Source organism: Ictidomys tridecemlineatus, chromosome 1, assembly GCF_052094955.1.
Source record: "Ictidomys tridecemlineatus isolate mIctTri1 chromosome 1, mIctTri1.hap1, whole genome shotgun sequence".
Lineage (NCBI taxonomy): Eukaryota > Metazoa > Chordata > Mammalia > Rodentia > Sciuridae > Ictidomys > Ictidomys tridecemlineatus.
In genome coordinates, this window is record NC_135477.1 from 107613887 (window position 1) to 107685975 (window position 72089).

The following is a 72089-nucleotide window of genomic DNA, read 5'->3' on the forward strand; positions in this document are numbered from 1 at the left end:
TACCTACATGATTAGTCATTCATTTCTTTTCTCCAGTTTTATTGAGGTAGAATCAACACATAAAAATTTTATATACTTAGTGTACAATGTAATGTTTTGATATATAAATGTATAGTGAAATGCTTACCACAATCAGGCTAATTCATGCATCACTTCAGATACGTTTTGTGACAGGGAAAATATGGCAAGAATACTTAATATCTACTTCTTAGCCAACTTCAGATATACGATACATTATTATTCACTATAGCCACCATGCTGCAAATTGAGTCTCCAGAACATATTCAGCTTATAATTAAACATTTGTACCTTTTTAACCAATAATCTTGTTTCACCAGCTTGGGGGAGACTTTTTAATGAGTAACCATATTAGGCACTGGTAATCATAAGGGAACCCAATAAAACTAAGGTTTTGTGTAACTAAAATAATATATTTATTATTTTAAAACTCTTAAAATCTATCACTGTTTCTACTTTTTCATATACAAACCTATACACTATTAATTTATTACAATTTTTCTTTCAAAACAACAAAATTGAATATGAAAAATTTGAACTCAAATACCATTCCATATGTAACTAATGCTAACTAGTGCAAATTCCATTACATGGCACAAGTTATGGGTAATTTACTTATTAAAAGAGATAAAATATTGTTATTGAGGAAAATTTTTTATTTTAACTTGGTATTTGTAAAGTCATAACCTTTTGCACAATACCATAACTTCTCATCTGTATTCTCACATCATCTCCTACCTCTTTTCTAGAAATTTATTATGAGTTTACTGAATGTATTCTATTAGATGAATTCTTTCATCTGACTGTGCAACCTCAAAGTTTTAAGCTACATCTTACTTAAGTTATTGAATGTGTATCATAATAATTCATTATCAGGGTTGTTATTAATTGTGATGGTTTTAGATACAAGTAAAGAACAGTAAATCAATGAAACAAATGAATGTGTCACAATGAATCTTACTTTTCCAAATGTGTACTAAGCACTAACAAGAAAAGGAAAAAAACAACAGGAGAATATACTGTGAGAGCATAATGTCAAAATGAACAGTGGTATGAAAGTAGCTAGACTTTGAAAAATTCCAGAATTTAGAACAAACATAACAAAATAACATATGGTTAAAACAGCAAAAGAACAAAAACTGTCAAAGCTACAGTCACTATTCACTCTCATCTTTTATTTTCCTCCTTTCTATCCTGTGACTTTCTCAATTTTATTTTTTGTCATGCATATCAGCTTTTACTACACCCAGCCCACAGAGCAGAAAACTTCAACCATTCAGTAAACATTACCAGATTCAAATAAAAGCTTAGTGCTAGTTCTAAATTCTCCTAATGGATTTCTGAAAGGCCCAGCTTGGATGAGATGTCCACCTAGCACTTTTCTGATGTGGCCCAGAGTGGCAGCAGACTTCCCTTTTACCATGGGAGTACAAGAGTGAAGCCATTCTTAAAGAGGGGTTGCTGAGTATATATGCATAGTGTGCAACACACTATTGAGAAATTTAAAAGATGAATGAACGAATCACACTAAAGCACATAATCCAATAAAACATCCCCATGAATAAGTTTTGATTGATTTATTCTTGGAATGAAAAGTATTTTTTTCCCTATGACAAGCAACATAATTATTAGTGCAGTATCTTGTGAATGATGTCATTCTTGAATACTTTTTTCTTTCTTTTTCCCTCTGATATATTTGTCTTGACTTCAGATTAATCAGGAAGTCTTTAAAGTACAGAAATGCCTTTAATCTTTTTTCTTCTGCTGGAGACAATGTGTGGTTTTTACATAACAGGATGTTCAGTGTATGTTTTTAATACTGATATATTTATTAGTGTCTTCCAGTGATTCATGTTGAGCAAAGATATTTGTAATCTAAACACAGGAATCATGAACATTTTAATACTGGAATTTCCATTTTCCATGTCCTTTAACTCCTTTTACCCCTAATTGGGTGATATGGTCCCATACAGATATAATTAGACATGAAAAATTTAAATAAGAGCTTATATACACAGTCTGTCGTGTTGTTCCAAAGTAGTTTCTTCAGCTTGCAGTTCATTAGGCAAGGGTGCCAGACAAATGAGGGTACACTTCTTCAACAGAAGCCTAAGTAAAGCAACTCAAGAAGTACATACTTACAGGCAATGGCAAAGGAGTGAGCAGAAGGGTGAGGCTGAGTAAATATTTGGATTGCATTTGAGGATTGTGACTTTTAGATACTTCTTGACCTGCTAAGGCTTGAGAAGTGACTGGCTGGATCCATTGAAAGATTTAGTGTTATAGGCATAAACTAGCTCTCCCATTCATGATCAAATTTTAGAGCTTGCATCCCAAAATTTATATGAATTCTGGGTTATTCCTGAAGTGATAAGTAGCTTGTCATTATAGTTTTCTTTAAATATTTTCTATAAAACCCAAATGAAGAGTTTGCAAAGAATTCATCAAAGGAAAGACTTCTTTGATGACATACAGATTCCTTTTCTTAGTATATCAGTGCTTATTGTTGTGTATGATCGTGAATGTAATTAGATGAGAAATAAGCCCAAATCTTATTAGAATTGGAAGAAAATACTTTTTAAAGCAAATACGTGAATGTGTGTGTGTGTGTGTGTGTGTGTGTGTGTGTGTGTGTACCCAGTTTTGATATTCGATTTTAAAAGGAAGATTCTTAATTTTTTTTAACTTACCTTATAACTTACCTTATCTTTGATATCCTTTGATGAATGTTACGGACATACTATATTATTTTTTAACTTTACAAGCTTTTTTTTACCTAGGGTTGAGGTTGTAGCTCAGGGATAGAAACATTTGGCTAACAGGCTTGAGGCCCTGGGTTTAATCCAACTCCCAACCCCACAAAAATAAAGAAATGATTTATCTGATAAAACAGGAAAAAATATTCACTGCTATTAGTTAACCATACAAAAATAGTCTTTAAACCATAATTAGAAGTTCATTATATGTTATGCTTTTTTAATGTTATCATATTCATAAAGATGAAATTTTTGCATATATGTAATTATCTACTTATATTAAGTCTATTTAGAAGGGAAAACATTTGTAATTTATTTTTAACTAAAACTCCTTATGGAAAGTGGGAATAAATTCTTACTAGTTAATAATTTGAAGTATAGTATAAGACTAGAAAAGATTGTATAATTTAAAAGGGCTCAAAGATTAGGTAATATCAGTTTAGTTCTACCTTTCACTAGGTCACGCCATAAAAATCATACAGCCTCTATCCATTCTTTTCTCTTCTAATACTTTATAGTGCTATATTTCATACATGGATCACTATAATTCTAAACCTATGTATCTATTTATTTTTATTGGTTCTTTTTAGTTATACATAACAGTAGAATACATTTTGATATAATTATAAAAGCATGGAATATATCTTCTTCTAATTAAGTCTCCAGTACCTCTCCTTTCCTTTCCCTCATCCCAGCTCCTGCTCCCTTCCCTCTACTCCACTAATCTTTCTATAAACATACAACTATGTTTTTAAATGTCTTAAATATGTTCTTAAATATGCAATTTGATTAATGCAAAGAATCTGAATTTTACCTTCTATGTATTTTAGAGTTCAGAGAGTTGTACTACATGAATAAGAGAAAAATATTACAAATACTATTAAAAATTAAACATTTTACATTTTTATTCATACTATACATTAACCAAATGTTATTGAATACCCATTATATACCAGACACTTCTGTTAGACATCAAGGGCAGTTACAAAGTTCTGTAATCAAAAAGCTTCTTTAGATGTTTTTAGGCTCCTAACAAGGTGTGCTGACTGCATGTGTTTCTTATCTTCACATATTTCATTTGCTAATCTAAAAGTGAATATACATAAAAATATGGGTGTCTGTTTTGTCTTGAAAAAAAATGAAATTATTCCTTGTATTCTTGCTTGTCAAAAATTCACTGAAATTTACAACTAATCTTCAATGTAGGATCGTTGATCTCCAGCTGATTATATGCAATTACCTCCTCCTCTTGCCTGCTTTTTCTTTCAATCTCCCATGTACAAACAAAAGAGCAGCTGGACAAATAGCTCACTTAAAGAAGCTATACTGAACTAAGTCTGCTGGAAAAGTTCTAATGTCAAAGCAAAGGTAGCCACCATGCATACTTAAAAAATTTTTTTCAACATGTTGGCATAAATTTTAGGAAAAAATGAAAGACCTAACACACTAGTGAAGTCTGGCTTGAAAGCCCCAACTTCATGTCATAAAGCTTTACTAAAAATATGGTATTCTACAAAGAACACAATATTTTCAGGTGATTTCCGAGCTTACTTTCATTATTATTGAGGACTGAGAATATCAGAAATATCTTTTGATTTATTAATGTTCGTTACTTCAAGCTAAACTTGAACATGAAAAGTTTAGCCTTAAATTAATATACAAGGTTTAACTAAAGACATAAAGGGCACGAAGTAAAGTAGATTGTATACAGCCCTAGCAATATAAAAATGATTAGTTGTTACAAACAGGGAGTTAAAGAGTGTGGAAAATGTTAGGAAATGGACAGATATTAATGGCAAAAATGTTAGGAAATGGACAGATATTGCAATATCTTGATACAAGTTATGAGGGAAATAAAACAGTTGCTTAAATTTTATTTTGCCTTAAATGAAAACTACCTCCATGAATATATGATCTATGTTCCCACTCCCCCAAATTCTGTCTCAGAAATTCTAGAATCTGTATTTTTAATAAAGTATCTTATTCTGATTCAAATGGTTGCTAGTCATATTTGAGAAACATTAGAATATAGCTTGTTATAAACATCTGAAGCATGACTTTAAAATTCAGAAGTTTACATGTCCTTGGCAAGGACTGTTGTAGCTTGAAGTAAAAGGTAATAAATGCCTCCAATGTTATGCTTGAGCATCCAGGAGAAGAATAATTCCATTAATAAAGATGAAGAACACTATGGTAAAATTAGATTTTGTAAGAAAGGAAATATATCACATGTACTCCTTCCTTCCTTCTTCCTCCATCTCTCCTTTACTTCTCCTTTCTTGCTAAATTTTATGTTGGACTATCTTGGGAGATCACAGAGAGTGGTGACATTAAATACCAACTTTCTTTCAAGTATGGTTTGGAATAGAGAGGTCTGTGTGTGGAAGATGGGAAATCCAAACAGCCACTTTATTATTGATAAATGCCAGCTGGAAGCAGGACACTTGGATGTGTCACAAATAGGTTTCCTCCCACAGGAACTCAGCATTAAGATGCCTATTCCTGGCAGTTCTACCAGGCAGAAGCAACTGCATCATCCTGCTCTCTGCAAGTAGCTAAAAGACAGTGTCCTGTCCATCTCCCCCAAAATAGTCATTTACAAAGTTTTCACTGTAGATCCTGTACTTCTCACATTCAAAAGTCAGAATTCAGTTAATGTGAATATTATTGTTATTGTCACTTGAGCATAAACTTTATGAAAGTAGAAACAAGTCTTATTTATTCACACTCCAATATCCAAAATTAGCATAGTCCCAAGCAAAAAGTAGGACAGCTAAAGGACTTGTTGAACAAATAAATTTTTAAAAAGGTAAATATTAACTTATTCAAGTCAGATGTTTTCTTGTAAGTTAAATCTGCTCCAGCTGAAACTCCATGTTATTGGTGAAAAAGGCAAACAGGAAAGAAGAGAGCTTAACAAAGGATAGGGCCAAGCATTCAGTCTGAGTTGGACTTCTGTAAAGGAAACAAACAGCTAGAACTGGCGCAGGCAAATTCTAGGCCACCTGTTTGCTAATTGACTTCACCAAAATTAAAAGGAATCCATCTTAGATTTTCACCAGTAAGAGGAGGTTTTTCATCTGAAGGAGCTTGTGCTGAGGTTAGGCTCCAGTCCTCTCACAGAAACTGGGCGACAGAAGCACTGTTTTCCTAGTTTGAATTTCAAAGGAATGACTCACAGGTTCTTGAAACTTGGGGGCATTTTTAAAAAGATTTGCATTCCAAAGGAGCAGATAAAGAATTCAAAATTCTGTTTTTTTTTGGGGAAAAAAAGGAAGTCTGGGGCCTCCAAGCCAGAAAAAAAATCTGAAATTTTTTCAATCAAGCCAAGGAAAAGCCACGAAGTTCACGATCTGGATGATTTGCTGTATTTTTGCAGTTTTACACCAAGCAATTCAAATTATGCGCTTTCTCTCATGGTTTTGGCATGGAGTAGATGTACATCTTACACTTGTTGTTTACTTTTTGTTACTCATCTTAAATCACCTCTTTCTCTATAGTAGAAAGAGCACCAAACACCCCTCAAGCATCTTCTCCTTTCCCCTTCCGTCAGGGCGTGTGCGCAATCTGCGGAGAGGCTGACGTCACTGACTGCGTCCCGCCCCTACATATTAGCAACCGAAGCGTCCGTAGCAGCAGTGGCTGCTGAGATGTACGAACTTCCGGTTCTCCCGGCAGCTGCTGCCGGCTCTGCAGCCGCTGCTGTCTCTGCCACCTGCTGTCCCCGGCCCTCAGCCCAGGATTTAATCACCATTTCTTCGTTACCCAGCGGGCCCATGGTCCCTCCTGGACCCAGATTGGCGGGCCCGGCGGCTCCAGCGTGGTGAGAGTGAGGTCTGGGGACGATGAAGGCCCTGCACTGCTGCTGCTGTCTCCGCCGCCTCCTGGCCTCCTTCTTCCTCCTGCTGCTTCTGCCAGCGCTGAGCGGGCCGCTGGCGGTGTGGTTGCAGGCGGCCGAGGCCGCACAGGGCCCCGGGCCTCCAGACCCTGGCCAGCGGACCTTGCCACCGCTGTCCCGGGGCCCCACAGCTGCCCAGCCACTGGGCCATGCTCTGGCTGAAGCCTCAGGACCTCGAGGCACCGAAGGCGGCAATGGCAGCAGCCCCGGGGCGGGGCTTGCAGCAGAGGAAAACGGAGGAAAGGCTGGGGAAGGCTCAGTGGGTGGCGGCCTTGCCGTGAGCCCCAACCCTGGAGACAAGCCCATGACCCAGCGGGCCCTGACCGTGTTAATGGTGGTGAGCGGCGCGGTGCTGGTGTACTTCGTGGTCAGGACAGTCAGGTGAGGCGAAGCCTCCATGGGGCATTCCCCGCAGCTAGAGCTGGGCAGACCAGTGACCTCCTTCCTTTATGGCAGCATCAAGAGCGCTTAGCTTGGAGTCCTGAAGGCCTGTGTTACCTTGGGGGAATTTAAACCTCCTAGTAGGTGCTGTCTTTTATTTATAAATCAGCATTCTACCTCCAAATCTCTTCATCTTGCCTGAGGCTTGACTCAGCCTCAAAGGACATCTTTTTCCTGAAGTGGAAGTGATCTCATATTCCCTTGAATTTCCGTGATCACACTATCTTGTAACACTTTTCTCTTTCTGCTTCATGCAATTTTAAGTAACTAACCCATCAAAAATTTGCCTATCAGAATGCAAACTCCTTTAGGTCAGAATCCCCATTTAAGTTTTTGTGTTCTTTATTCAGTGCTTCAGGGCTGCATTAATATAGTGTACAGGGCCTTATTGTAGGTATTTTATTTTTATATGATTTAGAAGGGAAGTTCTTCTTTACCATCAGTGTTTTTTAGATCCTTAATCTGTACCTAAATAATTGGATTAAACCTAATTAGTTGGAAACCACCTCTCTGAAGAGTTAACGTAAGCCAAGATCTTACCAGAAAGAGCCAGCCAAGAGAAGAGCTGAGAAAAAGCTATCAGTCAGTTTTATTCTCTATAAAATGGAAGTAGTGCATGGGTTTCCAGGGTTGTTTTCCAAACCACTTCATATTTTCCCCTATATATATATTTCTTCAGGAATAGAAGAAAATGAACATCACTTAGCTCAAATAGCTGATTTAAGAAGGTACAGTGGAAGCCAGTGTTGCTGAATATGGATCCAACATTCTATGGTCGAAGAACCATGGGGAATTGTTGGTTTCCCTTGAGACCTCTTTTGATATCTACAGTATTCCACTTTTCTAAATAATGCATTTTCTTATAAGTTTATAAAGGACAAACCATTCATTGCTATTATTTCAGATTCTACATTTCAGTTAACATTAAGAAACTATCTCTTGCCAAGTTTTACTATAATGTATATATAAAAAAGAATAACCATTAGTATCTGACAGGCTTTTAAAACACCCCTCCATTTACAAGTTCATATCTCTATATAACTGGACTTTCTCTATGTCCTACATCGAAACATCACTTTGCACGATTGAATTCAGAATAAGAAAATCTAGCACTTTCTATTTTATATCCATTCTTATTTTCTATCTACTCTCATTTTAAACCAGATACTAACAGAATTTGGAAAAAAAAAACAGTGCCATTCTTTTCACTATTTTTATTTTTGTTTCTGAGAAGTTTTTACAAAAATATGTAAATTATAATTTATTATATTTTTCAAATATTTAGTTTTTAGTTGTAGTTGGACAGAATACCTTTATTTTGCTTATTTATTTTTATGTGGTACTGAGGATCAAACCCAGGGTCCCGCATGTCCAAGGTGAGCACTCTACCACTGAGCTACAACCCTAGCCCCTATAATTTATTATTTTAAACCAATAACTATTTAAAAGTTTACTAAGGTTTAATTAATATATTAAATTTAAAAAATATATATTTTTAGTTGTAGATGGACACAAAACCTTTCTTTCACTTATTATTTTTTTCTTTTAATGTCGTGCTGAACATCGAACCCAGTGCCTCACACATACTAGTTGAGCGCTCTAGTACTGAGCCACAACCCCAGCCCAGTATATTAAATAATGATATACTCAATCTACATAAATAATAGTCCTTTGAAGGCCATTAATAATTTTTGAGAATGTAAAGGGATTCAAACCATTTGAAAATTACTGGTATAAGTAATTATTGAACTAGATTCTGTTCATTCACAAAGACCATCAAATTCAGGCCAACACTATTATACAGGAATTAAAGTTGTTAAATTACCTATTATAGCAAGTTTTAAGGGCATATCGCTATTTCATATGTATGTATATGTGCATATTTACACACACACAATGGATAGTAGGATAATTTTCTTGGTGTTCTCTTAATTTTTTTTCCACTTTGGTTTATTTGTAATCTTAAATACAAGTGATTATCACCATTGATTTTCCTGTCTTCATTGCTGTAAAACTTGAAAATTACAGCCATTTCAATCAGATTCTATTGGATAATGCAACATCATATTGTATGAGAACTGCCAAATGCTGAACCATGGCTAATAAAAACTACATTCTTCACCCAGTATTTAACACATTCATGTAGTCCAAGTTCTAAATTTAGTTGGCTACCTCAGGTCCAAAGCTTGATTGATGCTAACGATGTCTGGGCAATGTTCAGAGCCCACAATTTTTGTTTCCAGATTATGCTTTTCATTTTGGTGGATGCTCATTTTGGCCCCCGTTTCCAAAATATGTGCAACAGCGAATCAGCATTAGTTGTCTGTGCCAAGGGGGAAGAATATGCCAAAATTATCATTCCCTTTACTATTATGAGATGACACTGAGAATATTTTACTTGTAAAATTTCATGATATTGAACTCTGAGATTTCCAAATTGTCTTGGAATGTAATTCAGTTATATTTTTAACTGAAGAAGTATTTGGAAGAACAGTCAATTGCTTTCCAGAGTAACTAAAAAATATATGCAAGGAACACTGAAGGGACAGAGTAAATTTTCCAAGATAAACATAATGTCTATGAAAGAAGCTTATTTGTTTAATTCTTTACTATATGCCCAATGCTGAACAAAATAGTGAGCACTGAATAAGTAGTTGCTGAATGAATAAATATTCTTGGTTAATTCTTCATATTTTTCTTCATAGATTATGAAGTTTAGAAATTTAGAGATAATTGCTACTTAGTGATAGGAGAAATAAGTATGAAGATCTTAATATTTACATTTCATTCCTCTTTGTGAAAGATTCTTACAGTAAAAATATATAAAATGTATAAAAATATATAAAGCTAAAACAATCACTTTAGAGGGCTGTTATTATTTTTGAGCATGCACATTGATTATATAAAAGCAATTTCTGGTATGAGTATGTGAAAATTGTCCATACTTTAAAAGCAGAGAATCATTTCTCTTTTCATACCATGTCACTGCTGCTTTTTCTTTTTTAATTCAGTATGGTGTATTGGAAAGACACCAATGCTGGGATTCCAACTCTTCCATTCTTTTACCTCTGTAATCTTTGACAAAAGTCACTTAACCTTTTCAATTTCAGAACCCTTCTTCTATGAAATGAGGATAAAGGCTATTTGATGTGGTATAGATGTGTGTAAAATTTAGCATCCATAGCCTTTATTCTGGCAATCAGTATTTATTCAGCTGCCTAATACTGTGCACCAGAGATATAGTTGTGGTGATAGGGTTCAACATTTCTGTCTCCATGGTACTTGTATACTGGAGGAGCAGAGAGTCATTCATCAATCATACAGATAGTAAACATATAATGAAATAGTATCAAATTGCAGAATCGCAGATCCTCCTTATATAATCTTTCTCCATTCTATCTCCCTGTTTCCTTCCCAACCTGTAGTGATTATGATTCTATTTGTTTTGAGATCAACATTTTTAACTTCCACAGATGTGAGAATATGCCCTATTTGTCTTTTGTTCATTTAGTATAATGTTCTTCAAAATACAGATAGAAGGCATAAGCTGTAGTGTTTCACTGCATAGTAGGGGTTGATTACAACAATTTATTATATGTTTTATGGAATATTGGAAGAGAGAAGTATGATAGCTCCAAAGACGAAGAAATGATAAGGACAAATACTAGTTTTGATTTCATTATTACATAGTGAATACTTGTATTAAACCATGACACTGTACCCATATATGAGTATATTTATTATGTTCCAAGTAAAAATTAAATTATAAAAACTTCAAAAGAAAAAAATGCAGGTCCTATTAATACTTATAGGAAACAAACTGTTTAATTTGATTATCCAAGCTGGTAAATGAAAGCATAATATTAAGTTTCTTTCAAAGAAACTTTCTTTGTAACTAAAACATTATTTTTGAGTTTTTATTGGCCATCTTAATAGCAAATAGTTATAAAATGTTAATTTGTCTCTGATATAATGCTACATATTTTATGTACATTTTTCAATTTAATTCTTGCAAAAACTTTTGAAATTGGTAATATATTCTTGAGATTGAGCAAGTTTAAATAGTTTGTCCAGGCATACCCATCTAGGATTTGCCTAAACCCAGATCTACTTGAACTTACGTAACAAGTTTAAATACTGGGCTTCTTCTTATGAGGAAAATAACTGATTTAAAGCCATATAACACGTAAAAATGTCTAATATATGAAAAAAATGAACTGTGTAAAATAATGAGTTTTTGTTGAGTGACAAATAATAAACCTCCACATTTTACTGTTTTATAAAAATGATTCAACTTGAACATTTATCGATTATCATGTCTGTGTCAAGGCAAAATGATTTCTTTTGCTATCTCCTCCCCTCATTCATTAAGATTTTCTTAATTTGCTAGATGTAGTCAGAAATGGTGATATTTTAAAGCAACCTCTGTTATCTGATTATACATATATCTTTAATTCTTTCTGAAACCAGACACTAATAAATTATGTCTATGGGACTGGTAACCACCTCTCTCCCATATAGTTACTTAATTGTATGAGTTAAGAAATTAATTTTCTTCCAGAATTGTGATTTCAACATATAAAATCATGATATTGATAGAAATTATTCAACTGGGCAAAAATGGACTACTTTGTCTACTTAGTCATTTGTGTATTTAGTCACTACTATTGATGTAGAAAATATTATTGGGCACCTAATATGTATCAGTACCAGGCCCTGTGGCAAGGATTAGCTGCACATAGATGGGAAAGTCTTTGCAATTATGGATCTCTATTCTAGTTGTTTATGTATCCATGAAAAGCGGAAATTTTCTACCAAGCATTGTCCTATTTCTCCTTCATTTATACAGCTTGGCAATATATATTGAACATTTTATGTATAGACACTCAGGGCCTTAGAAATGTAGTTAAGAATAACAAGTTGTCAACGATTGATATTCTTTTCAGAGATAAAAGTTACCTTCCCCAAAAAAAATGTTTATGCATGTGTTTAGAATAAATATTAAATTGACTATGTGGTGAACTGACAAAATGTCATGCAGATGAGGATTGATGATGTAAGTGATATGGTAGTCAGGTTTGTCAGGGATCATCAGTGTGAGATGAAAGTACTAGAAAATACTAAGAAAGCTTGAGGGTAGAGGTTATTTTACATTTGTATACAGGATAAAATATAGTACTTAACCCAAACATTTAATAAGTGAAGTAAGCATGGTTAGACTTAAGAAATAAAGGCTAAGGTAGAGAATATAGTGATAATTTTATTAGGTTTTTCAACAGAAATATCCTCCCTCCTGCTTCTCCTCTGTGAACTTACTTTAGTGCTTCCTTCTAATATTAAAGAAAGAAAGAATATATTACTGATGAATGTTTTTGGGATAAATAAATGAATAAATAAAATTCTGGCTAACTTAAGGGAATTTACTGGGAGAATTTTGAGATTTGTAAAAAGTCAAAGAAAATCTGAAGATTAAGGTTTGGGGAATCAAGCAAGCTTGGGGGACATGATGCCAACTCATGCAGAGGTCTCATTGCAGGAACACTCCACGGCATGAGCATGTGACAGTTGTAAGGTATTTTTAATTGATTGATTGTTAGACCCTCAGTTCAGGAATCAAATTCCAGGGAAGGATAAATAAATTTTACTCACCTATAGTAAGGATGGTAACAGTTCTAGTTGTTGTCTCACCAAATGTGATTGTGGGAGAAATAATACAAATAAAGGAGTAAGGTGTACTGCAAGAAAATAAATATAGTCACCAAAACAAGGGGTGTGCATTGCTCTAGGCTTTTAGGAATGAGTATGAATTATTTTATATTCCATGCTACTAGATCTTTCCTTTTTAACCCAGCAATTTAAAACACCAGTCCATTCTTAAGTTGTTTTCTTCTGCTGACTTCTGTTACCTTATCTTCCTTTATCCTATTTCATTGTATCCTGACAGGTGTGTGTGGAGATGGGGGGTCAACATCCTTGAGATCTAATCCAAGCTTTACACTCGAGTTACATGCCATCTGTAAGGTTCAGCCCATGTTTTGTGAAATAGAAAATATCTATTTGAAAGGACTGTTTCAAGGATCTATTTAAAGTACTAAGCATAGTTTCTGGCATATAATAACTCCTCAAGACATTTTTGTAGTAATGATTATTGTTCCTCTCTCCTCATTTTTTATTTTGACTACATATCTTTTCATTTTTTTTCTATGATGTAGACATAACTAAAGCTTTTTGGAGTACTTCTAAAATAATCTTTTTTCTCTGTTCTTATGTATGCGATACTAGGATTTTATATATTTAAGCAATATATGTTATAGATACAGTTTTCAGAGGTAAAATGCATTTTAATTTGTTGGGATATTAAGCCAAAAGAGTGCTTTCCAACCGTTTTCATATTATGACACTTAGAAAATGACATTATAGAATAAATATGAGATAATGTTCCCTTAGACTCTGCCTAGTTGACCTCAAGAGCTGAGGGGAACTTTGTATCAATACATCAGTAACCATACAACATGCTTGTTGGGAGGTTTATTTTTTTTTTTTAAGGATGATGCTGATTGTGAATTATGTAAACAAGTGCTCAGATAAGTAATCATATGAACCACCTTTAAACCTATGCAAATCAGTTCATAGTACTTTGGAGTTTCTGTTATACCTCCCAAACTATCCTGGATATTGGGGCTTAAATGACAATACAAGTCATGTTTGACCTCAAAGTGCTCATTATCCAGTAAAGGAGCATTGTTGCCTTTTGTGGTTATAAATTCAGTTTGTCAGAATTCCGCAACAAGAGACTAAGGTGGTTGAAAGTAGCTTCTCTGAAATCTCATTTCTTCCCATAAGCCTATTTGAAAAGCCATTAAACAATGTAACAAAACTATTATATTTGTCTAGAAGACTGAGGGTTTTATAATTTATATCAGTCATCTAAAAGCTGGCCCTGTAACTGAATCTACTTTCTGTTGACCTATACTCTTTGGATTTTGGTCATTCTTAGTAATCTTAAATCTGTAAGCAGGGAGAAGTTTGAATTAGAGATATAGAAAATTGCCTATTTAAGGATGATTGCCAATAGTGGGGACAGAGGCAGTAGAGGAGGATATTTGAAACTATAGGAAAATAAGAAACCAAAGAAGCCATGGAAAGGGAATCTAAATAAAGCTCCTATGGAAGTAAAAGTATAGGCATGGCTGGAGACAGATTCTCCATTGAAGTGTCCCCATTCTATACCTTGCTTTCCTTTCTCTTCTTGTTGCAGTCTGGCTTTTAATTGTACCACTCTAAAATTGCTCTTTAAGAGGATAATTAATAAGCACATTGTCTCGGTTTTACAGATATTTCCCTTCTTTTCTATAGATATCAATATACTAGTTTTTCTTTGGTTTCTGTGACTTCTGATTTTCTTCTTACCTTTTTATTTAGTTTCTTGCCTCTCCATGAATTGTCTCATCTATGAACTATTTTTCCTACTTTTATAACTCTCCTACACATCTAATGTCCTGGAGAGCAGGGCTTGTATCTTACCCACCTTTGGTCCTTCAAGGCCCTGACCAGCTGCTGGAATACAAAGGCATTCACTGAATGTTTGTGTGAAAAAAATGATTTTCACCCTTTCAGTGATGTCTGGACTTTTTTCTTAAACCCTTATGCTTTGATGGTCAGTGTTCTTTGGGTGATCTATGCATCCATCCATTTCTTTTATTTCCACCTCTAACCTTTTAATTGTTGTCTGAGTTATAGACTTTAGTCAGCTAACTCATTAGTAGATATGGATACAGTCTCCTAAAATTCAACTTTGAAACTACCATTTTTATCCTTCAACAAATTCTTGCTGCATTACTTTTATTAGGTGAATGACTTCATATCTACAGTTTTTCAAATTAGAAACCTGTGCCACCCCAAATTTGTCTCTTTATTTACTATTCACATCCAATCATCTAGTTTTAATTTCTAAATATTATTTTAAAATATTACCTCTTTCTGAATGACACTGTCCCTACATTATGCTCAACTCACTAGGTTACTATAATAGATACTGTTCTTCTTTATCCATTGCAAATATGTCTGTCCTTGAACCTATCTTATACTGAATATATAATATTCCTTCCAATGTTTTTTTGATCACAATATGTTTTTGCTTATAATTTTTTTATGACCATACTGTTTAATATAGTAGCAATAGCTACTATATTAAACATTTAAAATTCCAGTCCATTAGATGCATTGGCCACATTTCAAGGCTCAATTATTGCATCACCAATAGCTACATTATTGAACAGAATGATGCAGAATAATTCTATCATTCTATAACATTTTCTTGGGCAGCAAAGTCCCATGGCATCTTATGGGATAAGGTTCATGTTTATGAAATTTCATCTGCAGGTTTGCACTATCATCCAGGACAGTTGTCTTACATATGATAACTCAGCAGTTTAGCTACCCTTCATATTATGATATTGCCATTTCAACATAAGTCCTCCAGAGTTGTCAGGATTTGGTGTTAGACACAAGTGAATGCACAGGAGCTTTTGATTACCTTAGCAAAGAAATGGCAGTTACTTCTATTTATGTTTTATTTACCAAAAGTATATATGAGCCTAACTGTATGAAAGCTGGGAGGTATGTATGTGTATTTGGGGTTTGGTAAGGGAAGGTCCATGTATGCTAAGCACTAATAATGTTACCATATGAATCCATATACCAGAAGATTGTAATACCTGGAAAAATGCACAACCCCTGTAGAACCCAGAGTTTGAATTCTAACTGGACATTCCTTCTGTGTTACTCATAGATTTCTTAAAGTAATTGATTGATTACATTTTTTTACTTTTTAAGATGATCTTGCATCTTATAGAACAGTAAAACCAATTCTTATTTAAACTAAAAATAATGCACAATTAAATAATGCTTTTGCAGGTACTTTGATTGACATCACTTCCCCATGTTTTCTTGAAAATTATATAGAATATACAGATATGAATTGATTCCCATTGAAAAAGTATATTAATCTAAAAAAGTGATGCTTCCATGGAAAATCAACAAAATTTATCTGTTCTTTGATTGCTTAGTTTTGTTTTTCTTGCTTTTGGCCAATGAAATTATGCACTATGTATATTTATTTCTACTACTTAAAAGCTTCTGACTCTATATTTTGCTTTCTTTTAGCTTAAGTTTTCTATGACCTATCATTCTTTTCATGATAACTTGAGTATCCTCATGAATCCTTTAATCTTCATAAAAGAATTGACTCAGTCAAATGCCTCATATATGTGGGTGCATTTTTTTTTTCCTATACTGACTTCTTAAAGCACATATCCTGATTGGTTTATCTTATCTTTGTATTTCAGGCATTAACATAGGTCACAATCCATCCTTGATATTGACAATCCTGGTCTAGAAAAGGTGCTCATATTAATATCATATTATTTTGGGGTGAGATTGGGGGATTTTATATGGTAGAAAACATAATTAACCAATGTGTTTCATTCAGAAAAGTTTATAGTTAAAGCAATTTTTCTCTGGAAGAAGTAGGACCAGAGGATCTAACAGATACCACAATAGTATTTTGTGTACATTTTTCTAATATTTTATATATTTACATTCCTTTTTTAGAGGTGGGGTCTCTCTATAAACTAGTTGAACATAGTACTGCAGTGATTGGCTATACCTCTACTGAAACTCAGGAATCTAAGGAGAACAGTTTGAAAACAGTTATGTTCTTTCTGTGGACTATTAAATTTTTGAGGAGAGAATATAACAAAGAAGATTTGATGGGGCTGGTGGTGGTTGTGGCTCAGTGGTACCTACCTTACATGTTTGCTTAGCACATATAAGGCACTGGTTTGATCCTCAGCTCCACATAAAAATTAAAAAAAAAATGTGTCCTTCTACAACCAAAGTATTTTTAAAAGGGATTTGATGATCAAGATGTTGGTAGGACCACTGTGCTCAGCAGAAAAAACAAGTGTGGAATAAAGCTTTGGAAATCTGTGGCCTGTTTGGAAACTGCTAAGAAAACATGTTCAGTTTATTCAGAGAGAAGGGCATGCTAATAGATCCTACTTGAAAGATTCATTGAAGGAATAGGGTTATAAGGAATATACATCTAGGTAATATAAATTGGCAATGTGACTCAGAAGCTAATATGCTAAATGTTTGGGTCAGGAGGTTTTTAACTCTAAGAACTAGAATACACATTAAATTTTGTTGTTGTTTTCTTGTCATGAATGTGAATGGTTTGATGGTTTGGTTCATAGCCTTATGAGATAATGAAGAATTCTGAAATTTTTCATCTTTTTCTCTCTATTCTAGGGCTACATAAGCTCTAAAAATTATGTTCCCACACAGTAGTGTTTCATGCAGGATGGAGGGAAGGGGGCTGGGGCCTGAAAGGAAGCTTTCTCTTCTTGTTGTGGTTTTTTTTTTTTTCGTTTTTGTTGTTTTATTTTTAATCAGTGAGAAAAGTGTTTCCTAGAGAATCAACCAGAGACATTTCCTTCTATCTAATTTGTCAGAGCTGCTTCATTTCCTCTCTCTTAGATGATGACTGGCAAAAGGAAAATAATATTGTTATGATTGGTTTACACCAATTATTACAATCATTATATACTCCTTAGGGCTAGACTTTATTGCTTTCTAACAAAATCATGGTTCTGTAAGCCGTAAGAAGAAGGTTGTCTCAAAACAAAAAGCAGATTCTATTTCAGTGATCAAAACTAAAAGAGGGACTAATAGGAACAACATAATTGTATATGTTAAAGCAAGTAGATGCCAAGTCATTACTTTTACAATGGAAGGGTGAACAAAAAATATATTTCAACTAAAAAATTATTCAGTATGATACAATGTGAAATCATTGTATTGAGGATCCCGTAAAATATTTGTCAATTAATTTTGTGACCTTGGTTAGTATTACTTTAATTTATCATGAAATCACTTTAGCTTAATGATTTAAAACTCAAGTCAGGTAGTAAAAGTAGTTGTGTATGAATCCCAGCTTTCCAATATATAGTCCCATATTTAATTTTCTCTAAACTCTGCCTTTTTCTATGTAATATGAGGGTACTTTCCTAATAGAATTTTTTGCAAGGATTATAAAAAGATAATGATTATAAGTTGCTTTGCTCAGTGGCTGGCATAAGTGAATGTACAATAGATATGAGTTATTCTTAGGGAGATTATTTGTGTCTAGAATTACAAATGTATATCTTACATATGTTTTCTAATGCATTCACATATTTTAAAACATGGCTGTCATTATTACTTTTTTATACAATTTTTGGCATTTATAAGACAGATTCCATTTGAAACATATAATTATATTGTATGAATACATGTATACATTTTAAACTTTTATTAATATGCAACATATATACAAACAAAAATATAAATATAAACAAATAAATATATATCTACACACACAAACACACATCCACAAACACCTAAAATATACACATTTGTGTGATATCTGACCTCTGAAACTATAATCAACAAGAAAGTAGGTCTGGGAAGACTGCAGTAGGGTAAAAAAGTTGGGGAGTAGATTGTAGAAGAAAACTAATAGGGCCAGTGAGAGGCCAAGGCAGGGGGCGGGAGGGTGGGGGACCAGGGAGTTCTTAGTAGATAGGAATTTAAAGTTGACTAGAAAAGAAATTTATGCTGAACTTTTAGAAATGGAAGTCAGAAGAATTATCAAGGTACACATTCTAAACTTTAGGGTCAAAAAGGAAAAAAAAAAGAAATCCTTGTAAAGATAAAGAGGAGAAATGATGAGGAAATCATTTGTTGTATACTTTCATATGGGGCACTTTAAAGCCAACATATATGACATTAACTTAGGACTTACTTCACCTGGTTGTCATCAAACAAGAGACAAAAATCTAAGTTCAGGAACTGATTATATGGACTGAATTACAAGAAACTAGATGAAAAAGGTATCTCTGAGGAAAAGCAACATTGCAGTGTTCTAAACACAGATAAACATTCTTTTGATATTTTCTTTGTTAAACTTTGGATATTACCATTGAACAGTTTCCTGGAGATGAGCAGTGATAAGATACATTTTGGGGACAATTGTCTTTTTGATGATGTACTTTGTCAAGATTGTTATAAGTATTAAACTTGGCAGCTGTCAGGCCAATAGCCAGGACCCAATAAAAATTGCAAAAGGAGCCAAAAAAAAAAATTTTCAGAAGCATAGTAGTCTGAGAACTTCGTTATGGGGTCACATATACCTCCATCTCTCCTGGAAACATTATTGCTATATATCAGAGTATACCAAGCATCATGATCTTGAGATTAAAAAGATTAGAACACTCATTCATATAGGTAGGCAAAAATATCTCTAGCGTTGGAAATTATTCCAGGTAGAATGCAGAAAATTTTTAAAAAGAATTAAAAATTCCGTTTGGCTTTTGAAAGGATATATGTCCATTATGTAAAGTATAGGTTAACTGTGTGTTAGAATATGAAAATTTTGCATATCAAAAGCTAAAAATGAAGCTCCATAGCATAGGATATAAGCTAAATATTAGTGATTCTAGTTTGAGTATGATAATCCCCTGAGATATACCTAAATGAGATCAAAAAGGTCCTAGAGTGAGTACCTATTTAAATATTCTAGTAATACAGTTTTGTTTTGAGACAGAAGGCAATTATTCACCTCCTGAGATCCATATTAGAATTTGAAAATTGGCTAGATTCTTAGGTTTTGTTGTGGTATATTCATAAGAGAATATTCTTATTGGCTCCCGTTCCCAGAGGAGATGATTTCCATCTAAAATTGTAAATATCTTTGTTATAGAGAGAAAATGCTAGATATAATCTACATATTTCAGTCAGTTTACTTAACAGATATTTATTAGGTATTTATGGAAGAACCTGTGTACTATGGGTGAGCAAAACAGGTAGAGCTCCTACTCCTATGAAACTAATGATCTGGTAGAGAAGAAAAATAAGTGCACAAGTACACATTTGATGAGTACTTTGCCAGTAAGGTGCTTTCATACTATGGAGGCATTTTTGATCTAGCTAGATAGATAAGAAAAGGCTTTCCTAAATTAATGATACTTGATCTGAAAGCTAAATTAATAAGCACTAATACAGCAGTAATGTCAGTGTAAAAACTGTCAGTACAGTGGCAGAAAAAGTATGGCCCCCATAAGAATTGAGAGAAGGCTTTGTAACTGGGCTATAGAAAGTGAAATGGAATGCGGAATGAAGACCAAAGTGGAGCAAGAGCTGTTAATATGAGCCATGCTGTGCTCATATTTTGAAGATCATATTACAAACTCATTACTGAATGCTGACGGAACTCATTGAAGATTTGAGGGGATAAAGGGCAGTTTAGTTTGTTGCCATAGTTGGTGTAAGTAGTAAATTAGAATGCTGTTTTGATAGGAGAAAAGATGATAACAATGATACGGTGGAGCAACATAAAAGAATTTCAGTGATTCCCAGGAAGTACACTCAATAGGGCCTTGTAATTGGTGGCAGCTATGGAAATACATTAATCCTGCCTAATATTAGGCTAACCTACTGCAGGAAGCATGGTTGACTGACAGCCTCCATCTGTTGCAGTCTTTAATCCATTGCGGCATCAATGCCAAGATCATAATTCCTAGGTATCTGCTCAGCCAGTAACCAAGTGCAGCAAAATCTAGCTATCCCGACTGACTTGGGACAGCTAATGGGTAGTTTTGCTTGAAGACACACCATTGGCCTGATCAAAACTCTTTCAGAAGTGCACTACAATCTGCACATCTTACTACCCAGTTATCCTTTCCCAGTATTTTTCATGGGTCTTAAAACCTGCATCATCTGCTATAGTATCTTCTGGCCTTCTGTATTTCCCTCTATCCTTCACAGGTTTTTTCTGTAATAAATAAATCTCTTGCATGGTGTATTAATTTTTTAGAGCTGCTATAAGAAAGTCTTACAAATGGGGTTAAACTTCTGTTGTTTGAAATGAGGGCCATGAGTGAAGAATCTCTTCCAGGCCTTTCTTCATGCTCACATGTCAATCTTTTGTATTCATGTAGTCTCAAAATTTCCTTTTTAATAAGAACACCAGACATAATATATTAAGTTTCACCTTAACGACCCAAGTTTAATTGAATACCTCTGTAAAGACTCTATCTTTAAGGTGTGATCTAAAGATCGCATTCTCCAGTCCTGGGAGTTAGGACCTCAATATGAATATTTGAAAGGCAAAGTTCAGCCTATAAAATGCTTTAATCTCTTATCAGTGTTTGCTTCCTGAAGTACTAGAACTGAGAATTGATGGACTGAGTTATGAGAATGAGGTCTAAAAATGAGAGAGATGTCAAATTAGCAAAAATAACTTTTACTTTTTTTTGTATCCAATTTGACTGGACTTCCTGATGAAAATCATAGACAACTAAAATTGTAGCTCACTAACTTATTTACTTACATAACTATGGCAAAAATTATAGTTTCAAATTATTGTTTGGTCAATAAGTAGATTCATTATTGGTCACTTTATGATAAAAATAGTCAAGACAGATATTTTATATCAATAGTTGTATATTTATTATTGAGGTTTACCCTGTTTTATCATCATGTCTAACCATGTACAAAAGAACGTGTATGTGTAATTAATATTCTTCAGTATAGGTTGAATGTGCTATTGAGTAAATTAAGGAATATTATTATTTATATTGTTGATATTTAATACATACCCTACTTATATTCCATTAAAATAAAACAAATGGAACAAAAGGTATGAGTCAATTCCAGTGGATACAGCAAGTTGTAACAAGTTACATTGATTTGTACTTTTTTCCTTGCATAAAGTAGTAAAATTAAATGAAGTCTTATTCTGTTTTGTTTATTTTATGTGGCATCCAATTTTTATATACAGTTTTATCAAGCTTACCTTAGTACTTTTATTTTTATACTATCATTTCTACATGTAAGAACAGGAAATAGTTCTGACCAAGCTGAGTGTAATTGAACATTAAGAAATATTTGTCTATATTAAGACAGGTATTTGGTTACCAACTCAAATATCTAGAAAGAATATGATCAGGATAATTCTTTTGTGCATGCCATGTGCTGGGTGAATGTAATTCAATGTAAGTAACTGTTTAGATTTTAAAATCTTTTGTCCTTTTGGGCTTCCATACATTCTTTCTTGTATTTTGTTACATGAATTTCCTATTTTTATACTTCATTGGGAACCACAAAATATACTTTAATATTAGATAGATATTTATTCTGTCAAATAGAAAAATATGCATATTATTATGTGGTAATAGATATATAATTATAAACACATATACAGGCAAGTTGAGCTTAGTGAAACATTTATTGGTAAGAAAGAAAATATGGCTATGAAAATTAAAGATTTTAAAGCCCCTTTACTCTTTTGTTTCAGAATAATATACACTGTATATCAATAGATAAAATTAGACTTTTTCTTGATGATGTATATTATATTTTACTTTTTTTGTATTTTAAGTAGCTCATTGGATTTACACAATAATTTTAAGACTTTATAAGGGTTTTTGACCCTCCTTGAGGAAAAAAAAATCACAGCATATGATAGTAAATATGTTTTGTTGTATTTAATGTTTTATGGTCCTGTAGCTATCATGACCATGTAGCTATCTCTCCCTATTTGGACTAAGGGAAAACACTTTTTAAGAAGTAGCATATCAGTTCTAAATTCTACTTAATAATACATTGGTTTGATAATTTGATTCATTCTTGTATGAATTAGTACATATACTAAAATATTAAATTTATTTAAATTGAACTGAGTCCCCCACTTATTTAAAGCTTAACAATATTTTGCCTGTTTATATGAAATAGGTTTCTGTTTTTAAAAAGATTCATGTTTGGAAGATATATTTTATACCCATGATTACAAAAAAGAAACCTACAATACAAAATATATAGATAATATACATATTGACAATATAGACTAGAATAAACAATACAGTGCACAAACCCATGCAATCAAATGTTTACACCATATGGTCAAATGTGTGCACCATACAGAAATACAGAAAACAGTGTTATTATTAAGATTGATTTGAGCTTTCACTGGAAAATTAGGAATTAATTCTAGGTATGACGAAGACCTTTATAGTAGCAAAAAAGATTTGCTGAGATTAGTTTTTTTACAAAATCCTTAAACTCTGTGTTTATGCCCTTCTGTGTTTTAAGACTTGCCAAAATATCCTGTGACTAGCAATAGCCTAGTTATTAGCAGATTTACTTGGGATAATCCAATATATTTCTATAAATTTTTTTATATGACATTAAATTCTTGACTAAAAATGCCAGAATATTTGGGAAGCCATTTGTTTTAGAAAAGTGAGCAAAAGACTGGCAAAAGGGAGATATCATAACTCTCAGTATCCATAACCAATGTTGCAGTAAGGATTCAGTCTCTACTGTGTATTCACTTTTTTAAATCAAAGGAAAGCAGAAAACCATCACTCCCTCAACAAATATTTAAGGACCATCTTAATTATTAAATCATTTGGCACAAAAAGTTCAATCCTCTTTCCAAAGGCTATGCTTTTATCCCCTTCTGTTGGTTTTCCTGTTAATTAATTTTGTAAATCTCAGTTAGAGTTTGGTAAATAGACTGTACTGTCCATTGACACGTTTTTTGAAGTCCAAAATATCTAAGGATATTTTTTTATATTTTTAAAGGATTGTAAACGAAACAGAAAAGTTATATAAATATATGACAGAAAATATATATGGCCCATTAAACCAAAATTACTATCAGTCCTTTATCAGAAAAAGTTTAGACTTCTGATCACATGGTATGTATAGGTATGCACACACAGACACACCTACATACACACATATACATTCATATACATATTAATATTAATCTAAATTTATTTAATTTTTCACTATATAAGGCTAGCATAAACTTCACACTGCCTTATTTTAGCTACTTAAGCAATTACATCCACTTGGTTTTTGTTCTTTCACCTTTGGTTACCTTTGTTTGATATATAAATAGGTGTATGGGTAGTGTGTGGTAGAAATTAGTTTTTTGTCTAGGACTAGTAATATTTTATACATTTAAATTTCTGACACCAGGCATGTTGCACCCAGAAGCTAGTATACTATCCAATGCTTATAAACTCTCAAGTATTTGTTGAATGTATATATGTATGCATGTATACGTAGGACACTATCTTCTAGAGGCTCACATGTCGTGTTTGAAAATGCTTATCTTTGAAGTTGGTGCCACTCAATTTGTCATGCAAACCCTCAACAAATATTTTAAAAGCATCTTAACTATATGTGTATTGTGATTATATAATGGTGAATAAAGCAAGTATAGTTGCTCCCCTCATGGAACTTAATGGGGGAGACAGAAAAATCAACACCCACATAAACATATACCCACATGAATACAAATTGAGCTAAATGATTTGAAGGAAAAGAAAAAAGTATTGTAAGAGAAACAGGAGAACTCTATATTATGAAACCCTTTCATATACACAGCTGACAATAATTATATTTAGTATCCTAATATTTTCATTACTTTAGGGCACTATTTCTCAAATTCCAGCATGCATCAAAATCACAAGAAGTACTTGTTAAAAACACAGTTTTCTGGCCCCTCTTTTCAAAGTTTGTTGTTCTCTTAAGTCTATGTTGAGCACAAAGATTTTTATTTCTTATAAATTTCTTGATTAGTATGGTTCTGGGGATCCAGAGAAACACACTTTAAGAACTACTGGTTTAGGATAGAACTTTTCAGCACATTGGAATCACTTGTAGAACTTTAATAAAATAATGATGCTTAATTCCTATTCCTGAAAATTCGAATGCAATTATGTCCTGAGCATGCTACTTTTTAATGGACACTAGGTGATTCTAATGTGTAGCCTGTGATATGTTGCAAGCTACCAGTCTAGCATTTGAGTATATATGTATACATACAGTTTCTTAATGTTGCAAAAAATACCTAATCCTATATAATAATAAGAAGATATGGAGCAAAGCTGGAATAGAAGGCTTTGGTAAAGTTGTACCTGAACTAAGATTTAGAAAATTATCTATCAACACCACCAGTTGTCAGTGACAAAAAAGAGTATGTCAGTCATGGAAACAATCATAGGAATACATTTTGTTTAATGAATCATAAGTAATCCTTGTTGTGAATTATATACTTGAAATAGAACCATCTATGTATTGAGTGCCTCCTATGTCAGACACGTAGGGATTGCTTATTTTAAATTTAGAATATAAACTAAGTATCATCTATCCTATATTAAAATAATTTTTGTTCATTAATTTGCTGTGTTTTGTAGGATGAGAAGAAGAAACCGAAAAACCAGGAGATACGGAGTTTTGGACACAAACATAGAAAACATGGAATTAACACCTCTAGAACAAGATGATGAGGATGATGATAACACCTTGTTTGATGCTAATCATCCTAGAAGGTAAGTATTCAGTAGTTTAATTCCATATATAAGGAAGCAAGTCCTTGCCAAGAAAACTTAAGATGTGGATGTTCACTAAACAGTTTTTATTCTAATTGATATTATTGAGTTCTCTTTAATGAAGTTCTGTGTACTACCCAGCCAATAGCTCACATTCACATTCCTATTCTGAAATAGCCATAAAGAGTACAATACATCTGCCTCCAATATCTTTATTGTAGGTTTCCTTGCAATGCTTTAGTTTTAACTTCTTTATTCTTACAATATGTATTGTGTGTGTTTGTGTGAGGGGGAATTTAGTAATCTTTTTCTTTTTATATTCTGAAGGCATTTTGTTTTCCATTTGAATTATTTTATTTACAAATAGTACTTCAAAACAGAATTGTAGAGTTAATTGTGTTCTGATAGTTTGTGTAAATAAAATATATGTATTTAGATTTATTCTCACTCCATTTTAAGACCTTTCCTAATATATTTGGATAAATGAAATTACAAGGGTATTGAATTAATGCAAATAGAATGAGGAAAAGATGCAGTGAAGATCCTACACATTAAGTAAAGATATGTTAGGATAAAAAGGGATTTCTTAGGTCAAGGAAAATTATTATCAAGGATCAGGTACAAATTTAAAGAGTACAGAAATCTTGGAATTCAAAAGAAAAGAATGAACAAAACTCAGGCTATTAAATTTCATGTATTTACTATATATAATGTATAGAATCTAAATCTTATATTTTTGTATTTTAATCAATAAAGGGTATATATGTATTAAATCCCATATTTTAGTGTATTGTGTATATATGTATTGAGTCATATATACAAATGAAATTTTATGTATATATTATAAATTAATATAGAAAAGAATTAATTACCAATACTACTAAAAATTCCCATGTATTTTTAAAATTTTATTTTTATATATTTATTGTATATATGTGTATGTTTATATACATACATATATAAATGTATAAAAAGTATCTGGGGATGTAGCTCAGTTGATAGAGTGCTTGCCAACCCACGCACAAGGCCCTAGGTTAAATCCCCAGCACCACCACAAAAAAACAACAACCAAAAGACTTATAAGTATATAAAAGAACTTCAAGTAATGACAAAAATTTATACATTTTATAAAAATATATTTATATAATTTTAATTATACAATTATACTAATATTAGAACTTAGATAGGCAGATGTGAACAAAAGTCTTAACCTCTCATTAAGATCTTAGCCTCTTAAAAAACAAACATGACTAAAATATATACACGTTTATAACATTTGGTTTGGCTCACTAAAAACCCATTAAATTGCCTATAAATGTTGTAGAGTTTTCAACAAGGTTAATATAGTTGATTGATAACTTTTTTTATGCTGTGTATCAGATAAATTTGTGGATTTTCATTTAAGAGTCACTAAATATATTAGGTACTTTATGCATTAGAATTAAAAACTGAATAATATGAAATACAGTCGGGAACAAAGACTTATTAAAGGAGTAACTAATCATATTTCTCATCTTGGGCTCACTCTAAGAAAGTGTTTTAAGGAAGGAGACCCTCACTGTTATACAAAATTACATATAAGAGGAAGTGAGGGGAAAGGGGTAAAAAAACAAGAGAGAGAAATGAATTACAGTAGATGGGGTAGAGAGAGAAGATGGCAGGGGAGGGGAAGGGAAGGGAGAGGGATAGTAGAGGATAGGAAAGGCAGCAGAATACAACAGACACTAGTATGGCAGTATGTAAAAGAGTGGATGTGGAACCGATGTGAATCTGCAATATGTATACGGGGTAAAAATGGGAGTTCATAATCTGCTTGAATCAAATGTATGAAATATGATATGTCAAGAGCTTTGTAATGTTTTGAACAACTAATAATAAAAAAAAGAAAAACACAATCTGTTCAAATGGGGAAATAATCTATGTAAAAAAAATAAGATGGCAGTGGAATCTCACTCTTTTTAATATTATTATTATTAAAATTAAAAGTTTTCACAGCTATTATATTGAAATAATTTAGATACATATGAGGCATCTGCTCTATACATAGAAATGGAAGGTAGGAAACAAAATTGTTAACAATTTAAGATTGTCTCCAAGCCAGGCATGGTGGTGCATGCCTATAATACTAGCAGCTCAGGAGGCAGGAGGGTTGGGAGTTCGAAGCCATCCTCAGGAATGGTGAGGCACTAAGCAATTCAGTGAGACCCTGTCTCTCAATAAAATACAAAATTGGGCTGAAGATGTAGCACAGTGGTTGAGTGCCACTGAGTTCAATCCCCAGGACCAAAAAAAAAAAAAAAAAAAAGGTTATCTCCAGGGCTGGGGATGTGGCTCAAGTGGTAGCGCGCTTGCCTGGCATGCGTGCGGCCCGGGTTCGATCCTCAGCACCACATACCAACAAAGATGTTGTGTCCGCCGAGAACTAAAAAATAAATATTTAAAAAAAAATTAAAAAAAAATAAAATAAAATAAAGATTATCTCCAAAGATGGACTTAATTTGAACTCTAGTTCATCTATTTCAGCATGCTAGTTAAAGACAAACTTGCAAAGTTCAATAGTTGAGAAAGGTAATGCCTCACAAATAAAAAAGATTATGTATAATTATATGCCAACAGATTTGATAACCTAGAAGAAAAGTAAATGCCTAGGATTGTACAACCAAAATCTAATCAAGGATAAATTGAAACCTCAACAGACTAATAACGAAAGGAGATGAAATCGGTAATCAAAAATTCCCCAAGAAGTGTGCATGGTAGCACATATGCCTATAACCTCAACTGTTCAGGAGGGTGAGGCAGGATAATTATGTGTTTGAGGCTAGCTTAGGTAACATAACAAGGTCCTGTCTAAAGCAGAGAAACAAAAAATCCCAAGACAAAGTACTTCACCAAGTTAATCATAACAAATTTTCAAAAAAAAAAAAATCAATGCCAGTCTTTCTCAAAAGATTTTTTTCTTTACTAAGGGAACATACCAAAGATACAACAAATGAAAGTTACAGGTTAATATACCCTTGATGAACAAAGTTGCCAAAATTCTCAATGAAATTCTACCGAACTGAATTCAATAGAATATTTAAGTGAGACCAAATGGGATTTGTCCCTGGAATGCAAGGATATTTTAAGATATGCAAGTCAATCCATAATATACATTAGTTTTAAAAAAAGATAAAAATATATTTGTCTCAGAAGACATTGAAAAGCATTTTATAAAGTATAAATCTATTTATGAACATGTTCAACCAGATACGTTTATAAGGAGTTTAATGCTATAGGGACCATTTATGAAAAATCACCAATAACATCATAGTCAGTGGGGAAAAACTGAATTATTTTTTGGTAGGATCTGATACAAGCAAAGGATGCTTACTTTTGCTACTTCTATTCAATATAGTTTTAAAGGTCCTACCTACATAGTAATTTGACAAGAAAAATAAATAAAAATCACCCAAATTATAAAGGAAGAAGTAAAGTTATATCTGCAATGACATGATTATCTATATAGGAAACTCTAAAAATTAAACAAAAATAAACTGTTAGAACTAATAAATAATTTAAAATTTTGTAAGGTATAAAATTAGCATCCAAAGATCAGTCATGTAAATGAGTTATTCTTTGAAAAATAATAATAAAAAAACAATCCAATTCTTAGTAGCAGTGAAAGGCTAGAGCATAGCTCAATGGTAGAGCATATGCTTAACATGCATGAGGCTCCATGTTTGATCCACAACACCAAAAGTGGAAAATCCCCCCTAATAGGAAAGGAAGTTATGAAATAATTAATAATAGATTTAACCAAATAAGCAAAATATTTATGTCCTTAAATTTATAAAATACTAGTGAAGGAAATAAAAGAGGACACAGATAAAAGTCAACTGTGTTTATGGATTGGAAAAATTAAATATTTTTAAAATGTTCATCACTACCCAAAGTGATATACAGATTCAATGTAACATCCCAATTACATTCTTTTCAGAAATAGAAAAAGAATCCTTAAAATTCATATGCAACTACAAAGGACTCCAAATAGCCAAAGCAATATGAGAAAGAAAAACAAAGCAGAGGATCACAATCCTTTTTTTCTACAGTACAGTTCTACAGTAATTCAAACAGTATGATACTCAAATACAAACAGAAGATTAGAAGCCCAGAAATAAATCCATATATCTATAGTCAATTTATTTTTCCACATGAGTGCAAAGACACAATGGGAAAGAATAATCTTTTCCATAAATTTTAGTGAAAAAACTGTCATCTTCATGCAGAAGAATGAAATGAAACCATTCTTTTTTGCCATATACAAAAATCAATCAAAATGGATTAAAGACTTACATATATGGCTTCCATAAAAGATTTCCAAAAAGACATGAGGAAAAAATTTTTGACATTGGTCTGGGTAATGATGTTTTGAACATGATCCCAGAAATCACAGGCAACAAAATAATTACGGCTGCATCTAACTAAAAAGGTTCCACACAATCAAGAGAGTAAAAAGGCAACCTATGTAATAGCAGGAAACATAGTTTGTTTGTTTTTTTAATTTTTAATTATTTTATTTGTTCTTTTTTATATATACATAGAGTATGTTATATTTTGACATATATACATGGAGTATAAGTTCTAATTAGGATCCCATTCTTGTGGTCATACATCATGTGGAGTTTTCACTGGTCATGTATTCATATGTGAATATAGGAAAAATTATGTCTGATGCATTCTACTGTCTTTCTTATGCCCATTCCCCCTCCATTTCCTTCATTCCCCTTTGTCTAATCCAATGAACTTCTGTTTTTAATATCCCTTATATAAGATGTTTGTGAATAAGTGTATTTCAGATCTCAGAGATTTTTGGACTTTGGAATTTTTGCATGAAGATTTGGATTTTAGATATTTGGATGTATACAAACTATGTATACTTACATACTACATATTGTATCTCTCTATATATACAAATAGATCATGTAGCATTTGTATTTTTGTGTCAGGATCTTTCTTTCTCTCTCTATATATATCTCTCTCCATACACACACACACACACACACACACACACACACACACGTAGAGAGAGGCTTTAATATCTAATATTTATATAGAAGCTATGTAACTCAATAGCAAAATAAAACAGAACAAATAATCTGATTCAAAAGTGGGCAAAAGACAGTAGAGTATTATAAATATAGTTAATGAGAGTACATTGCATACTTGACATTTGCTATGAAGGTAAATCTTTATTGTTCTCACCAGAAAAATAAATGGTAGTTATTTGAGATGAAAATGTTTTTAGCTTGTTTGTGAATGTTTCACATACTGCATGAATATCAAAACATCTAAGTATACCTATTAATGTTAACAATTTTTATTTGTCAACTATATCTCAGTAGAGATGAGGAAAGAGAAAAGGAGACATATCTTTTTGGGGGAGGGCGGGGGTGTGGGGGAGCACTTAACCATTGAACTACCATCCCCAGCTCTTTTTATTTCTTATTTTGAGACAGAGTCTAAGTTGCTTAGGGCCTCTCAGCCTCACTAAGTCATTGAGGCTGGCTTTAAACTTATGATTCTCTTGCCTGAGCCTCCCAAGTCATTGGGATTACAAGCAGATGCCACTGCACCCAGCTAAGAAAACATATCTTGAAACACTTGTAATGCATTCTATTCATGCTTCTCATCAATTATTCTACAGGTGATGAAAATTCATTCTGAAAATCTTAATACATGGAAAAAAAGTTGTGTTATAAAGATTTCTCTGTTGGGTTGGAGGAGAACAGGGTAAGAAGTAAGAGGATAAGAAAGAAGACCATTTAGAGGGGGCAAATACATGGAGTGACTTGAATTATTCAAGGGGCTTTGAAATGTATTACCAGTGGGATCTAGGTATTCTGTTTTCATGGCAAAGGAGAAGAAATACTAAGGAAGAAGCAATAATGAAACCTTCGTGAGCTTTTTAGTAGTCTGACCCAATTTATTTCATAAATAAATAATTTTAGTTTACAGAACTACGTAAAGTAAGGAGGAGGAAAATAGTTGTTTTAGTCAGCTTTTTTTTTTTTGCCACTGTGACTAAAAGATCTGACCAAAACAATTGTAGAGGAGAAAAAGGTTATTTGAGGGTTCACAGTTTCAGAGGTCTTAGTTGGTGTAGCAGGCCGGCTCCATTCCTTGGAGCTTAAGAGGAAGCAGAAGATCATGGTGCAAGAGTGTGGCAAAGGGAAGCAGTTCACATTGTGATCAGAAAACAGAGAAATAGTTCTCTACTTGCCAGATACAAATATAGACCCCAAAACCACACCCTTACTTCCTTACCTCCTCCAGGTACACCCTGCTTTCAATTACCACTCAGTTAATCCCATCAGGCAATTAATTCACTATTGGGTTAAGACTCTTATAACCCAATCATTTATCTTCTGAACTCTCTTGCATTGTCTCACGTGTGAACTTTTGGGGGACACCTCATACTCAAATATTCATTTACTGGAGAGATGAATGAATATTGTAGCAGTTATTCAGGTGCCAAGCACCAGTGTGGCTGCTTGGGATGTATTTGAGCAAAAAACAGGAAAAAAAAATCTTAACTTTGTGAGGTTTAGCTTATAGTGGGGAAAAGATAACATTGGGAGGTTGATAATTCATTTTATTTTCCAATTACATCTTCCTGTTTGATTTTTCTTCTTCAAAGAACATATATTCATGCATTACTTTTTAAAAAATATTTTTTGTATAGAAATAAATTCAAACTTATAGTAAAAACATTACAAAGAAAGTCCTAGATGCTTTTTACCCAAATTCAACCATTCTTAACATTTTATTTTGTTCTCTTTTTCTTTCATACTATGGATATAGAAGAGCTCATACCACTCATTTGTATTTACCTGATGTTATGTTTCCTCATAATTAGATTCAGGTTATGCATTTTTGATTGAACTGCTAAAGAGAACATGCATGATAACTGAAGACCACAGGGTGTTCACTTGTCCTTCATTGCAGTGTTAATTGTTATGCACCTTTTGAAGGTTTTATCCAACTTCTTCACTATGTTACTCTTTTTCCTCCTTCAAAATTAATCGGGATATATTTTAAAATCATGAAAAATTTCCATTTTCATAAAAAATTTTTTCTGTGTGCACTATTTATCATGATTTTGCACAATCTAACCTTTGACTGACTAGATAGTGGCAAAATGATGATTTTCTAACTTCAGTATTTTCTCCATGATAACTAGTCAGCATTAATTTTCTACCATAAGCAAATGTTGTTTATTTTTTTAATCTATCTACATATCTATCTATCTATCATGGACTAATGAATGACATGCTTGTTTTCAGAGGTTTGTAATTCATTTATGTACTTGTTTATTTGGATTCCAAGTGATCCCAAAAGTCACCAGTAGTAGCATTACCAAATGATTTCTGTTCCCTTGTGACTTCATCCTTTATTTATTTATTTTTAACCTCCTTACTGTCCCAGGATCATTTTGTACCCCCACCCATGAAATCAACTATTTCTCCAAGGAATTCTCATTCCTTTGAGTGGACCTAGTAAGCTCTTTGAGACTAGGGTATCTTGGTTTCTATAGACCTTTTCACCAGAGACCAGTCTGTGAATGTATATATACACATGCGTCCTGTGTGTGTGTGTGTGTGTGTGTGTGTGTGTGTGTATATGTATGTATGTGTATATATATATATATATATATGTATGTGTGTGTGTGTGTGTGTGTGTGTGTGTGTGTATATATATATACACATAATTTAGATAGTATTCCTTCAGACCTCCCTTTTCAGTCTATACTTATTGGTTTGGTTTGGTTTTGAATTATCTTTCCATAATTGTATTCTTCTTCCATCATGAGATCCCTGACTTCCAACATCAATACTTTTACTGACTTGTTCAATCCTATAATAAAACTACAGTAATTTCTGAACTTTTTTGCCTATTAATTACATTGCTTAATAAATAAACCTTCTGAGAAGAGTTTATGATGTTCTCCAGTTTTTTTTCCACAACCCCATCGTGTCCAAGACTGAAAGTATTTATTCAGATATGGCCTTCATAATGTAATTTGTCTTAGCAGTCATTTGAAATATAATAATGCCTTTCAGTTTACTTTGTTTCTGGTTTCCCTTCTTCTAGTATAAAAAAAAATGAACATGCTTCCAACAGTTAATATTCTCAATAAAATTTAATCACACGTATGCATACTTGTCTTATGTCCTTATCACTTCATTCTTCCCATGATACCCTTTGTACATGATCAATTTATTATCTGGCTTATCCTCCCTATAGTCTTTTGATAATGGTTGACAGAAATACTTATTTCTTATGTATAACTTATTTCTTACACAATAGGCAGTATAATTCTTATGCTCTATATGCTTTTTTGTTGTGCTTAATATCTCTTGCAAGTCATGGCATATAATTTCACAGTTATATTTTTATTTCTATAATTGTATAAGTACTATATAGTAGGTATATTTCATAGCTTATGTATAACTTATTTCTTACACAATAGGCAGTATAATTCTTATGCTCTATATGTTTTTTTGTTGTGCTTAATATCTCTTGAAAGTCATGGCATATAATTTCACAGTTATATTTTTATTTCTATAATTGTATAAGTACTATATAGTAGGTATATTTCATAGCTTATTCATTCATCTATGATTTGACATAATAATTAATAATAAATAATTTTTAATTATTTTACAATTATAAACAATATTACGATTAATAACCTTGTGCATATATGTTTTTGTATTGCTGAGCTTTCTAGGAGTGATATTAGATTAGTCCATTTTATGTTATTATAATAAAATACCTGCAGCTAGGTAACTTTATAAAGAAAAGAGGTTCAATGGCCTGCATCTTGTGATGGTCTTTTTTTAGTAGAGTACTTAGACTGTGAGAGCATCACATAGCAAGAGACAGGGAGTATGCATGTTGTCTCTTTTTTTTCTGTAAAATTAACAACATGGGTTGTCCACTCTAATGACCTTATTTAATTCTAATTACCTCCTAAAGGCCCCACAATTAAATATCAAAGTCAGACTAAGTTTTCGCCATCTTAATACCTCACAGTTGGGATTAAATTTTAACACAGAAACCCTTGGGGGATACACTCAAATCATGTTCAGATCATACCAGATATTATGGGTCAAAAAGTGTGAAGTCAGTTTTAACCGTGAGGAATTTGAGGCAATATTTCAATGGATAGAGCAAATTGCATGGATTCATTCTTTATGAAAATCAGTGATTATATCTGTCATGTGCCCCAGGCCCTGTATGAAGCTGTGGGGTTATACTGGTGAACAAAAGGTGCACAATATGGCCAATTGTGTAGTTAACAATCTAGTATATATACTAGGCTAGCGATATAGAACAACAGCATCTTTGAGATAATAGATATCAGCTTTTTTCTTCTTGTTCTCCTCCTCCTCCTCCTTCATCCTTCTTCCTTCTTCCTTTCTTCCTTCCTTCCTTCCTTCCCTCCTCCTCCTCTTCCTGCTCCTCTTCCTCCTCCTCCTCTTCCTCCTCCTCCTCTTCCTCCTCCTCCTCTTCCTCCTCCTCCTCTTCCTCCTCCTCCTCCTCTTCCTCCTCCTCCTCCTCCTCCTCCTCCTCCTCCTCTTCCTCCTCCTCCTCTTCCTCCTCCTCCTCTTCCTCCTCCTCCTCTTCCTCCTCCTCCTCTTCCTCCTCCTCCTCTTCCTCCTCCTCCTCCTCCTCCTCCTCCTTCTTCTTTTGGTACTGGGGATTGAAACCAGAAAATCATAGATGCTTTAACACTGAGCCACATCCTCAGCCTTTTATTTATTTATTTATTTTAGGCAGATTCTTGCTAAGTTGATTAGGGCCTCATTGAGTTGCTGAGGCTGACTCAAACTTGTGATCCTCCTACCTCAGTCTCCTGAGTTACTGGGATTATAGGCATGTGACACCATGCCTGGCTAACATTTTCATTTTTCAGTCTTGCTCAAATCAGTAAGCATGTACTTTCTAAGCCAGGCTCACATTTCTTTTTAAAAATGGAAAACAATTATGGATATTTCAGGATGCAAAAAAGCAAAGACAAGAATTATAGTTTTTGTATTTTCTTTTTATTCTCTTCCCTTTGTTGTTTGCTTTTTCATTTTGTTTTGTTTTGTTTTCAGGTGTTAGTGATCAAACCTAAAGCCTTGCACATTCCGGGCAAGGCTCTATCACTGAGCTACATACCCAGCCTATTCTCTGCTTCAAACAATTATACATATTATTTAAGTAAACACACTGATACTAGAATTCTTCTGTAACTTACTTCAAAATCCGAGCCAATATGAAACCTTTTTGTTTTCTTTCTTTATTTCACTTTATAAAATGTGGCTACATTTCTTCCTACTGGGCAGTATTTTCATAGTGGTGTAGGTGGAGGTATGTTTATTCCTGTGACTTTCTTGGTCTTAGAAATTACTTCCTAGAGTGAGATCTATACAGTCTTGACCCATTATTTAATTGAAGCTGATATGATGGGCAAGACGTCTGATTTTTTAAATGTTGATATTAGAAATAAACATGCAAATCTGACAGTGGATTCAATATTCTGAATGTCTCTTGGGAAAGTTGAACATAGATCTTAATGTGATTAATGAAAAATGATAAGCTTGGCTAATGACATTCCCTTTTCCCAAATAAATGATGAAAAATATTATACTTGTATTAAGATAGTACTATCACATATTTGTAGGATCTGAAAAAGAAATTTGACCAAGGGGTTGCCAGAATAGCATTGTGAATGTCTACATCCTAATGTCTAGAACCTGTAAGTACCTTAAATTACATGACTAAGGGGATTTAAGATTGCCAATCAGCTCATTTTAAAATAGGAGAATGTCTTGGATTATGTTCATATTATGAATCAAGTTATTCTGATTGTTGTTGCTTTATAGTAAGCTGTAATATTAGGTACAACTACCTCCTGTGTTAAGTATAACATTAGTATAACATCAATTTTATAGATACTCTCTGTTAACATAAGTTCCCAACTATTTTTAGATTAAGAGGTTTGACATTGATTAGTTTTAAATTTTTTCAATGCTTTTTTAGCATATATATGTTAAAATTATGTTTTACCCTTTAATCAGTAAATATGGTGAATTTCATGGATTGATAATTGAAGGTCAAAACAATGTAACATTCCTGAGATAAATCCTATTTTATCATGATATCCTCCTTATACATTGTTGCTAATGTTTTCTTAATGGTTTTTGCCTCCTATAATTATATATGTAATAGATGTATACATCTATTTACCTACCTGTATATGTGTAGATGGAAAACATCTATATTTTTATAGTGTTTGACTTGTTTTGATGTTAAAATGTTGCACTTCTCATAAAAAGTCAAATTATATAAATATGCTTATATATATATGAATATGCCACAGTGAAATACACCATTCTGTATACTTAATCATACACCAATTAAAAAAAATAAACAATAAAAGTGTGTTAGGAAATCATCGGTGTTCATCTACTTTAAAAAAATATTGGTTTAACATTGGTATTATTTCTTCCTTGAATGTTTGATAGAACTCATGAGTGAAATAAATCATCAAGGAATGGAATTTTTTAGAGTACTTTGGTAATAAATTCAGTTTCTTTAGTGGATATTGGACTACTTTGTTTCTTCTTGTGTTATTGGAAAATTTTATTTTTTAAGACAATTTACCATAATTTTACAAACATGATTGTGCAACTGATTGAAAAATAGCTGCTTTCCTTATACTTATTTAAATACTTAAATATATATGTCTACATATAGAAAGAGAAAGATACATACAGAAAGGGTCACTATACAACAAGTATCAGAAATGCTATTTTTTAATAAAACCTGTATCTTCAGTTGTATTTGACATATTAAAAGTATTCATAAACAGTATTTCCTTTTACCATTTATTCTATTGCCTTCTTTTTTCTTTAACTTTTCTCACTTTAGTCTTTCTCCTTCTTCTGCTGACCTTTAATATAGAGCTGTCTAGTAGCCACATTCATCTTTTTAAAGATACAAAGTGAAATAGTAGAAAAGTTGAGAAATGTGGCATCCTCTTTGCTGTTGTTGTTACTGTTATAAATAACACTGCCTTCAGATTACTACAAATATCTTGTGATGGATGAAGTAGGTTTTACAGTCATTTTTATAGCAAATCCTTGGGTGCCTATGGTTTCTTGCTGCTATACTGATTATATTAGTTACCTATCTTGTCAACCAGAGCAAATGAGAATAAGCCATTAAAGAATATCAGGAAACAAAACCATTGCTGTTTGAAATTTATCCTTGTACTGAAAGGATCTCTTTGCTGACTCTGATATTCCTGATGAATTTTTTAAAGTATTGAATATATTATAAAAATAATTTAAAATATTCTCTAGGACTTGGGATGTAGCTCAAATATTTCACTTTTGCCTAGCATGCATGAGGCCCTTAGTTAAAGCCTCAGTCTACTAAATAAACAGTCAATCCACCCAAACCCACAAATTATTAAATAAATGCACTGTTGAGAACTTTAACTCTTAGTGAAAGTCTGTTAACCTATCTAATTAGAAGTTTATTTAAGATACATTTTTTCTTAAGTGCCTTTTCTTAATAAAACAACATTTGAGCCATTTCAAAATTCTAGGAAAACAGATTAGATACATGGTTATGACATTAATCCACAAACCAATTAATAGAGCCATATCCCCTGCCCTATTTTGTATTTTATTTAGAGACGGGGTCTCACTGATTTGTAGTATGTTAAGCAAAATAAGTCAGATTGAGAAAGTCAACGGTTATTTGTTTTCTCTCTTGTGTGGAAGCTAGGGGAAAAAAAGCAGGAGGTCAGGGCTCACATGAAAATAGGAAGGAGTCCAGTAGAGTAGAGGAAGGTGACTCGGGAGGAAAGGAGAGGAGAAAAATGAGGAAAGGGGAGCCAGCAGGTAATGAAATTGACAAAGTTGTGTTATGTGCATGTATAAATATATGACAAGGAAGCCCACTATTAAGTAAAATTATAACACATCAATTATAAAAAAGAATTACTATATATATATATATATATATATATATATATATAGAGAGAGAGAGAGAGAGAGAGAGAGAGAGAGAGAAGGGGATATTGTTGACTAGAATTCTAAGGGGTAAATAAACATGCTGTTCTGCAAATGTTCATTATTGGGTGAGTCTAGATGTTGCTCTTCAAGTAAATATTTTGTTTAAAACTATTTAAGCCACATTCCAACTGTCTTATCTTTTAGATTAAAAAGTATTTGACTTCACTGTTTAGCTCTCTTTATCTCTTAAAACTCTTTATCCAATTTTTTGGGGGGAGGGGTACTGGGAATTGAACTTAGGGGCATTTGACCACTGAGCCATACTCCTCACCCTATTTGCATTTTATTTAGAGACAGGTTCTCACTGAGTTGCTTAGCACCTCAACTTTGCAAACACAGGCTTTGAGCTTGAGATTCTCCTGTTTTAGCCTCCCAAGCTGCTGGAATTATAGGTGTGCACCACCACACTCAGCTCTTTACCCAAATTTGACTCATTTAAAAATTAAAAAAATGGGCAGGGGATGTGGCTCAAGTGGTAGCTCATTCACCTGGCATGCGTGCAGCCTGGGTTCGATCCTCAGCACCACATACAAATAAAAAGATGTTGTGTCCGCCGAAAAATAAATATTAAAAAATTCTCTCTATTTTCTCTCTCTCTCTCTCTTTCAAAAAAAAATTAACAAAGAATTTATATTTGAATGGAAATAACATTTAAATAACTGAAAGGGCAGAAAAGAATATTTAAGTAAATGTTACAGGTTTTCATACAAGGGGATAATTATATCTGGTCAGGGCAGAATGGGGTATCAGAACTCCAATAAGAATGATTAGAATAGCTTTTAGAGAGTAATACCTACATTCATTCAGACACTGTGATAGATTCTTTATATGTACTAACAGAATCATCAAAACAATCTTGCCAAGTAGTTTCTATGACTTTCATTTTGAAAATAGGAAATCTGAAGCTGAAAGAATCTAAGTAACTAGGCTTTTTCTTTCTACTTCATTCTCATTCCATTCATTGAATATCAATTTGATTTTTTTTTTATTTTTTAAATATATGACAGTGAAATGCATTACGGTTCTTATTATACTTACAGATCACAATTTTCATATCTCTGTTTGTATATAAAATATGTTCACACCAAGTCATGTACCTTGGATAATGATGTCCATCCCATTCCACCATCATTACTAACTCCCTGCCCTCTCCCTTCCCCTCCAACCCTTCTGCCCTATCTAGAGTCCTCTGTTCCTCCCATGTTCCCACTCCCTACCCCACTATGAGTCAGACTCCTTATATCAGAGAAAACATTCGGCATTTGGTTTTTTGGGATTGGCTAACTTTACTTAGCATTATCTTCTCTAACTCCATCCATTTATCTGCAAATGCCGTGATTTTATTCTCTTCTATTGCTGAGTAATATTCCATTATGTCTATATGCCACATTTTTAATACATTCACCTATTGAAGGGATCTAGAATGGTTCCAGTTTAGCTATTGTGAATTGTTCTGCTATAAACATTGATGTGGCTGTGTCCTTGTAGTATGCTGTTTTTAAGTCCTGTGGGTATAGACATAGGAGAGGAAGAGCTGAGTCAAATGATGTTTCCATTCTCAGTTTTCCAAGGAATCCCCATACTGCTTTCCGTATGGGCTGCACCAATTTGCAGTCCCACCAGCAATGTATGAGTGTGCCTTTTTCCCCACATCCTTGCCAACACTTATTGTTGTTTGTGTTCATGATAGCTGCCATTCTGACTGGAGTGCAATGATATCTTAGAGTAGTTTTATTTGCATTTCTCTAATTACTAGAGATGATGAACATTTTTTCATATATTTGTTGGTTGATTATATATCCTTGTCTGAGAAGTGTCTTTTCATGTCTTGGCCTATTTATTGATCGTGTTATTTGGGTTTTTTTGATGCTTAGCTTTTGAGTTCTTTATATACTTTAGAGATTAGTGCTCTGTCTGATGTGTGAGGGATAAAAATTTGCTCCTAAGATGTAGGCTCTCTATTCACCTCACAGTTGTTTTTTTGGTGTTGTTGAGAAGAAACTTTTTCATTTGAATCCATCCCACTTATTAATTCTTGTTTTTTTTTTTACTGTGACTCTATATCTGTCAGTCTACTTTATTTATTTTATTTTATTTTTTAAATTTTATTTATTTAGTTATTTATTTTTTAGATTTTTTTTATTGGTTGTTCACAACATTACAAAGCTCTTGACATATCATAATTCATACATTAGATCGAAGTGGGTTATGAACTCCCAATTTTTTCCCCAAATGCAGATTGTAGAATCATGTTGGTTACACATCCACAATTTTATATAATGCCCTATTAGTAACTGTTGTATTCTGCTACCTTTCCTATCCCCTACTATCCCCCCTCCCCTTCCCTCACATCTTCTCTCTCTACCCCATCTACTGTAATTCATTTCTCTCCTTGTTTATTTTCCCATTCCTCTCACAACCTCTTATATGTAATTTTGTATGACAATGAAGGTCTCCCTTCATTTCCATGCAATTTCCCTTTTCTCTCCCTTTCCCTCCCATCTCATGTCTCTGTTTAATGTTAATCTTTTCTTCCTGCTCTTCCTCCCTGCTCTGTTCATAGTTGCTCTCATTATATCAAAGAAGACATTTGGTATTTGTTTTTTAGGGATTGACTAGCTTCAATAAGCATAATCTGCTCTCGTACCATCCATTTCCCTGCAAATTCTATGATTTTGTCATTTTCTATTGCTGTGTAGTACCCCATTGTGTATAGATGCCACATTTTTTTTTTATCCATTCATCCATTGAAGGGCATCTGGGTTGGTTCCACAGTCTAGCTATTGTGAATTGTGCTGCTATGAACATCAATGTGGCAGTATCCCTGTAGTATGCTCTTTTAAGGTCTTCAGGGAATAGTCCGAGAAGGGCAATACCTGGGTCAAATGGTGGTTCCATTCCCAGCTTTCCCAGGAATCTCCATACTGCTTTCCAAATTGACTGCACCAATTTGCAGTCCCACCAGCAATGTACAAGTGTACCCTTTTCTCCACATCCTCAACAGCACTTGTTGTTGTTTGACTTCATAGTGGCTGCCAATCTTACTGGAGTGAGATGGTATCTTAGGGTGGTTTTGATTTGCATTTCTCTGACTGCTAGCGATGGTGAGCATTTTTTCATGTACTTGTTGATTGATTGTATGTCCTCCTCTGAGAAGTGTCTGTTCAGGTCCTTGGCCCATTTGTTGATTGGATTATTTGTTATCTTATTGTCTAATTTTTTGAGTTCTTTGTATACTCTGGATATTAGGGCTCTATCTGAGTGTGAGGAGTAAAAATTTGTTCCCATGATGTAGGCTCCCTATTTACCTCTCTTATTGTTTCTCTTGCTGAGAAAAAAACTTTTCAGTTTAAGAAAGTCCCATTTGTTGATTCTTGTTATTAACTCTTGTGCTATGGGTGTCCTATTAATGAATTTGGAGCCCGACCCCACAATATGTAGATTGGAGCCAACTTTTTCTTCTATCAGACGCATAGTCTCTGATTTGATATCAAGGTCCTTGATCCATTTTGAGTTAACTTTTGTGCATGGCGAGAGGAGGGGATTCAGTTTCATTTTGTTGCATATGGATTTCTAGTTTTCCCAACACCATTTGTTGAAGATGCTATCCTTCCTCCATTGCATGCTTTTAGCCCCTTTATCAAATAATTCTTGTGGTATAGGTGTCTTATTAAGAAAGTTGGGGCCTAATCCCACATGATGAAGATTAGGGCCTACTTTTTCTTTTAATAGATGCAAAGTCTCTGATTTAATTCCTAGATTAACCTATCTAATTAGAAGTTAATTTTAGAAATATTACAAAATATTTCTTGTCCTTGATCCACTTTGATTTGAGTTTTATGCATGGTGAGAGATAGGGGTTTAATCTCATTTTGTTGCTAATGGATTTCCAGTTTTCTCACCACTATTTGTTGAAGAGGCTATCTTTTCTCCAATGCATGTTTTTGGTGCCTTTGTCTAATATGAGATAATTGTAATTTTGTGGGTTAGTCTCTGTGTCCTCTATTCTGTACAATTGGTCTGCCAGTCTGTTTGGATTCCAGTACCATGCTGTTTTTGTTACTATTACTCTGTAGTATATTTAAGGTCTGGTGTAGTGATACAACCTGTTTCACTCTTCTTGTAAAGGATTGCTTTAGCTATTTTGGGTCTCTTATTTTTGCGGATAAATTTCATGACTGTCTTTTCTATTTGTATGAGGAATGCCATTGGGATTTTGATTGGAATTGCAATCTGTTTAGTGCTTTTGGTAGTATGGTCATTTTGATAATATTAATTCTGTCTATCCAAGAGCAAGGTAGATCTTTCTGTCTTCTAAGGTCTTCTTTGATTTCTTTCTTTAGGTTTCTATACTTTTCATTGTGCAGATCTTCCACCTCTTTTGTTAAGTTGATTTCTAAGTTGTTTTTTTTTTTTTTTTTTTTTTGTTTTTTTTGTTTGTTTGTTTTGAGGCTATTGAGAAAAGGGGGTAGTTTTCCTAATTTCCCTCTCAGAGGATTTGTCACTGCTATACAGAAATGCCTTTGATTTATGGGTGTTGATTTTATATCCTGCTACTTTGCTGAATTCATTTACTAGTTGTAGTCTGGTGGAACTTTCTGGGTCTTCTAGGTATAGAATCATCAGAAGCCTACCAACCAAGAAAAGACCAGGACCAGATGGATATGGAGTCGAATTCTATGAGACCTTTAAAGAAGAACTAATACCAATACTCTTCAGTTTATTTCAGGAAACAGAAAAAGAGGCAGCACTTCCAAACTCATTTTATGAGGCCAATATCACCCTGATCCCCAAACCAGGCAAAGACACATCAAAGAAAGAAAACTTTAGACCAATATCTCTAATGAACATAGATGCAAAAATTCTCAATATAATTCTGTCAAATTGAATATAAAAACATAACAAAAAGTTCGTGCACCATGATCAAGTAGAATTCATCCCAGGGATGCAAGGTTGGTTCAACATATGGGAATCAATAAATGTAATTCATCACATCAATAGACTCAAAGATAAGAATCATATGATCATCTCAATAGATGCAGAAAAAGCATTTGACAAAATATAGCACCTCTTCATGTTCAAAACACTAGAAAAACTAGGGATAACAGGAACATACCACAACATCATAAAGGCTATCTACGCTAAGCCCCAGGCCAACATCATTCTAAATTGAGAAAAACTGAAGGTATTCCTTCCAAAAACTGAAACAAGACAGGGATGCCCTCTTTTACCACTTGTTTTTGAAATACTGGCCAGAGCAACTAGATGAGAGAAATTAAAGGGATATGTATAGGAAAAGAAGAATTCAATTTGATTTATATTTATAAAGAGAATTATTCCAATTCTATTCATTCTGTCTTTTGTATTATGATTTTCTTTTTCTACTAGATTTTCAAATATGAACTTATAAAATAAGGAATAAAAGTAGTATTCTTTGTCTTGCTTCTCATCTGCATAAAATCAAAGAACTCTATAACTTAAAGTAATTATTTTTGGATCATCGCTTACTAACAGTTAATCTTTTTAATTGTTTAAGGATTTCTAAAATTAGTACCTCTTTGTTTTCCAAAGTGTATCTCCCAAAAATGACAGGAAGCAAGTTGTTTCCAGAAAGGAAAATGAATTTTCTTGCTTTTTGTTTGATTGTTTTTTTACAATTTCACAAAACTGTACTTTGTAATATTTCTGAAAGAAACATTTCTAATTTGTCCTTAAATCCACCAAAATATTAATAGTGAATATCATTGGTCATTAGAATGTGGGATAATTATTTCCACTCCTTGTATCAGATTGAACTAAAAGAAACTGCCAATATATCACTTAATCTAAATTTCCTCAAAGAATGCTTTTCCATATAGGAGTAATAAGTAGTACGGCACCAACTGATTGGGCTAACTCCAAACACAGAACCTTGGGGCTTAGGTTCCTCTCCTCAGGCTTCCTTGAGTTCTGCCTTGTCTCATGTTTGCTTCAGCTTAGGCAGACAATAGGATAGTGCCATTTCTTCCCGTCTTTATAGCCAGGTGGTAATATTCCATCGAAGTTTTGGACTTAGTGTTCTTTCTTTCTTCCTTTTTTAAACCTCACTGACCAGGATTTGGTGATGTATTCATTCCTAACACTAAAACCTAAGGAAGAAAATGAAGTATGATAAGCTCAGAGTAGAATGGATATTTAACTTACCCGCCATTACCACTGTACTAGTGCTTTTAGCATTGAAGTAGATACAGTCAAATCTGGAAAATTTGTAGGTGTATGAATAACAACAACAAAAAAATAGCTTCAACTTCTTGATTAATGTAACTTGTCTTGATAGTATGCTTTGGTATACTAATTTTAATTTGGTTTAGTTGTTGAAACATTTTGCATAAAGGAAGTATAAAACTAAAAAATAGGGGATTTGCCTATATTTTTCTGCATCATAATTATACATAGTAGTGGAATTTATTATGCCATATTTGTACCTACACAGACCATAATTTGATCATTCTCATTCCCCAGCACCTTCTCTTTTCCTCTTCCAGATCAATTCCTCTACTTTATGGATGTTCCTTCTATTACTATCATTATTATTTTAATGATTTTATTATGATTGTATGTATAAGCAGGTTCCTTGTGATATATTTGTACATGACAGCAAATTTTAGTAGATTTCTTCCCACAGAATTTCCCATGCTTGCCCTTCCTCTTTCCCTATCCCCTTTACTTTTTTACCCCTTTTTTTAGCATTATTCTCTCTCTCTCTCTCTCTCTCTCTCTCTCTCTCTCTCTCTCTCTCTTTCTTTCTCTCCCTCCCTCTCACTCTCCCTTCTCCTCCTTCTACTTCTCCTCTCCCTCTTTCTCTGTCTCCTCTCACTTCTGCCTGAAACAGGAAACACTCAACCCTTGACTTTCTGAGTCGGGCTTATTTCAATTAGCATTATGTTCTCTAGTTCCACCCATTTACTAGCAAATGCTGTAATTTTCTTTTTTATAGCTGAGTAAAACTCCATTGAGTATAGTATATATACCATATTTTCTTCATTCATTCATCTGTTATAGGATCACTTAGGTTGATTCTATAATTTGGCTGTAAACATTGATGTACCTGTATTGTATCTCCTTTGGCCTTCCAAAGTGGTTTATTAATCTGTAGTCTTACCAATAGTGCTTGAGTTTACTTTTGTTTCCACATCCTCATTAGCAATTATTATTTGCATTCTTTTTTTAAAAAAAATATTTATTTGTTAGGTGTAGATGGACACAACACAAGGCCTTTATTTTTATGTGGTGCTGAGGATCGAACCGGGTCCTGCCTGTGCTAGGCGAGTGCTCTACAGCTGAGCCAGGATCCCAGCCCCTATTATTTGCATTCTTGATGGCTGCCATTCTAACTGGAATAAGATGAAATTCCAGAGTAGTTTTGATTTCATTTCCCTGATTGCTGATGACATTGCACATTTTTCATATATTTTTGGCCATTTCTATTTCTTCTTTTGAGAAATGTCTGTTAGATCATTTGTACATTTATTCAGTTATATTTTTTAGTGCTTTTTGAGTTCTTTATATATTCTTGATATTAAACCCTTGTGGGAAGAGTTGCTGGTCAAGATATTCTCTCATTTTGTGAGCTCTTCTTAATGCTTTTGTTTCTTTTGCTGTGCAGAAGCTTTTTAGTTTGATGCTGTCAAATTTATTGGTTCCTAGTTTTATTTCTTGAGCTTTAAAATCTTATTAAAGGAAGGCAGTACTTTCTCCAATATGTTGGGATGTTGATCCTATTTTTTTCTTCTAGTAGTTTTAGTGTTTCTGATTTAATTGCTAGGTCTTTGATGATTTTTGTGTAAAGTAAGAGACAGGGATCTAGTTTCATTCTTCCACACTTGAAATTCCAAATCTCAGTTTTTAAATTGTTGTGTAGAGTTCTCAGCTCCTTCAGACAGAAAATCTGATAAGGAGTAAGACAGCATATGCTTTGTAAATATTATCTTTATTTTTCCAAAAGAAAAATGTTGATGAAAAATATCCATAACCAGGCTCTGATAAAAAGATGCAAAGCATGGCTTTATAGCACAAAACAACAAATGGAAACAAATATATTAATGCTATTATGTTTGATTTCTACTAAATGATAAAATTGTTATTTATAATGATGTATATTCGAAGACAGTTTTAAAAATTATGGTAACTGCTTCCAAAAGCTAGTTCTTCTGTTATTTCAATGTTACTCTAGTAATTTGTGTCAAATGTGTAATTTAAAAAGCTGTAAATTTGCTTTTTTGGCTATTTCTGTTTTGCTTCATCAAATTTGCTATTGTATATGTTCATTACATGTTGTGCCCAGTCTTACTTGGCCATAAAATACTTTCTGGGTATTTACATAAGCATTTCAGAATCAGAAAACAGTTTTGATACAACTTTTTAATCAAAATCCCTAATTTAAAAGATCATATTCAAACAATTATTAATCTCAAAGTAGTTCTAATCTCTAAAACACTATTTTAATTTTAAGTATAAGACATTGTCAGAATAGCCAGGTGTGGTTGTGCACATCTGTGCTCAGAAGCCTGAGGCAGGAGGATTGCAAATTCAAAGCCAGCCTCAGCATCTTAGTGAGACTCTAACCAACTTAATAAGAACCTGTCTCAAAATAATAGAAAGCTCTGGGGATATAGTGACTCAGTGGTTAAACGCCCCTGGCTTAAATCCCTGGTACAAAAAAAAAAAAATAATCTAAATAAACACAAAAGTTATCTTATTCAAAGTAAATAGACTATAGGAATATATTAAAGTGCCAGTATTTGCTTTAAAAAGAAATTTCTTGCCCACCATGTCCACTGTTACTAGTAGTCTAGCAGATGTTTATCCAAATTAAAAAAAAAAAAACATACCATGTTCATCATTACTTAATCCAGTAATAAAAGAATTTTCATGTAGTTTTTGTGTGTATATGTTCCTTTTTACATTTCACTTTTCAGTTGATGTTGAGCCATAGGAGAAAGTTTTACTTGATCCATTAACAATTAGACATCACAGTGTTCAAATTTGTTAGTTGCTAGCCATATGTGATTCTTGAGCATTTTATGTGTGACTAGTGCAACTGAACAACTGACATTTTACTTTATTTAGTTTTTATTAATTGAAATTCTACTTAAATTGCTGTTGTGGCTAGTGGGTATACTGTTACACAGCACAGATCTGGAGCAAAAGTATTTGATTCAATTTAAACTAGTTCTATTTAATGAAAGCTGTTATGTAACAGATGAATCAAAGTTTCTATTTATATAGCATTTGATCCATTTTACAAAATTTACATTTTGCTGCAATTGTTTAGGGTGCAGAATCTTTAAGGTTCATGGAGAACTAGATGAATGAGACAGGTAGAACATAATCAATCATATGATTGCTTTACATAGGTAAGTTGTAAGACAACACTGGAACCAGGACCTCAAGTTTATAATGGCAATACCCTGAAAAAATTTTATGGCATTAGCCTTTCCCAGTGCTCTTAGGGTAGTGTTCATTATCTAAAATCTAAAAACATTGTTCTTATTTAAAAGGAGTTGGAAGAAGGAAAAAAAAAAAGACTCCAAGGGTTTAATATTTGCAATTTTACTTAAGTGAACAAACAATTAAAATTCTTGATGACACTAGAGCAGTTTTTCCGTTCAAACTTGATTTGGATTTATAACCATTTTGATTTATTTTTCTGAATTTTTTAAGCTATTCTTAAAATATTGTGTTAAAAAAGCTGGTATCATTGGATGCTGTGTAAAGACAGATCATTCTTAAAGCTTGGAAAATAATCAAACTGGGATTTATGTAAAATATGTTAATAATACATCCTTGTGTTGCCTCATAGCGAAGCAGATTGACTTGGAATACATAGGGCTGGGGAAATAGTCTTTCTACAAATGATACTAATCCCGGGAGTAGAGATCCTAAAAAGTTTTACTCATGTCACAAGAAGTCTGTAGTGGCTGGCTCCTGGAATCAGTGACCTTTTGATGTTAGGGACTTTATGCAATTTTCCTTTTTTCATGTTTGCCTTATCCTAACAATACAGCTGCTAGGATTTCAGCCATCACAGCTGTGTTTTAGGCAACAAGAGAATGAGAGGCAAGAACCCATTGTAGGCTTCTCTCTTCCTCAGAGAATCAAAGTTTTTCAGAATTGTTTCTTCTCCACAGACTTTTTCTCTCCTTTGCCTAAAAAATAAACAAATGAAAAGAAGTATAATCTGGTAGAAAAGCTATAAAAGTTCATCATTTGACTATTTGAGATACTTTTCTATAGATTCTGGGTTTTTATTAATTGATTTTCACCTATAATTATGTGTATATGCATTTATGAAAAAATACAGATTTTTTAAGGAGCTTTAGTCTTCAACTCTAATATTCTACTCCACTGTTTCTAATTTCTTCCTCTCTCTCTCTCTCTCTCTCTCTCTCTCTCTCTCTCTCTCTTTCTCTCTCGTTAGTGCATATTAATTATACAGAATGTTGGGTTTCACTGTGGCACAATCTATGTATTTTAGAGGTTGAAGGGACTAGTAAGAGAAATATTGGGGATTGGAGATCACTGCATGAAGGCATGAGTCCTGAGGAATTACTTTTCCTGAGTAGCAGTTTTACAGAGAAGCCAGAGGCAACCAAGAAAATAATAGCATAAGACAAAACCTACAATATACCAATAGTATATTTTTTATTTATTCTTAGAAGGAGTAGGAATCCATTGTCATAACCAGAGTACCAGAGTAGGTCTTATCCTTCTCTTTTCTACATTATTATTATTATTATTATTATTATTATTATTATTATTTTTACTACAGCAGGAATTTTGTAAATGGCAGAAAACTGAGCATTGGGTAGCTCATCTAATCATTATATTTCAATGATTAAATCCTCCATGACTGAAAAGTATTGTGGTAAATAAGGGGCAAAGTCAAGTGAATCTTATGCTTCTGTTTTTGAAAAACAGAATGACCTTAGACCAATCTCTTGAGTCTTGATTCCTCTTCTTCTCTTCTGTCTCTATCTAGACACCCATCAAATTATGTAATTGGGGTGCATCTCTAAAGGATCCCAGTTTCTGGGTTCTGTAATCATTGCCAATTTCACCGTGCAGATAACAGTAAAAGGACAACCCTTAATATTCCCTTTGAAACTATTTCTTTTATCCCTTAAAAAAATACTTTAAGACATCCAGGAAATAACTGACCAACATGGTACTAGTATCCAGTCTTTCCACGTAAACCATGGTTTCTTTCTCTTCTGATACAGATTTTTAAGCTATATTTATGGTTTTATAATAAGACAATAAGGAATTTTCATTTTCTTTTGCTTTTATTTAATTGATTGATTGATCACTAACATTTTCTCCAATATGAAGCAATATTCCTAATGGTTAACAAAAACTTAATGTTTTGAGTGATTGAATGAATGAATATATATTTATGTGTATATGTAATATATATAAATGTTTTGACTATTAAACATTTGCACACACAGCTGAATTAATGTGCTCCTGTTTTAAACACAGTGGAAGCCATCGAGGCATTAAATATTATCTGCATTTAGATTTAGATTTTTCTGTACTAGTTGACATGTCATTACTGTAAAGATATTATTTAGCAAGAATGGAACATTCTTAATTTTTCTACATTTTATATACTATTGTTGAAGAAGAACAACTTCTCAATTTCAGCTACTTTTTTCCAGCTTAAACTTTTTATCAATTCAGTATTTAAATATCATTAATGAAAGCGTCTACCTGTCTTTTCTCCTCTCCCTTCCCTCCCAAATGTTCTAATTTTTGTGGGGACTTACATCAGTATTTATATAATCTAAGGCACTATTTGTTTAATTTGACCACTAAAGAAGAAAAGAAATAGCCACCAATTTAATTGTAAAACAATGTAATGATAGTTTCAAATTATGCAAGAATTATGCATTTCAGCCTTCCAAAACTGTTACATTTTTCATCCCTTCTAATGAAATTGGCAACTTCTGCTTACAGTTGCATTTCTTTGTAAATAATGACTTATCAGAACAGAAATTAGATGTCATTTATCTGGAGTATTGCCCCATCTTAAAAATCTTCATTTTGGGGAAGAATATGTAGAATTGACACTAATGTATGGAATTGAAGCAAAGGTTCTGATAAATCTTTGATTTTCTAATATCAAATTATAGCTTATTATTGTCATCATGTTTTTCTTCAGATATAATTACTTGGCTTCATTGATGATTCATGATATTATTTTAAAGGTATTTTAAACATCATTAAACATATCCCTTATTTATATTAACAATGCATATGCTTCAATTGAAGTGACAGCAATACAAAGAGATGTGACCAATCTTATGAACATATACATAATAATGACTACATAAGTAATACCACTTGTCTGATAGCAATTTTAAGATGCCTTCAATTGGAGGATATGTTTCAAGTTCAGTGATGTTGAAATATTAAAAATATTGTGTTTACATATTATGAAATACAGTACTATTCACAGGAGAGTGTACACATAGTCCTCTGTCTTTATTGGCCACAGCTGAGGCATAATTTATCCTGCTTGATTTTAGAGCTTCAATCTCTATCTCTGCCATTTTTGCAAAAAAACAAAAAACAAAAAAACCCTCCTGTTAAAAGCTCCTACAGATTATACTGTTCACTCCTGGTTCTGTCTCTAAAGTTTCTTTGAGTCTACCAGTCCCCTGTTACAGCTTTTACAACTTCTATATCACTTCTCTAAGTAGGAACTCTTGGATATTTTCCTCATGTAAAGCTAATGCTCAGTGTTTTTTTTCAAATTGTTGTTATATTACTGAGAAAGAGCAACTGAGTTAAAGATAGCAACTAGCAACTTAGAAGATCACACTGAAAAAGTTACATTTGTGTTGTGGTTATTTTAACAAATATGAAAGATAACCAAGAAAGAGCTTTTGATGGAGAAGTAAGTTCCATGTCAAGAGGAGTTGAAAGCATGTGCCAAGCTATGGCCCTATATGAGGATGTGTACATGCTGTCAAGCCTCTAGAAATTCAGGATATATACTGGGTCATGGAAAATCATTGAGAAAATCAAATCTGGAAGGTTATGTTAACAAAACAATATACTAAGGATTTATATTTTATCAACCAAGAGGACTTATAGATCATCAAATGCTTTTCAATGCAGGAGCAATTCCAACATATTTATGTTCTAGAAGATGATTCCAGTGAGCTTGTAAGAGATTGAGTTTGAAAACACTAATGTATAATACTTTGAGCCTATTTCAGTTAAGGTGAGGAATTCCAAACACGTGTAGAGGTTAGTGTTTGAAGTACATGGAATAAAAAATATTTACAGTAGTGAGACTCAGGATAATCATTCTCTAGATGAGTACTCTCTCAACATAAGTAATCAACAGTGACCTCCCTGCTCCCACTGGAATGGTGATAAAGTGGACAGTATTGTCACAATTTAAGAGAATATAGAGGAATATCAGATTTAAGGTGGTGAGATGGTAGGTTTGATTAATAATGCATTAAAAATTACCTCAGGGGAGAATCTTCCTCAGGGTGATACAAATACAGAACATCTTTTTAAATATTAACTTCGGTCCTTAATTTAGTCATGCCAGGAAGGGGTTAGGGAATGGCAGTTCCATATAGCATACAATAGGTGCTGGTCATGATGGCAACATCAGGATGGAACTCTAAGGAAATCCCAATACAAGGGATTTCTTGGGAAATTCCAAAGAATGTGTACTCTTTAGGGGGAGAGATGGCCATATTGTAAAATATAAAGTTTCAGTACAATATTGGATATGATGTGATTTGATAGATCTTAATAGTTAAGCTTATCCACATTTGTCTTGAGATAAATTATGGCTGTTGAGATGCATTTCTAAAGTCATACATTAAAACCTTTGTTTGTGTCAGTTACTTCTCTATCAGAAAACTTCCTGTGGTACCACTAGCTTTTTTAACAATCCACAAATTCATTATAAAAATAATCATGTTTCAAGTATTGAACAGATGAGAATTGGAAAAAAATATTGTCTAAGTAGCACATTGTTTTTTCAAAATTATCTTCAATATATTTTTGAAAGGTTTGAATTTATTCTTAAAATATTTCATAAGCTTAGTAGCTTCTAGTCATGTAGAGCTCTGTTATAGATTAATGACTAAGATTTGAGTAAAACAATGTAAAAAAGGACTTTACTTATGCTCAAGCCATATCTCCAATGACGTTCTAAGCATTACTGGTAATTATAAGAAGATTTATAATAATCCTTTGGCTATTCTTTGGTTTGACAAAATGCTTTAAATTGTGATGCATTTAAAGTTAAATAATAGTAAAGGAACTTACATAATTAGAATTAATGTCCATAAAAATGTGTGACAAAAATTTTACTTTATACTACAAACCAGTCATTAAGAGAAAATGGGCAAATTGGCCCCATTATGTTTATTGAAATCCTATCTTCTGTATAGATAGTTTTCATTACATTACTGTAAATACCTAAAGCATTTTTAACATCATATTTCTCAGGCCTGCAGCTTTAATTAATCCTCATTTCTGAAGTTTTAAAAACAAGATTAGTTAAATAATTGTATTTACAGAAACTACATAAACAACTATATTGCATACTGAAGTCAATCAAAGTATTTTATTAATATTACATAAGGACATAACTTCATTGTGTCTGTAACTTTTGTTGTAACTCCTAGCACTTATATATAAAATTCCTTTGAAAATTAGAAATATAATTCAAAAGATAATATTTGAAGTCATAAATACAGACAAATTAATCATTGTTTTATGGTGTCCTTCATTGTGATTCTTGTAGATTAAATACTTTTATTATATTCTTCAATCCCTTGATAATCCTTCTGAATATTTTGAGATGTTTTGAATTTATTACAGAAGGGTCATTTTAATATTTTTTTCTTCCAGATAAGAATGTGCCTTTTGATGAGAAGATTTAATCCTTCTGCACTGAAAAGCGGAGTCTGTTTAAGGAATAAGAAGCCACTATATCAATGGGGTGAGGGGTATTTAAGTTCATACATTATGATAACCTTTATTTCGTTGTTGCTGCAATAAATACTGTATCACTTTGTTATACCATTGTATGTACAGAAGTGCTCTATTAATGGGCTCAGTGTTGTTAGGGATAAACTATATTGTAATAGTTTATCTGTTTGAAAATTACTTTAAAACTCCATGTTTCTGAAGAGTTTTTGTTTATTGCTTACCATATTATTGTAAATTGTTTTTTTTTTTATGTACTAATCAGTTAATGTTAAATTTTTTTTGCGGGTATCATTTTATAGAGCCCTAACCCCCAACAAGCAACTGGTGTGTAAAAATAATTATAATTTTCCTTTACTGAAATATATTTCCCATTTTTGTGGGGAAATGAAGCCAAATTTATTATGTGTTTGGGTTTTTAAAATATTAATAAATGTCTGAGTTATTGTATGCAAAACAATAAATGTGATGTAAAATTCTTTTAATCTGGTACAGGTAATATGTTCACAAAATAAACCTGAAGATCATAGAACTACTTTTAATATATGTATATATGGCTTATGGAAAAAATCTTTTTTAAAAATTTCTTTATATTTTATCAACTCCCATGTAAAAATAAGATACATGGGACAAAGTAAGATTGAAAGTAAGATACAATATCTACTTTGATTATATATTTTAGAAATCTGAATTTTTTTATTTGTTTATAGTATAATGTGAAACAGAATTAATGCAAAAAAATGGTATGGTTCAAAACCTCAGTCAATAAAATATGGGAAGGCAAGGAATTAAAGTGCATAGACTTTCAATTGAGATCTTTAGGCAGACAATAACCTAATTGTCTCTGAACAAATAATGTAATCATGGTGATCTTCAATTTTACACATTCTTTTTTTTTTTTTTTTTTGAGGAAAGTTGGTTTCATGGAGTTCATTCCTTAAAAGAAGAAAAAAATCAACAAATAAATGTCCTCATATTACATCTCAAAGCATAATTTTACACATTCTAATAGTTAAAGAGAACTTACAGGAAAATCGAGTCATTAAAGTCAGTTGCTAACTGTCACCAAGAGATAAACTAAAATGTGCATTAGTCAATTTGAGCTGGGACCTATGTAGTTAAAATAGGAGTTCCCCCCATCATAATGGATTATAACAAGGATTAATTTCTCATTCATGCCACATGTGTTTTGGGGTTCTGATTCTGCTCTCATTTTCTTTTTTCTTTACTGAGGCCAATCGTGAGGTTTCAGCCTCAAATGTTATCTTATACTAAACATCCCAAACAAGACAAACTTTATTCTATTTCATAGCTTCTGCCTTAAGTTCACCTATTTCAATGCTATCTAATCTTTTATTGGCCAGAACATACCCTAAGGCTACTACAGAGTCCAAAAGGCAAGAATAGATAATCCTCAAGTAAAGGAGGAATTTGTCATATTTGTCCATCCACAATGCCAAATTAAGGACAGGGTGTAGTTCAGTAGTAGATTGCTTACTTCATGTTCGTGAGACCCTAGATTTGATTCTTAGCATTAAAGGAGGGTGAGGGGGAGCAAACTAGTTTTGCATCTCTATGGCAAATGCCTTTGCACAATGAGTTATCCTGAGTCAAGTTATCCTGATGTCAGTGCATGTATGTTTGATATATAGCAAGGACTAAAGGGGAAGATAGCACTTGTTCTAAAGGAATTAGCTCACTTTAGCTCTCACTCATAGTTGTATGAGGAAATACTTTCCAAGTGTTTTTCATTCTTAGTTTTAAATTAGTTTTAAATTTTAAAGAATCACTGGGACTCCAGATTTCTTATATAAAATTGCCCTCTTTTAAAATACTATTAACACAGAATAATGTTTGGATAGAAATTATCCCCATACCTAGCAATTTGTTATATAGGAAAATCATATAACATCTTGGAAAGAGTGATATTTCATTTAGTAACTGCTATTATTTAATTATTATTTATAATTAAAAGTTAAAAAAATCTACCATAGAATAAGAATTCTAATAATTAGGGTAATTTAATAATCATTTCCATAAGGGGCCTTCAATTTTGCCTTTAAATAAATACTTCTAATACTTTTGTCTTAACTCCTAGCACTTTTGCCTTAACTCCTAGCACTTATGTATAAAATTCCTTTGAAAATTAGAAATATAATTCAAAAGATAATATTTGAAGTCATAAATATAGGCAAAATAATAATTATTTTATATATATTTCTAAAAACTGTTTTTAGAAATATATATTTGCTCTAGATGACTAATATGGAAATTCTCATGTTTGTCAAAATGCCTTTTTTTAAATTATTCTTATGTAGTCATTACTGAACTGCAAATCAAGCATAATTATTGTAATAAGCCACATTTGAATTAAAGTGCAAGATATTATACATATAATATCTACAAGCCAGTAACCTGGATATTAATTTCATTAGTTATGTAACAAAATTGATGATGAACTAGTATTTTCAAGTAAAATATGTTTGTACATTTTAAAACAACTGGTGATACCTTAGATATTATGAAAACATGCTACCATTGTCCCTTCTAATTTTTTACTTCATTTTAGATATTTTGTTGATAATCCCCTCACCTAGAAATTAGAGATTAGTGGGCCTAGTATAATCCAGTTCATAGCTCATAAGAAGAATAAAGGGATTGAAAGAATCGATGCTTGAGTAGTTTAAAGAGATGCAATCAAGTACTTTCTTTCTGTCCCATTTCTCTTAATTAATTAGTAGAGAATTACTTCTATGGAAAAATAAAATAAAAGCACTTATGCTGGATGGTCAACCTCACCTTGTCAGCTTGCAGTGGGTTTTGGTTTAATTGCTTTACTAAGGGTATATCATCTCTTACCCTTTATCAACTATTTCTTCTCCTTTTTAAAAATGGGAGGTTTGTTTATTTTAAATTACTTTTGCTTGAGCTGCACTCATTTTCATGAATTCAATAAATTTTTTACCATTCTTAACTAGTATACTTTTCTGCAGTTGTTTTATTCTCTAAGCACTTCTATAAAGCAATGAAGGAAAGATAGTTCATATTTCTCCTATGTTGGGAGATAAGCAGAAAGCCTGAAGAAAAATAGGTGAAGGAATGAATACAGAGATGTGAGTCATCCCATGTCATGGACAATTAATTGGAGCCCTTATCTTGAATACTTCCCTTGACTATCTAGTCATTTTCAAAGATTTGTTTTTTCTATAAACAGTTTTGCCTTGTGTGACAAGAATCAAGCAAAGATTATTCGTAATACAGAAGCTTTACTTGATTTGCTAAGATTTTATAATTCTTTTCATTTCACACTATCTGCTCTCTGCCACAGGGATTGAACATTTTAAATCCATAGTTTTTAGTATATTTTGCCTGCCTGTACCAAAAGACTCTTTACAAGGCACAGGGTAAAGATAGAAGAAGTTTAAGAAGGATAATCCCCAAACCCTTATCTGGCTGGTTAAGAAACTACAGAGCCACATCTCCCACTAAAGTATCTCTTTATGTCAGGGGTTATGGTTCAGAGGTAGAGCGCTTGCTTTGCATGCATGAGGCACTGGATTCGATCCTCAGCACCACATAAAAATAAAATAAAGGTATTGTGTACACCTACAACTAAAACAAATAAATAAATATTTAATTTTTTTTTTTTAATGTCTCCACAGCAGAGGATTTATAGCCAGCAAGTGATAGGCGGAATTAGGTAGTTTTTCTCAAATAGGTTATTTGAAGCAAAGTAAACTCAAGAGCTCTGACAGTTATTTTCTTAATCTGACCCTTTCTGGGGTAACATGGATACTCACCTATTATTATTGTGTAAAACTGAGTGGAAGTTCATTTCTTCCTCTGACTTTGCTCACCCCCTTGCCTGAATAAAGTTCTAGATCTAGAGTGCTGCATAGGCTGTCTTTCTAATACTTTACTCTAAAACAGATGACCATCTTTAAGCTCCAGACTTAAGCTCTTATTCCCTTAATTGATTTTTTTCCCCACTGAATCTATTGTTATTCATCCACTTGTGTGTGGGGGGCGGTGGGTAAATCTTCCTCCCCAAATAGGACATGATTTTGTTTTTTTAGAACTGTACCTCCTAGCCAGACTTGGAAATAGTCTTTGCACCTTCTTCTACCTGAAATCTCAAGCTAATTTTTTTGTGTCTCTCCCAGTGCTAAAGAAGCTTCCCAAGGACCAATAACATCTTATGCATAAGTCAGCTAAGGTTTTGGTGGACTGTTATTATATTGACACAAGGAGGTACAGGGAGTGGGCAGATATATCTCTTCCTAAGCAATGGTCCTGTGACATTTATTAGTTGTTCTTGGCTTATCAGATCAAAATATACCATAACCAGAGCTAGAGGTTTTACACATACCAAGAGGTAACATGAAATCAATAGGTATGGTCTTTCACAAAAGCAAACTTTAGATCATTTCTGTTGATATTTTTTTCTTTCTTGAAATATGGCTCTATTCCAAAAGTAATCATCCCAGTTATTTGACTTGGCTTTTAAAATTGATTTTAGTTTTTCGTTTTTAGCATACATGAATTATTTTAAAGTATCCTATAATTTTTTTTATTTTCAACATTCAATGGTAAAACTGACTGATAGATAAAGGCAGATTAATCAAGTGTATTTCTCTTAAGGTTTGCTGATTATTGCCCTGAAATTGTTGACTATAATGACACTACCAAACATTATTTCTAGCACAGGTGCCTACTCTAGATATTTGTGCACAGTTTTATTTATATCCAGGGTATAAAATTATACCAGAGGACCTGAAAGTCAAAAAAATAAAAAGGGAAGGGACTCTTTATAGAAGCATTGAGGAGCAAAAAGACTTCAGTAGGAAGTGTTGTTTCCTTAGTCCGCAGGGAACTAAGGAAACATGGGATGTCCCTCACTCAGAGATTCATATTGCATTGCCATGAAGAATGGCCTCAGCACTTGTGACAGACAGAAAGCTCCTTCAGTGACTCTTGCAACTTCAAGACTGAGGAAGTCTCCAAGTTTCAAGATAATTCACACTGATTTACAGCAGAGCTTTGGGACTAGCAGACCTTGTATTGAATTCTGTCTCTCTCACTTTCCCATCTATGTTATCTTCAATGATTTTTCCCCTGTCTACTACTTTTGACATATAATTAATAGTTAAGTTAAATTAATACTAGTGTGTTAAGTGCCCTAGATTTTTAGTTTGTTCATACCACATAAAAACACTTTGAAGAACTGGCTATAATTTGTACTTTGCAAATCAGGATATTGAAGCTTAAAATATTGAAGAATTTGCTCCTAACCAAAGTAGAAAATGGCTTACTAAATATAAGTTTACAAATTTTTTTTTTTTGAGAGAGAGAGAAAAGAAAAAGAAGTTTTATTGCTTTGCTAGCAAAGGAGAAACACAGGAGACTCTTGTCCCACAGGCTGTGTTTCTACCCATCTGCAGAAACAGGGGCTTTTAAAGAGATGACTCAAAGGTTACATTACATTTGTTCTTTGTTGGAGTTGTAATTCAGTTTTTAATTTGGGAGATAGTCATTTCTGAGATCTTCTGGTACCATCCCCAAAGTCTGGATTACTTTGTTCTTATGTGAGTGTGTACTCAAGGACAAATAAATCTGCCTAAAATGGGGAAGAAAGGTAATCATGTTTTACCAAAGATTAGGGATGGGGAGAGATTAGAGAACAATAGGGAAAGAGGAAGAGAAAGAACCATGTCCATTTTAAAAATAAGTTGCAGTGGCAGAGCAGCACCTATATTTAAAGCATAAGGTGAATCACTGTTACATTTCCCCACTGTCAATTTCTATATTCCATTTCTATGGAAAAATGGGTGAGGACATCTCCAAGCTGCTTCCTGCTGAAAGAGGGGGAAGTTAGGGGAAGTAACCCAAAATCTTTGTATCATGTGGGGAGTGGAAAGTTAAGGTTATTCAGCATCAGAGCAGTCCAAAGGTCTACAGCACCAGATAGCTGATGACTGGACAAGACATACTTAGGGTAGGGATCATGCTAAGACAACAACAAACAGGAGAGCAAAGTATTACTTTTTTGTAATTATCACAAAAGCAGTTAGTGTTTCAGCTAGTCTCCAAAACCCAGGAAGAAAATAACTCATATCGGTGAAAAGCAGAGTTTATCAATGTAGGAGTTTAGGAAGATTTGTAAGTCTATGAAATCAGACTCTTTTAATTCAGAACAAATTCACAACTCTTGTCATCATTATTTGGCACTCCCACACAAAAACCCTTCCTTTACAGCCTTCAGTTTTACTTACATTTGGTAGGGCTGACACAAGTGTACATCATAAGTTACATTAAAAAACTATTGTTTTTCCTTTTAAATGTCTGCATAGGACTGTCGTTAGGCTATAATTTTTTATCAGGTGTTTAAGACCAAGTTAGTCAAAACCAACCTTGTTCCTGTCTACTCTTTAAGACTTGACTGAGATTCCTAAAGATCACTCTGGGACATGTGTGAGGCCTCCTGGCTCCTTTAGCAAATGAGAAATACAGGAGACTCTTTCCTTTATCAATGATGCCATCTGTCAAGATGGGTTAGAGTCTTACTGACCATACATGGATTCTCTTAGAAGCATCAGGGACATTTCCCTTTCCAGTGGCCTTCCTCTTTGCAAAATGTGCACTGGTTGGCTTCCTGCTCTCTCAGGTCTTCTTAATCTCCCTGATCAGTAGATAGGTTGACTCTTGCCATTCACAAACCTCAACTCAAAATGGATCAAGGACTTAGGAATAAAACCAAAGGCCCTGCATCTAATAGAAGAAAAAGTAGGTCCTAATCTCCTTCATGTGGGATTAGACCCCAACTTCCTTAATAAGACTCTTGTGGAGAAAGAATTAAAATCAATAATCAAAAAAATGGGATGGACTCAAACTAAAAAATTTCTTCTCATCAAAAGAAACAATCTGTGAGGTGAATAGAGGGCCTACATCTTGTGTGCTAAACTTTTTAAAGTACAATTTAGAATCCATAGTGTACTGTAAAAATAATCACAAATATGCATGGATTAGCAGTACTGGCAAAAATCAAATGACAGCCTTAAATCTCTTATATATTTAGGAAACAGTGTTAATGATCAGAAATATTCTTGGTCAAAGCAAATGGATATAAGCAGGTCTTCAAATGATAGTGTGGCCCTTCTATGTCAGACACAATGTATAAAAGAGAGTACTTATTGGTTACCTTGCCAATAAACCTAGATAAACTTCCATTTTATAAACTTTTACATAACACTTAGACAAGGCTTACATACATATAGTTCTCAGATATATAGTTATACCTAGTCACATATATTTAGGGTGTCAACTATATTTTTATAACCTAAAATAATAGTTTTTTATCTAACCAGTTACAAACTAATCATTTAAGACTTTAAAACAGGTACAAACTCTTAGTTTCCTTAAGTAATAAAACCTAACAGATACAACAGATACCTTTTCTTAAAATTTTTAAATTTGTTTTTATTATACATGACAATATAATGCACTTTGATACACCATATAAAGTGGAGCATAATTTCTCATTTTTCTAGTTATACATGATGTAGAATACCACCAGTCATATATAGATACATAGGCTAATAATGCTTGATTTATTCTACTATCCATCCTACCCATATATCGCTTCCCTCCTTTAATTCCCCTCTATCTAATCTAATGTGATTCTTTTCTTCCCTAGCTCCACAATAAGAAAACTATCTTGATAGATAAGATCAGATCAATATTATATACTTTGCTTTACATCAGTATATTAAAGTTCAATTAATTTTGTCTAATTGTACTAATTATAGACAATTTAATAACAAAAACAAACTTTTTGAGATTTACCTTCTACAAACCTTCTGCACATTTCTTAGGTGTTTACAACTTGTTTACAACTGTAGTTTTGTCCTCTTTTCATCTTGGGCTTTAGCACAAGGATATTTCTTTACCAGACAAAATATTTTATCATTCCAGTAACATTTCTTTTATCTTCTAACTTTCTGCACTAAAATATATTTCTATACCTATACTTTATCGTTTCTAATTTTGGACCCTATCTTAAACTCATTTTCTCAAACAAACCTGATGAGTATTATCTGTGCTTTTAATTTACACAATATATTTAATCCCAGGAGATGGTTAGATAATCTCCTATTCAAAAACTGTGCCTTAATCTTTTTTCTCCGAGTTTGCATTCAAGGTATTGGAGCACAGGATATTTTTTAGCCTGATGACTCTCTCATCATTATCACAATGCCATCAACTTTGAGTAAGTTCCCAATTGTCAATTGAACCCAGAGGCTCATTTGGGGCCTTTTTCTTTTACTAGGCATGTTGCTATGCAATGGAGGAGGCCTTTTCCATCCTTTTCTCTAGGTTTCCTTGAAGATCCCTTTGCAGAGGCTGCCTACAATACATGGGTTGGCCTTAGTTTCTGTCTTTCATTTCTGAATGCAGTTGTTTATTCTGCCAGTCTCCCCAGGCATTTAGTATTGTGAGATACTGTTATAGCAAGAATTGCTTTGCCCCAGTGATGGATATCTCCTAGCCAAATGAGATGTAATATCAGATCTTAAAAGGGAGACTATTCCTTTCTCTAGATCATAAACTGACCATGCTGGAACCAACTGCCACATTCTTTGTGGTCAGTAGTCTTTGCCCCACTATGAGCAAAAGTGGCTGGAAGGCAGGGAAGAGGCCAGGTTCTCTTTGGCCATTTTCCTAGAACCTAGGTAGCTTTTCTGGGATTTTTTTTCTTCAGGTTAGGGTTAGTGCCCTGCTATCTTTGCACACCAGAGACAGTGAATTTTGGCACCTTTAACTTAGTTTCTAACTGTTCTGACCCCTTATCATGTAGCTGCATAAATGCCTGTGCATATAGAATCTCTTTCATATACTTTATCCCTGAAAGATCAACTTCAAGATTGTGCAGTAATCCAGAAAATCCATTCAAAGGCCAGATTGTGTTACACTAAACTATCTTTCTCTTAGACAGGCTTATACCTATAGGTGGCCCATGCAGCCAAGATCTCTCTACTCAAAAGACTACAGGTAAGATCAAGGCAGCATGGTCTATTCTTAAAAGCCCAGTAACAGATACAAAAAGGTAAGAGGATCACTGAAAACAGGGCTGACAGATGGGAACCTTTAAAGCAGAAGGATCTGCACTTAAAAAAAAATTTCTTTCACTTTAACTTTTACAGAGCAGCTCCAACTACAACATTGTATAATAATCCAGAAAGCTATTCAAAAGCCAGATCATTACAATAAAACATTTTTAGACAGGTTTATACTATAGGATCACTACAGTCTTCAAAGGTGCACTAACAGATACAACAAACAAACAAACAAATAACAACAACAACAACTGCCGCAGTCTGGCTGGGCACAATTCAGGAGCCACTTGTCAAAAGAAACTAACTTTATTTTTAGAACTACAAACTCCAAACAAAACAGCTCCTCAGGAAAAAACCCTCAGAGCCCAACTGCCACCACCGGCTTCCACAAGCCTCTCACCCACACTCCAGCCTCTCCACCTCCCACAATCCTCCTGCTCTTGAGGCCGATTGGCTGGGTCGCATGGGCGGAGCCAAAGAAGTCCCCCAATGAGCAGCTTCGTGGAGGATCCAGTCAGCTGGATGTTGCTGGGGCCGCTGTGAGCCAATCATCAGCTGGCAGTCTGAAGGGCAGGGAAACAGCCCAATGAACATCACCGCAGAGGAGCCAATCAGCTAGATGTTGCTGGGGCCGCTGTGAGCCAATCATCAGCCGGCAGCTGGAAGTTTGCTGGCAGCTGGAAGTTTGCTGGGGCCCCTTTGCCTGTGACTCTCAACAAACAACAACAACAACAAAAAAAAAAAACCAGACAACCAAAGGGAAGCCCAAATCAAAGGCCAATAACAGATGAGAAATTAGAATGAACCAGAAGGGAGAAAATATCCTTAAAGTTCCACTTAAGCATGACTCCTATACCAGTAGCACCACAGATGCCCCCACAAATAGGGACTAGATATTCCCAGGAATCAAGAGTCTTGACATGCACACAAGGAGATTTACGAGATAGCCAATGGTGTCATGACTTCACTGAGTTCAGTTTCCTTTTTATCAAAGTAGACCATGGTGGAATAACCTATATCATTCAGGAAGAGAAAGCGTGAGTTCTCCAAAGCAAAAAGAGCTTCAGCAGCTGCTGAGATTTTCCTTCAGTCCCTCCTTTGACTCACAAGAAAAGCTCCTCCAGTTTGACTTGAGGAAAACGGACCCATCTCCTAATTCTCCTGTGGTTGGCTCTCAACAAGTTCTCCATTCTGCAAGTGGGGGATCTTTGGAGAGCCAGACCTGATCAAGAAAGCTAGAGAAGGGGCTGTTCTTGGGTCCCACCTGGGGTGCCAAATCTGTTACCAAAAGCTCAGTCTTTGTCCCCAATTCCAATCTAATAATGAAGACATGGTTTTAAGAAAAAGGAAAAATAAGTTTTACTTATTGGCTAGCAAAGGAGAAACACAGGAGACTTCTGTTAAAGAGGCTGTGATTCTCAGGAAATTTAATTTTTACTTATAAAAATTTTAGTTACGTATAAAATTTTCCAAAGAAAGAATAAAACTATAAATCTACATGACAAAAAAAATCAATTTGAGGAGATTAAAGTACAGGTAAACAAAAAAATAGAAAAATAAGATCAACCCATGATTTTACTGTCTCAAGTTTATAGCAATAAATGTGCTGTAAGTTTCACTCAAGATATAAGTAAAATTCTTCACTTATTGCTAGTACAGAGACCAGTGAAAAATTGCTTTCAAATGCTTGCAAAATCTAGTATAAAGAGTTCCTCTGCCAGAAAGCAGTGAACATTTCCCTCCACATCTTTACAATAAACCAAACACATCTTTTGCATAATGCACAACTTTTTTATAACACCATTCAATACAATACCTGTAATATAACACTATGATCTGATCTGGTAAAATTAATTTTACAGGAAAGAAAATTTCATTTGTATACAACCTTCTAATGGTTTATATTGACTAAAAGGTTAGTTTTAATAGAACCCAAGGCAGTCTTCCACAAAATAGGTTCTATGAAACAGTCTATAAAAAGAATCAATCTTTTCCTTTGCTGCTTGGACATTCTTTCTGTTTTTCCTTCTCTCTTTGCTTCTGTTTGTGGCTGTCTCTACTTTTAGATTTTTCCTAGATTCTCCCCTCATCACATTCTGACCTGTTCCCAGGAAGAACTATTCACTACTTCACTTTTGAGTCCTCCCTTAATTATATGCAATATTTTCACTGTAAGATTTCATCATATTCATTTGTCCAAAGATGACTAACAAGAAGGGTTTTTATTTATTTGTTTATTTTATCAAGAATGGCATCAGAACCAGGTGTGGTAGCACATGCCTGTAATAGCAGAAGCTCAGGAGGCTGAGGCAGGAGGATCGTGAGTTAAAAGCCAGTCTTAGCAACTTAGGGAGGCCCTAAGCAATTCAGTGAGACCCTGTCTCTAAATAAAATATTAAAAGGGTTGGGGATGTGGCTCAGTGGTTAAACACCTCTTGGTTCAATCCTTCTCCAATACCGAAAGAAAGAAAAAACGCAGAAATCACTGGCCACAAATTCCTAACATTCTGAATTTTATCCTTAGGTTAATTCAGATTTACAACAGCTGTGCAACTCAAGTACCTTTTTTAAAAGATCCTGTGTAATTACTGGCATTATGTCATTACTCAAGAGATATGTTTTAGACTATATAGTTGTAAAAGATTAGGTCATATTTAACTTTCTAGTAATGAAAAAATTGTATGTCATACCATATTTTTTTTTAAAAGAGAGTGAGAGAGAGGGAGAGAATTTTGTAATATTTATTTCTTAGTTCTCAGCGGACATAACATCTTTGTTTGTATGTGGTGCTGAGGATCAAACCCAGGCCGCAAGCATGCCAGGCGAGCACACTACCGCTTGAGCCACATCCCCACCCCAAATACCATATTTTTTAACAAGGGTCTATGAGAAATATTTACATTAATTCAGTATCAAAAGTGTATGTATTTCCAGTGAGTAACAGGTAGTTTAATTTTTTTTTAGTTGTCAATGGAACTGTATTCATTTATTTATATGTGGTGCTGAGAACAAAACCCAGTGCCTCACATGTGCTAGGCTACCCCCTACCACTGAGGCACAATGCTAGCCCCAGGTAGTTTGATTTTAACTATATAAAATCCAGGAATTTGATTTTAACTATATAAAATCCAGGAATCAGCATAATTATATGCTGATTATTTTTCTTTACCCCCAAAACTTGAGAATTGAATGAGCAACCTCTATTTAGCAAATTGCAAGACATTATGTTATCTGGTTGTATATTCACTTCATCCCCAGGGCATCATTTTAGTGTATAGCTACATATAACCAAATACCCAAACAAGAGATTCATTTATCTAATATCTCAGTGTCGGGAAGGTTTTGATTACTACTTATTCTATAGGTCAAGGAATTCAGGGTCAAGGTTTCTAAAGTGTTTTGATATTTCCTTCCTGATCTCATGGTCAGTTCCTGTCATCAAGTGTTTGTAAAAGGAAGAAGGCAAGGACCAAAAGCAAAATGGTAGAGCCTTTGAACAGGCAACCCAGGCATTTAATATTTCAAATAGAACTCAAAATTTAGCCACTTAAAAAATATTATCATCACATTTTGTTCTGTGTGTTTGCAGTCTGTCCTCATTTAGAATATGTCATGTGATTATGGCCAGATCATGGCTGGAGCTGGAATTATCTGAAGGTTCAACTTGGCTAAAGGTCCAAAATGGCTTCCTCATGTGTAGGAGTTGATGGTGGTTTTTGGCAGAGAGTTCAATCAAAGTGCCTACATGTGGCTTTGGCTTCTGATAAGTTCTGAGTGAGATCATCTCAAGGATGTTTATAAAAATAGAAAGGCTTCTCATGATTTTATTCCAGATGTTTGAGAATATTGCCTTCAATATATTCTATTGCTCTGGGAAATTGTTAAGATCAACTCAGATTCAAGGGAAGGAAATTAAGGCCTATCTCATCATGTGAGAAGCAATACAGGTGGACACAGAGGGAAGGAATTAACGTTGAACATTTTTGGATACTACCACTCACTATCTACTCTCTGGCTACTAATATTCATGATCCCCCAACACACAAAAGCAACTAAATTCTCTCTAATATTCCTGAAATTAAATCCCATGTGGTGTTAATTTGAAACCTCCAATTCAAAATTTAAATAAAGTTCAAGGAACAATGAGGGTCCAACTTCTCAAGTGCATTTCTTTATTTTTTTTATTTATTTTTTATTGGTTGTTCAAAACATTACAAAGCTCATGACATATCATCTTCCATACATTTGATTCAAGTGGGTTATGAACTCCCATTTTTTACCCCAAATACAAGTTGCAGAATCACATCGGTTACACATTCACATTTTTACATAATACCATATTAATGACTGTTGTATTTTGCTACCTTTCCTATCCCCTACTATCCTCCCTCCCCTTCCCTCTCATTTTCCCTCTCTACCTCATCTGCTGTTGTTTAATTCTCTCCCTTGTTTTTTTCTCCCCCTTTCCCCTCACAAACTCTTATATGTAATTTTGTGTAACAATGAGGGTCTCCTTCCATTTCCATACAGTTTCCCTTCTCTCTCCCTTTCTCCCACCCCACTCGTCTCTGTTTAATGTTAGTCTTTTCCTCATGCTCTTCTTCCATGTTCTGATTTTAGTTGCTCTCTTTATATCAAAGAAGACATTTGGCATTTATTTTTTAAGGATTGGCTAGCTTCACTTAGCATTAACTTCTCTAATGCCATCCATTTCCCTGCAAAATCCATGATTTTGTCATGTTTAGTGCTGCGTAATACTCCATTGTGTATAAATGCCACAGTTTTTTAATCCATTCATCCATTAAAGGGCATCTAGGTTGATTCCAAAGTCTAGCTATTGTGAATTGTGCTGCTATGATCATTGATGTGGCAGTATCCCTATAGTATGCTCTTTTAAGGTCCTCAGGGAATAGACCGAGAAGGGCGATAGCTAGGTCAAATGGTGGTTCCATTCCCAGCTTTCCAAATACAGTTTGTCTTTAGAAGAAATCTCAATTAAAGAGCCAAGTTATATGCTTGATACATTCAGTATTAACAAAGGTGATTTAAGAGTTTGCAATGTACCAAATTTAAGGAATTGGGTGCTGACAGGAGACACATAGCATTCATAATACTTTTTTAAATTATATATTGGCAAATTGTAATTGTACATATTTATGAAATAAAAAGTGGTGTAATGATTCTTTAATGGAAGAATTATATCAAACCATTAAACTGTCACCTGAAATATCTGACATTTTTTTATAATGAGAACATTTGAGGTTTACTCTCAGTGATATTCAAATGCCCTGTATTCAGTCATTAGCTATATTTACTACACTCCTTGCTGAGTGAAAATCACCTCTTCTGTGATTGGTTTCAGTCTTGCTCAAAGGGAGTCATTCTCTGTGCCACTTGTCTCTGCCCTCTAGGCTACTACTGGCATTGTGCTCTAAGACTTCTTTCCTTTCAATTAAAAATGGCCTACCTTTGCTCCTGAACAGCTGTCAGAGCCTACTTTACACTGGTGGATAGTTTGATCCTCCAACTGAAAAAAAAAAAAAACATAAAACAAACAAACAAAAAAAACCTTCAACCTTCCTGTGCCTTTTATTCTGGTCTTATAGAGGTTCACTCCATGAGACAAAATCCTCTCACAGGTTTTTCTCCAGAGAGATTTTTCTCTATTTTGGGCTTAGATTCTTGATGCTATGAAATTACAACCATAGAATTCTTCAAAGCCTTTCTGTCTAGTTGGGAAACTCTGAAAAATTCTTCTTGATATGAATAGAGTTTTTTTCCAGCTCTGGCCCTGCCATAACTATTCTTAGGGTGTTAGTAGAGAGTTCTTCAGCCAGAATACTGAATTGAAGTTTACCCTGAGGTTATGTGTTACTGGACAAATGGTAAGATTGAGTTTTGCCCTGAAGCCTTTCCTTATTTTGAGAAAACTTTTGCTTCCTGGAAAGACTGAGGATGATAACCTTTTCTATTTTTGAACCTAGTAAGTCCTCTATCAAACACTGATTACTGTTATTTTTTTTTAATGTCATAAATCTTATTTCATCTGTACTTTATCCTATGCATCTAACAAAAACCAATTTCCTCTTTCAGCAATCTCCTAGAAAGATATTCAATTCATTAGGACTATTTTCTATTTTCTACATTATTGGATCATATCATCGCTAATTTTTTTTGCCTCTGAATTTTTACATAGCTTAGTTTCAGAAATTTCTGAATCTATTTTCTGCAATATTATATCTGTCAAATTAGCCAAGAAGAGAATCATTAAACCCCGTATGCTTTTTAAATTTTTAAAATTTGTTTTAATTAGTTATATATGACAGTAGAATGCATTTATAGACTTTGATATATCATACACAGATGGGATATAATTTCTCATTTTTCTGTGTATATATGTTGCAGAATCATATGGTCATGTAGTCACATATATACATACAGTAAGGATGTCTGTTTCATTCTTCTATCTTTCCTATCCCCACATCCCCTCCTCTTACCTCCCATCACTTCCCTGTACCTAATATAAGGTAACACTATTCTTCCCTAGTGCCCTCTACCATATTGTGAATTAGCATCCGCATATTAGAGAACACATTCAATCTTTGGTTTTGTGGGATTGACTTATTTCACTTAGCATCATATTCTCCTATTCCAACCATTTACTGGCAAATGCTATAACTTTACTCTTCTTTAAAGCTGAGTAATATACCATTGAGTATATATACCACATTTTCTTTATCCATTCATCTATTGAGGGATGAAACACCATATGCTTTTTTTAATTGTATAAATATTTTCACTTTATTCTATAAGACTAGAAATTATAGATACTTAGTACATCTACTTATATTACCATGGTTTTAAAATTAGTATAAACATAAACAAAAAATTAAAAAATCAAATACATATGGTAGGCATAGAATTTGAAAGTTAACCAACTCTTGCTTTGTAAACCTGTTCTTGCAGATCTTAAGTGTGCCACTTCTGTTTTGCTTCATTAAACAAAGGTGTATTAATCTCTTGCACAGAATGATAAATACTGAGAATGAAGAAAAAAGCACAGACTGAATTTTTAGGAAATTCATAGCTTTAAAACATTTTTAATAGGACAATCACACATACATTTACAGGTACAGAGTACTTCATGGGACACCTGGATATGTTTCATTGTGATCCTACATAGGAGGATATGATATTTAAAAATATCTGTGCAAGTATGGTTAGAAATGAAAGTAAATGTGCATAATTACATGTAGAATATATTTCTTTATTTAACTATTTTGTAACACTTTATTTACTGGTACTACACTAATCAGTGTCATGTATAAGAATATTTATGGAAATAGGTCCAGATCTTTGATCCCAAGGATGAATAATATACAGGAATGTGAGCACACTGTTTTCAGCCCCATTCCAATTATTGTGGAAGATGGACAAGTTGGTTAAATATTGTCTTCAAAAAATTTCCAATTTGGTAGGTAAGAAAAATTTATGGACAGTTCAAATACCCATAATATGAGGCAATACATAAGGCAATGTATAAATCAAGTTAGTGCAATAGAGTTACTGCATTAAAGTTAATACAGGAAATAATTTTGAGTGGACCTACTAATCTTTGTCTTATGTGAATTGAGGAAGTAAGTTAGAGTTACCTTGACATTTGTCCACCTCCTGTATGTGTTTTGTTGTTGTTGTTGTTGTTGTTGTTGTTGTTGTTCTGGAGATGGGATCTCACTAGGTTGCCCAGGCTGGCCTTGAATATTGGGTTCAAGCAATAACTTTTCCTCAGCTTGCCAAGTAGCTCGTATTTCAGGCACACTCCTCTGTGCTCTGCTGGGTTTTTTCTTTCTTAAAAATTCTTTTTTAGTTACATATAATATTAGGATAGATTTTGACCCAATCACAAAAGCATGGTATAATCTGCTCTAATTCAGTCTCCAGCAGTTCCCTCCTTCTCCTTCATACCATTCCATGCACTTTTCCCTGTATTCTGCTGATCTTCTGTAATATATTTATAGGGATTTTTTGATTAGTGTCTTGTGGATATACATGAGGTTGGAATCCGCTATGCTGTATTCATGCATGCACATATGAAATTGTGGTCAGTTTCATTCCACTGTTCTTCCCTTTTCCCATCCCTCCTTCTTCTCTCCTCAATGTTTTTCTTCTATTCTGTTGATCTATCCTCTGTTTTGATGAAATTCCTTATCCTTTTTTCCTCTTTCTCTCTTTTATCTGCTCTCTTATTTTTCATTATCTTTGCTATCAAAGAAAACATTCTACCTTTGACTCATTGTCTGACTTATTTCACTTAGCATGATAGTCTCCAGTTCCATCCACTTACTGGCAAATGCCATAATTTTATTCTTCTTTACAGCTGAGTAATGCTTCATTGTGTATATATGCCACATTTTTAATCCATTCATCTGTTCAAGGGCACTTGGGTCGGCTCCATAGCTTGGCTATTGTAAATTGTGCTACTATTGATGTGGTTGCGTCACTGCAGCATGCTGATTTTAAAAAGTATATGTATGTACTGAAGAGTGGTACAATTGGATCCTATGGTGGTTTCATTCCTAATTTTTGAAGAATTTCTAAATATGGATCTTATCATCAGCAAGCAGAAAAACATCAGTCTCTTCTTTTCCTATTTGTATCCCTTTAATTTTCTTCTCTTCCCTGATTGCTTTTGCTAGGGTTTCAAGGACTATGTGGTATAGGAGTGGGGAAAGTGGGCATCCTTGCCTTGCTCCTGTTTTTAGAGTAAATGCTTTAAGTTTTTCTCCATTCAGAATAATGCTGGCCTGGGGCAATGTTGAAGAAAGTTCCCTCCATTCCTAGTTTTTTTAAGGGTTTTCCATTCTTTCAACTTCAGTCTGTGGATGTCTTTGGGTGCTGTACTTTGTTTAATGCTTTTACTGCATCTATTGATATAACCATGTGATTATTGGCCTTAACTATTTATGTGGTGAATTATAATTATTGATTTCTGTATGTCAAACCAAATTTTGTATGTGATTTGCCAATATTTTATTAATATATTTTGCATCTGTGTTTATTGTGAATATTTTGTTTCCTTGATGTGTCTTTGTCTGGTTTTAATAACAGAGTGAAACAGGCTTTGTACAATGAGTTTGGCAGAGTTCCTTTTTTTTTCCTTTTTCTTTTTTTCCATTTTATATGATAATTTGAGGTTTGGTATTAGTTCTTCTTTAAAGGTCTTGTAGAACTTGGCTGAGGATTTGTCCATTCTGGGGGGTTCCTGTGTTGGAAGACTTTTGATAATTCTTTTAATT

The 72089-nt window shown here is 33.5% G+C and overlaps 1 protein-coding gene across 2 annotated transcripts; it reads left to right on the forward strand.

Annotated features, from left to right (window-relative positions):
• Positions 1–6398: 6398 nt before the first annotated feature.
• Positions 6399–54165, forward strand: Fam174a (family with sequence similarity 174 member A). Of its 2 annotated transcripts, XM_005326134.5 has the most exons (3): positions 6401–7053; positions 25425–25559; positions 53603–54165. In XM_005326134.5, exons 1-3 carry the CDS (start codon positions 6620–6622, stop codon positions 53604–53606), a joined length of 573 nt encoding a protein of 190 aa, XP_005326191.2. In that variant the 5' UTR covers positions 6401–6619; the 3' UTR covers positions 53607–54165. The 2 variants fall into 2 exon arrangements, with proteins under 2 accessions (XP_005326192.2, XP_005326191.2); XM_005326135.5 differs by lacking the exon at positions 53603–54165 and having other exon boundaries at positions 6399–7053; positions 25425–25563.
• Positions 54166–72089: the final 17924 nt, after the last annotated feature.

Excerpts from the sequence above, each read along its gene's own strand:
- Fam174a (XM_005326135.5), top strand. The coding sequence starts at position 6,620 with ATGAAGGCCCTGCACTGCTGCTGCTGTCTCCGCCGCCTCCTGGCCTCC. Across the intron at positions 7,054-25,424 it reads TTCGTGGTCAGGACAGTCAG|GATGAGAAGAAGAAACCGAA; the intron begins GTGAGGCGAAGC and ends TGTGTTTTGTAG.